The sequence below is a fragment of the Gorilla gorilla genome, chromosome 21, assembly GCF_029281585.2.
Source record: "Gorilla gorilla gorilla isolate KB3781 chromosome 21, NHGRI_mGorGor1-v2.1_pri, whole genome shotgun sequence".
In the NCBI taxonomy this organism is placed as follows: Eukaryota; Metazoa; Chordata; class Mammalia; order Primates; family Hominidae; genus Gorilla; species Gorilla gorilla.
Genome location: NC_073245.2, coordinates 5,544,173 through 5,616,261, shown reverse-complemented (window position 1 = coordinate 5,616,261; position 72,089 = coordinate 5,544,173).

The window sequence follows — 72,089 nt, the reverse complement described above, 5'->3', positions numbered from 1 at the left end:
ATATTATACATCATATATATTATATAATATACATAATATATATTATGTATAATATACATAATATATATTATATACATAATATATATTATATATAATATACATAATGTATATTATGTACATAATATATATTATATATAATATACATAATATATATTATATACATTATATATTATATATAATATACATAATATATATTATATATAATATACATAATATATATTGTATTTATATAATTCACTTGTTTGTTTTTAGACACATAGATTGATTCCATATCTGATTATTAGAAATAGTGCTACAGTAAACATAAGAGTGCAGATATTTTTCAAACACAATGATTTCATTTCCTATGGATGTATACCCAGTAGTGGGATTGCTGGGTTATGTGATCGAATGATTGTTTTTTTTTTTTTATTTTTTAGCGAATTTCCATAAAGTTTTGCTTAATGGTTGTACTAGTTTACAACCCCATCAACAGTGTGTAAGTGTTCCCTTTTCTCCACTTCCTTGCCAACTCTTGTTATCTTTTACCTTTTTGGTAATAGCCATTCTAATGGGTGAAGTGGTATCTCATTGTGGTTTTGATTTGCATTTCCCTGATGGTTAGTGATGTTGAACATGATTTTATTATATATTCGTCTTGACCATTTCTATATTTTCTCTTGTGGCATGTCTTTTAGTTTATTTTGTCCTTTTTTTTTTTTTGAGAAGGAGTCTTGCTCTGTTGCCCAAGCTGGAGTACAGTGGTGCAATCGGGGCTCACGGCAACCTCCATCTCCCTGGTTCAAGCAATTCCCCTGCCTCAGCCTGCTGAGTAGCCGGGGTTACAGGCACACGCCATCATGTTTGGCTAAATTTTTGTATTTTTAGTAGAGAAATGATTTCACCATATTGGTCAGGCTGGTCTCAAACTCCTGACCTCAGGCAATCCACCTGCCTCAGCCTCCCAGTTTTGCCCATTTTTAAATAAGTTATTTATGTTTTTGCTGTTGAGTTGTTTAAGTTTCTTATATAATCTGGGCATTAACTCCTTAGCAGATGTATAGTTTGCAAATATTGTATCCCATTCTGTAAGTTGTTTTTTCACTCTGTTAAGTTTCCTTTGCTGTGCAAAAGCATTTTAGTTTGATGAAACCCCATTTATCTATTTTTGCTTTTGTTGCCTGTGCTTTTGACGTCTCATTTAAAAAATCCTTGTACAACCCAAAGTTATAGAGAATTTCCCACATGTTATCTTCTAGTAGTTTTTCATAGTTTTCAATCTTACCTTTAGGTCTTTAATCGCATTTGAGTTGATTTTTGTATAAGGTAAAAGATAGGGGTCTGATTTCATTATCCCACATGTAGATATCCAATCTTCTCAGTACCATTTAATGAAGAGACTGTCTTTACCCCTGTGTGTGCTCTTGACTCCTTTTTTGAAAATCAGTTGACTTTAGGTATCAGAATTTCTTTCTGAGCTGTATATTCTCTTCCATTGGTCTATGTGTTTGCTTTATGGCAGTGCCATGCTGTTTTGCTTACTATGGCTTTGTAGTATATTTTGAAGTCAGGTAGTGTGGTGCCTCCAGCTTTGTTATTTTTGCACAGGATTGCTTTGGTTATTTGGGGTCTTTTCTGGTTTCATACACATTTTAGGGTATTTTTTTCTTTTTCTGTGAAGAATTTCATTGGTATTTTGATAGGGATTGCATTGAATCTGTAGGACATTTTGTTAGTATGGTCATTTCAATAGTATCAATTCTTCCATTCCATGAGTATATAGTGTCCATTTTTTGTGTATTGTAAATTTTTCCATCAGTGTGTTATAGTTTTCATTGTAGAGATCTTTCACGACCTTGATTAAATTTATCTGCAGATTTCTTGGTAGCTATTGTAAATGGAATTCCTTTCTTGATGACTTTTTCAGATAGTTCACTATTAGTGTATAGAAACACCACTGAATTTTCTGTGTTGATTTTGTATACTACAACTTTACTGAATTTATTTATTATTTCTAGTAGTTTTTGGTCAAGTCTTTAGGGTTCTCACTCTATATAAGTATATATAGAAAGAACCCTAAAGAGAGAGAGATCATATATATCTATATGATCATATATATAGATGTATACATATGTATGTGAGATCACATTTTCTACAAACAGAAACAATCTGACTTCCTTCTTTCCAGTTTGGATCCCTCTTATTTATTTCTTTTGTCTAATTGCTCTGGCTCTGACCTCCAGTACTATGCTAAATAGAAGTGGTAGAAGTTGACATCCTTGACTTCCTCCATATCATAGAGGAAAAGCATTTAACTATTCACCATAAATAAGATGTTAGCTGTGGGTTTGTCACATATGGCCTTTACTGCGTTGAGGTACACTCCTATACCTACTTTCTTGACAGTTTTTATCATAAATGAATGTTGACTTTTGTCAAGTGTTCTTTTTGCATCTGTTGAAATGATCACATGGTTTTTGTTTTTCTTTCTATTGTGGTGGTGTATCATATTTACTGATTTGTGCACGTTAAGCCATCCTTTCATCCCTGGGATGAATCCCACTTGATTATAGTGAATACTCTTTTTAGTGTGCTGTCGAAGTCAGTTCACTTGTATCTTGTTGAGAATTTTTGTATCTATGTTCTCCAGGAATATTGGCCTGTTATTTTCATTTTGTGCGTGTCCTTGTCTGGTTTTAGAATCAGGATATTGCGAGCCTCATAAGATGAGTATGGAAGTATTCCTTCCTCATTCCTTTTGTGGAAAAGTTTGTGGAGAATTGGTAGTTATTCTTTAACTGTTTGGTAGAATTCAGCAGTGAAGACATCAGGTCCTGGGTGTTGGTTGTTGTTGTTGTTGTTTTGATGGAAGATGTCTTATTATTGATTCAATTTCCAAACTCATTATTGATGTGTTCAGATGTTATATTTCCTCACAATTTAATCTTGGTAGTTGTATGTGTGCAGAAATTTATTCATTTTATTCTACATTATCAAATTTGTTGGCATATAGTTATGAGTAATGTCTTACAGTCCCTTATATTTCTGTGGTGTATCAGTTGTAATGTCTCCTTTTTCATCTTTTATTTATTTGAATTTTCTCTCCTTTTGTCTTAGTTTAGCTAAAGGTTTGTCAGTTTTACCTTTACACTTTGTCTTATTTACCTTTTGAAATATTTTTTAGTGTCTGTTTCCTTTAAATCTGCTGTGAGCTTTATTATTTCCTTCCTTCTACCAATTTTGGGTTTAGTTTGTTTTTGATGTTCTAGTTACTTGAAGTGTATAATTTTGCTTTGTGATTTGAAAATCTTTCTTCATTTTTGGTGTAGGCTTTTATTGCTATAAATTTCCCTCTTAGAACTGCTTTTGCTACGTTCCATAGCTTTGGGTATGTTGGATTTTCATTCTTACTTGTCTCAGCGACTTTTGAAATTTTCGTATTAATGTCTTAATGAGACCTATTGATTTATTGGGTGCATGCTATTTAATTTCCATGTTTTTATAAAATTTCCAAGGGCTTTCCTGTTGTTGATTTCTGGCTTTATATCACTGTAATCAGAAAAGATACTTCATATGATATCTGTCTTCTTAAGTTTGTTAAGACTTATTATGTGTCATAATGTATGATTGGTCCTAGAGAATGTTTGGTGTACAGTTGAGAATAATTTGTATTCTGCAGCTGCTGGATGATGTATTAGTCTGTTTTCATACTGCTGATAAAGACATACCCGAGACTGGGTAATTTACAGAGAAAAAGAGGTTTAGTGGACTCATAGTTCCACGTGGCTGGGGAGGTCTCCCAATCATGATGGAAGGCGAAAGGCACATCTTACATGGTAGCAAACAAAATAGAATTGAGAACCAAGTGAAAGGGTTCCCCCTTATAAAACCATCAGATCTTGTTAGACGTATTCACTACCACAAGAACAGTATGGGGGAAACCGCCCCCATGATTCAATTATCTCCCACTGGTTCCCTCCCACAACATGTATGAATTATGGGAGCTATAATCAAGATGAGATTTCGGTGGGGATATACAGCCAAACCATATCAGGTGAGATCTTCTTTACCTGCTATGTCCATTTGGTCTATGGTATAGTTTGAGTCTGTCATTTTTTGGTTGATTTTCTCTTCATATAATCTGTCCATTTTTAAAGTGGAGTGTTGAAATTTCCTACTAATATTGTATTGCAGTCTATCTCTACCTTTAAATCTAATATTTGCTTTATATATCTGGTTGTTCTGGTGTTGGGTACATATATAGTTACACCTAAGTAATATATATGTTATGTCCTCTTATTGAATTGGGCTTTTTATCATTTCATTATACAGCGACATTCTTTTTTTATATAGTTTTTTTATTTAAAGCCTTTTAAAATATGACATGACTGTGGCTACTCCTGCTTGCTTTTCATTTGTTTGCATAAAATATATTTTTCCATCTCTTCACTTTCAGTCTATTTGTCTTTAATAATGAGGTAAGTATCATGTAGGCAGCACATAGGTGGGTTTTGCTATCTGAATCCATTCATCCACTTTATATCTTTTAACTAGAGTTTAATCCACTTCTATTCAAGTTTATTATTGATAAATTAGGACTTCCTTCTACCATTTCATTAGTTGTTTTTTAGATTACTTGTTCACTTCTTCCTTTCTTATTGTTCATCTCTCTAGTTTGGTGGTTTTCTGTGGTGCTAAGCTTTGTTTCTGTTCCCTTTTTTGGTGTGTGTGTGTGTGCGTATCTGCTGTAATTTATTTCTTTCTGGTTAGTGAAACTAACATACAGAGTCCTGTATTTGTAGCAGACTATTTTACACTGATAACAACTTAACTTCTGTCACATAAAAATACTCTTGACTTCTCCCCCTCACACACACAATTTATATTTTTGTTACCTTACATTGCATCTTTATGAATGGTAGACTCAATGGAACATAGGATCTATGTCACAACTAAATCAATTATTTAATGGCAGCATTAAAGCAGCCCAAAGAATGTGAAAAACTGGTGTGGGTGTATTTAACTTTTTAAAAACTATGTTTCATAATGTTTTCATTAAAAAGTCTTTATCAGTTTGCTAATGCCTAATTTTTACAACCAGCCACCATAGATTTTACAGGATAAATATATTATTTCGGTGGTAATTGAAGCAGAATTTTTGTTGCTCTTCTTACCCTTAGAGATTGTGTATTATCCTCAGACGTAATTCTTTGATTTTTTTTCTTTTCATGTTGTTACACATAGTTACCAACAATCAACGTGAGAATAACCTTTGAATATTTTCAAGCATTAAGATTTGTTTATACAGCTGCACAACTAGACAACCAACACTCTTGGGTCTTTACCTCTCAGCATACACCTGATTATTAACTTAAAGGTATGATGGGAGAAGTATCAATTTTTCTTGGTCACCTAGATTTAGAAATATGTAATAACTATAAGCTTGGGTCTGCTTCTTCAGAAGCCTAGGAAGTGGAGTGATGGTTCTCTGAAGAGGCTGGAAACAAAGTATGTGTTTCCAGAAGGCTTAATAGAACATGTTGAGACATAGGCCATTAACACAAAAGTGAAAGAAATGCAAAAAATGTATGAAAGTAAGGATTTGAGAAGGGAAATTTTATTTTTAAGTCTAAGATTCCTATGAATTATATGAAAGTAAATGTCCTATCCTTAAAATTAGCCAAAGGAAGCACTTTACTTATCAATATGATATGACTTTTCATACTCTTATCTAAAGATATCCTAAACTAAGATCCAGTTTTCTAAGAAAAGACTTTTTACTCATGCTTTAAAGCATGTTAGATGATTCCTACCACATCACATCATGTTGTTTACATGTATGATTTAAACTGCATTTATTCTTCAACTCACTGGTTCCTTAGGCTTCTTATCTTTCCTTGCACGCTTAGATAATTTTATGTAAAATTGATTTTTAGAAGTTTAGTTGCTGGGCGCAGTGGCTGTCACCTGTAAACCCAGTACTTTGGGAATTCAAGGCAGGTGGATTGCTTGAGTCTTGGAGTTTGAGGCCTGCCTGGGAAAGATGACAAACCCTATTTGTACAAAAATAAAAGTATTAGCTGGATATGGTGGCACATGCCTGTGGTCCCAGCTACTCCAAGGCTGAGGTGGGAGGATGGCTTGAGTCCGAGAGGCAGAGGTGTGAGCCAAGATCATGCCCTGCTCTTCAGCCTGGGCAAAGAAGCCAGACCCTGTTTCAAAAAAAAAAATCTAGTGAGATTTGATTTCTATTTCTATGTGATTCAAAACTAGGAGAGCTTCAAGGCTAATGACTATTAAAAAATGGCCATTGCTACTTGCATTTTCTATGAAGCCAGCATACACAGCAACGTGCAACCTAAAAACCAAGCTATTTAATATGTAGCTTAGATTTCAGGTTTGATTGTCTTTGAGGTTTGATTATTGCAGAGATCAATTGCCAGACCAAATATAGACTAATTCTGCATTTGGTCTTTTTATCATATGAAACACCCCAGCCTTGGGTATAAATTAAGAGCAAATACGGATGTTTATACCGATAGCGGTGTAGATATTTCCATGTTTATACAGATAGCGGTGTAGATATTTTCTTGTCTATACAGATAGCGGTGTGGATGTTTCCATGTTTATACAGAGAGTGGTGTAGATATTTCCATGTTTATAGAGATAGCGGTGTAGATACTTCCATGTTTATAGAGATAGCGGTGTAGATATTTCCATGTTTCTACAGATAGCGTTGTAGATATTTCCATGTTTATAGAGACAGCGGTGTAGATATTTCTATATTTATAGAGATAGCGGTGTAGTTATTTCCATGTTTATACAGATGGCGGTGTAGATATTTCCATGTTTATACAGGTAGCGGTGTAGATATTTCCATGTTTGTACAGGTAGCGGTGAAGATATTTCCATATTTATACAGGTAGCGGTGCAGATATGTGAATTCATTAAACCTCTTTTTCTTTATAAATTACCCAGTCTTGGGTATGTCTTTATCAGCAGCATGAAAATTGACTAATACACTCACTGTCCATGAATGATACTCTGTTAGACCATTTGCATTGTTATAAAGAAATACCTGAGGCTGGGAAATTTATAAAGAAATGAGGTTTATTTGGCTCCTTGTTCTGAAGGCTGTACATGAAGCATAGTACCGGCACCTGCTTCCAGGGAGGGCCTCAGGAACCTTCCAATCATGGTGGAAGGTGAAGGGAAACCTGCATATCACATGGTGAGAGAGGAAGCAAGAGAGACAGGGAGGAGGTGTCAGTCTCTTTTAAACAACCAGATATCGCATGAACTCACAGGGTAAGAAATCATTCATTAGCAAGAGGACAGCACCAAGCCATTCAGGAGGCATCTGTCTCCAACATTGGGGATCACATTTTAACGTGAGATTTGAAGGGGACAAACATCCAAACTATGTCAGATACCAAAGCTGACAATGCTTAGGATCTTTAGCTGTTCCAGGTTCTGGGAAAAGGGAGAGAGTTATCTTCCCTCGTCTATGCTGTGCTACTGCATATTATATTAGTAATTATTGTTCTCTAAAGGTTCTTAAAAGCAAATAAACAAATGCAAGGCAAAACATATGAAATGCAAGGCAAAATATACGAAATGCAAGGCAAATGCATTAAAAACTTTTGAGTGTTAATATATAGATTTTATTTTATCTTTTTAATTTCTTTTGCTTAACCAAATAGATTATGTAGTTTTGATTAACTGGCCATGAAATAGCTCTGCCTACATAGAATTTCCCATGAATAATTGGTTGTGGAGACTTTTGTGTGTGACCCAAATCCTCCCTCAAAACTGAAGTTTGCCCAGCTATTGGGAGTGTTGGCAAATCATGCCTCTCAGCTGATTCTCTCTAGAATTTATTCTCAGGAGATCTAATTAATAACTTGTCAAGCTGATGTCCATCCTTGGGGACAACTCGTATCTGAAGAATGGCCAGTGAAAGGTATTAAAACTCCATACTCCTGCCTCAATTTAGGGCAACTCTGAAGGGTCACCCCAGCTTCTCAGCTCCCCCTTGAGATTAGCTGAGGTATTTGTTGTGACTGCCTCACATCTCAACTCCCTTTATCCAATTCAGCTTTTTCGCCACAGTTGTTGCTTCCTAGGATTTTACCCAGTTAAATGTTCTCTACACAAATCTCTATCTCAAATCTGCTTTACAGGGAATGTGGCCTCAGACAGGTTTTCATTAGATCCTGGACATAACTCTCATTAGTCATTGATATGATTCGGCTGTGTCTCCGGCCGAATCTCACCTTGATTGTAATTATCCCCGCATGTCAAGGACGGAGTCAGGTGGAGATAATTGAATCATAGGGGTGGGTTCCCCCTACTGTTCTCCTGGTAGCGAATAAGTCTCACTAGATCTGATGCTTTTAAAATGGGAGTTTCTCTACACAAGCTTTCTTCTCTGCTACCATTTAAGATGTGCCTTTGCTTCTTTTTTGCCTTCTGCCGTGACTGTGAGGCCTCCCCAGCCATGTGGAATTGTGAGTTCATTAAACCTCTTTCCTTTATAAATTACCCGGTCTTGGGTAGGGCTTTATTAGCAGCATGAGAACAAACTAGTACAGTCTGTTCTATAAGCCCAAGTCGGATCACAGAGTCCCGCTTTCTGTTTCTTTTGTTTTCTAGCCCATATTTCTACTAAAACTTGACTCATATAGACTTAAAACAAAATAATTAAGCATGGCTAATATTTATTTAATATTTTATACGTGTCAGGTACTGTATTTTGTAACTTATCTTTTAATAATCTTTCCAAATCTCTAAAAGGAGAATTCTGCTCTTTTATAGAGAAAATAAGGATGGCTCAATCTTTTGATTTTTATTACAAGCTTTATTTTGTATAACATATAATAAACTAAAAATATTGAAAGTTTAGAAACCATCAGCACACAATCGAGGTGATGGAAATATACTTCACCTCCAGTTTCCTGATGCCTCTTTATAATACATTTCTCTGGCCCCTCATTCCTGGCCCTTAAAAACCACCAAACTGCTTTCTGTCACTGGACAGTAATTTATACAGTCAAAAAATGTATATAAATACAATTTTACACTATGCACTTTTTTGTCTGACATTTTATGTTTTCTTCTCTGCATGTTTTACCTCTAGAGTCTGCCTTGTTTCACTTAGTATAATTATTTTGAGATTCATTCATGTTATAGTATGTATCCATAATTAATTCCGATAAAGCAAGTTAATTCATTAATGTATTGATTGATATTTAGACTGTTTCTAGTTTGGGCTATTATGAATACATGTGCTATGAACATTTGTGTTGATATCATTATATGAACACCTACTTTTATCTCTCTTGGGTAAATACCCAGGAGTGCAATGGCTGAGTCTTACGGCAGAAGTATGTTTAACTTTTTAAGGGACTCTTGAACTGTTTTTCAAAGGTTACACTTTTTTGTATTCCCATCAGCAGTGTATGAGAGTTTCAGCTTCTCCACATCCAAGCCAGTGCTTGGCTATTATCAGTCATGCTAATCTTAGCTATTTAAAAATAGATAGTGGCGTCTCATTTTGGTTTTAATTTGCATTGCCCTAAGCATTAATTATGTTGAGCATATGTGCTTATTTACCAAACAAATGTCTACTTTGAAATGTCTGTTCCAGTCTTTCACCCAAGTTTTAAATGGGGTTGTTTGTTTTTCATTATTAAATTTTGAGCTTTTAAAATATATTTTTGATGCAAGCCTTTTATCAGATATATGAGTTGCAAATATTTTCTCCCAGCCTGCAGCTTGTCTTTTCAGTCTCTTAATAGATTCTTTTGAAGAGCAGATTCTTTTTTTTAAATTTGATGAGTTCTTCTTATCAATATATTATTATATAAATCATGCTGTGGGGTCATATCAAAGAAAGCTTTGCCTGACTCAAAGTCCCAAATGTTTTCACATCTTCCCTCTCCTCTCCTTTGGGAACTGAGATTACACGTAAATTCAGTTACTTGAAATTTACTGTCTACTATTGCTCTGTTCATGTTTTTTAAAAATTTATTTTCTCTCTATATTTTATTTTGAGAGGTGTCTATCTTTTCTTCTTTAATGACTAATGTGCTATCAGCCTACCATGTAGCTGGGACTACAGCCGCATGCTACTATGCCCCGCTAATTTTTGTATTTTTGGTAGAGATGGGATTTCACCATATTGGTCAGGCTGGTCCTGAACTCCTGACTTCGTGATCCACCTGCCTCGGCCTCGCAAAATGCTGAGATTACAGGCGTGAGCCACTGCGCCCAGCCTTCTTTAGTGTATCTTGCATGTCTCTATTTTAGAACATATAGAATACTGTTTCAATAAGCATTTTAATGTTCTTAACTGATAACTCTGGCACCTTGATTTACTCTGGATCAGTTCTGATTCAGTGATTTTTCTCCTTATTATGAGCCACGTTCTTCTGTCTTTTGTTGTTACTGTTGCGTCTCTGCTAAACTGTGTCTGGATGTCAGATACGGTGACTTTTATCTTATTGAGTGCTGGAAGTATATGTAAATATTCTTGATCTTTGTATTGGTATGTATTTAAGTTTAGTTGGAAAGAGTTTGACTCTTTTTGGTCTTGCTTTAAAAATTCATTAGGTGGGATCAGACCAGTTCTCATTTTAGAGCTAATCACTCCCAACTAGTGAGGCACGATCCTTCTGGGTATCCCTGGGAATCTTGAGGTGTTTCTGGTTTGGCTGATAAAATAAGCACTATTACTGGACCTTGGTGAGCATGTGTACTGTTACTTTTCATCTTATCTGTGTGTTCTTTCCCCAACTGTAGGTACTTTTCTCTAGGCCTGTCCTAACAATTACTTAGCTATGTACTTTAGGGGGACCCTTTGCAGAGCTCTGGAGTTCTCTTTCTGTGCAGCCCCTTCTTCTCAGAAACCTTGTCCTGAGAGCTCATGTCAACATGGTTTCTATGGACTCTCAGCTCTGTCCCCTCAGCTCAGGGAGAACAATGAGCTCCTCTTGGGCTCTTCTCCTGGAGTAGTGGGCTGGAAAACTTTCTCCAGGCATAAATTAGGGCAGTTGATAGGCTCACCTTGTTTGAGACTGACTTTACAGGGTCTTGCAAACTTTTGTGGCATACATTTTGGCCATTTTTTTGGTTGTTTCAGGAGGGAGAGAAAGTCTAGTTCTTGTTACTCCATCATGGTCATTGCAGAAGTCAACCTAACTGATATTTATCAATACAGTCTGTTGCTACACATTGAACTTGCTTAAGATAATTTTTAGATGGCACAGAACTTTCTGTCCATTGAATGAGACTCTCTGCTTATTTTGCAAGTGCTCATTTGTATGGAGACGTTTGTATGGAGAAACTTCAAAAAGTTTGTGGAAAAATGAAGTTAAAAGATAAACATTGAAAATGTGATCTTCGGTTTTCATCCCTAAAGAACCAATGGTCCTGGGAACTTAACAATGTCAATGCAGTCTCTTATATATTATTAACTTAAGAGAAATGGGTGCCCTTTCCACATTTGTTGAGATTGGGAAACAAAAAGAAGTCAGAAGGAGCCAAATCAGAGCTGTAAGGTGGATGCCTGACAATTTCCCATTGAGACTCTCAAAAAATTGCCTTTGCTCGATGACAGGAATGAGCAGAAACATTGTGGTGTTAGAGGACTGTCTGCTAAAGCTTTCCCAGGTATTTTGCCCTAAAACTTTGGCTAACTTATTCAAAACACTCTCATGATATGCAGATATTATTGTTCTTTGACCTTCCACAAAGTCAACAAGCAAAATGCCTGGAATGTCCCCAAAAAACTGTTGCCGTGACCTTTGCTCTTGAGTGATCCCCTTTTGCTTTGACTGGACCACTTCCACCTTTGGTAGCCATTGCTTTGATTGTGTTTTGCCCTCAGGATCATACTGGGAAAGCCATGTTTTATCTTCTGTTACAATTCTTCAAAGAAATCCTTCAGGATCTTGACCCTAGTTCTTTAAAATTTCCATTGAGAGCTCTCCTCTTGTCTGCAGCTGATCTGAGCACAACACTTTTGGCACCCATGCAGTGGAAAGTTGGTTCAACTTTAATTTTTTAGTCAGAACTGTGTAAGCTGAACCAATTAAGATGTCTACGATGTTGGCTATTGTTTGTGCTGTTGATTATCAGTCCTCTTCAATTAGGGCACAAACAAGATTAATTTTTTTCCTTGCAAATTGATATGGATGATCTGTCCCTGTGGACTTCATCTTCCACATCATCTCGTTTCTTATTTAAAAAAGCTGTCTGCTTGTGAACTACTGATTTCTTTGGTGCATTGTCCCCTCAAGCTTCTTGTAAAGCATCAGTGATTTCACCATTCTTTCACTCAAGCTTCATCATAACCTAATGTTTGTTCTTGCTTCAATTTTAGCAGAATTTACATTGCTCTGCTAGGGGCTCTTTTCAAACTAATGTCTACTCCTTCTTACTGTCTCAAACTAGATCCTGTTCAAACATGCTATAATAAATTAGTATGAGTTTATTTTGCTCCCAAAATTGAAACCTTTGCATAGTTTTTTTTCATAATATACATTTTCCATGAACTTTTTAAGGCCTCTCATGTATCCACAGGTAGAGTGCCTTACCTATTCTGACTTCAGTCAATTATTCAAGACCTTTCCTTGTCAGTGATACATTAGAAAGGTAGAGAATTGAAAAATAAGAGTAGCTTCTGCTGATTAAGAAACACTATATCTTTTTCTACTTCTTTCTTTTTTTTTTTTTTTTTTTGAGACAGCATCTTTCTCTGTCACCCAGGCTGGAGTGCAGTGGTGTGATCTCAGCTCACTGCAACCTCTGCCTCCCAGGGTCAAGTGATTCTCCTGCCTCAGCCTCCCGAGTAGCTGGGACTATAGGTGCCTGCCACCACACCCAGCTAATTTTTGTGTTTTTAGTGGAGACAAGGTTTCACCATATTGGCCAGGCTGGTCTTGAACTCCTGACCTTGTGATCTGCCTGACTCGGCCTCCCAAAGTGCTGGGATTACAGTCATGAGCCACCATACCTAGCTTTCTACTTCTTTCTTATTATTTTCCTCCTCTCTCATTCCTATATTCTCTCCCTTCTCCTACTTTCCTCCCCACTCCCTGTTTCCTTCCTTTCATCTTTCCTATTTTCAAGACTTAATATTTCTTGAACCTCAGATGTTATCATAGTATGTTATTTGTTTAATTTTCACATAACAATAATAGTTTAAATACAAATAATATTTATTTTCATCCCCATGTTATCAGTATAACAGTAAAGATGTGGAGAGGCCAGCTGGGCATGGTGGCTCAAGCCTGTAATCCCAGCACATTGCGAGGCCGAGGTGGGTGGATCACGAGGTCAGGAGATCGAGACCATCCTGGCTAACACGGTGAAACCCCATCTCTACTAAAAAATAGAAAAAATTAGCTGGTCGTGGTGGCGCGTGCCTGTAGTCCCAGCTACTCGGGAGGCTGAGGCAGGAGAATAGTGTGAACCCGGGAGGCAGAACTTGCAGTGAGCCAAGATCACGCCACTGCACTCCAGCCTTGGTGACAGAGCGAGACTCTGTCTCAAAAAATAAATAAATAAATAAATGAAAATAAAATTTAAAAACATGATGTGGAGAGGCCAAACCAATGGCTCTTATATCCACGTTCTTTCTTCTAAATGATTTCACCTTAGTTTTGGTCTGCATCTCTAACCATAGCTAGTTGCAGTAGGACTTTCTATCTGGCCTTGCTGCTCTCATTTTTGGACCTCCTCACTGAAATCAAATTGATCTTTCTAAAATGCAAACCTGGTCTTAGTATTTTATTACTTAAAACCCATTGGTGGCTTTCCATGATTTATGGAATAAAGTCAAAATTCCTGTTTTTGCCCACGTTTCTGTGTGCCTCTCATCCCTACATTTACTGATTCCTGTGTGCCATAAATTGCCAGTTGTCCAGAGTTCATTCTCTTTTTGTACTTGGGAGGACTTCTGCATCCTGCAACTTTTCCCCTGAAACATGCTTGGAAAATACCTACTCATTTTTTTCAGATTCAGGTTAGTTTTTTACTTCAGTTTCTTTTCCTGAAGCTTATACTGACTGCTCCATATGGCTTTGGGGATTAGCTACTCATTCCTTTGTGCCCTTTGTAGATACACATTTATCATGGAGTCTTTTTTTTTTTTTTTTTTTTGAGACAGAGTCTCACTCTGTCACCAGGCTGGAGTGCAGTGGTGTGATCTCAGCTCACTGCAACCTTTACCTTCTAGGTTCAACTGATTCTCTTGCCTCAGCCTCCAAAGTAACTACAGCCGTGCACCACCGTGCCCAGCTAATTTTTGTATTTTTAGTAGAGACGGGGTTTCACTATGTTGGCCAGGATGGTCTCGATCTCTTGACCTCGTGATCTGCCCACGTTGGCCTCCCAAAGTGCTGGGATTACAGGCATGAGCCACCGCTCCCAATCAGTCATGCAGTCTTTATGCTTACTTGTTTACTTGCCTGTGAGCTCACGGAATGCAGGGACTATTTCCTTGTTGCTCTAGCACCTACACCAGTACCTGGTATCCAGAAGCTGTATGCTAAATGTTTGTTGAGTGGCTGTTTGACTGAATGATTGTACTCCTAATTAGTAGATAGAAAGCCATGAACTTCCCAGTTCATCATTCTTTGTGCTCAATTCTGGTTTCTTTATTGTGTTCAAAAGAGTTCCTAAGTGACATAAAACTATGGAGCTAGTATGTCAGCTCATTTAAGCAATGATTGGTTTATGTATATAAGAGGCTTCAATAATTATATATTTTTATTTCAGTTTCAATAAATGATCAATTGATTAATTTTCTCTGTTTTGGCTTATTGTTCACATTTAATATCAAATAAAAGTGTTTTACTTAAAATTATTCATGCCAATTATGACAGTTAGGTGAATATTACTTTGATTTACATTCCAGTAGTAGTTTTGGTTGAACCCTGAATATGCTAAGACGTCACTTTTCTTTTTTCTTATGAACAGGCTACTGTGTTTACATATATTATTAAAATCTTCTTTGAAAATACGAAGAGTGTTACATTTCTTATATTTAGTTCTCTGTGCTTCAGAATTCCTGTGATACTTGCACTTAAGTCCTTCTGAGCAGTTGATGTTAATATTTATGTGGTTAATTTCATGAAACATGGTGGTTTTCATTTCTATCATTAATTTATACAGGAGATAGACTGTTTTCCAGGTGTAAGCTCAGTCATATAATTAGAAAATTTATAAGCAGAAGGGAGTTATTTGGTCTAACCCATTTATTCTACAGATAGAGAAATTAGAGTCCAGAAACTCTGTCTTCTTTAAAGTCTTACAGGTATTTAAGAAAAAAGAATAGGCTTGAGGTTTCTGTGTTCTGAACCCAGTGATCTTGACACTGTAATGATCTTCATCCATATTATTCACAGAAGTAAATATAATCACATATTAAATAAGAAACAAAAATACTAAGGAGATATTATACTGAAAAATGAAATAATATTATCTTAATTATTTTGATCAGATTCAATATATAGCAGCTTGAAGGCTAATAATTCCAATGATTCTCTGAATAAACCATTTTTCTAATAAGATTACAGGTTTTAGTAATCTAATTATTTTGACTGATGCAAATGTTACCCCGCCAGTCTGAAAAATGTGTTTATTTATATGTCATAAAGAATAATTTATTCCAAAAAGGCTAATTTCCAAAATATATGTATCTTCTGAAACTGTATCTATTTTTTCCCACGTTTTCTAAATATAGTTTAGAGGGCGTTTGTTGATTTTCATGGTGCTGAAACATTAAGGTATAATGTTCTCGTGAAGGAGAATAATGTCATTTAGACATTGTAATTTTGGAGGATCACAATACTTTTTGGAATGTGGTTGTTGCAGCACTGGTCACTTATACTAATTATATAATAACATACTATACTAATGCAATAATATACCATATTAAATTATTAAATGGTAAATTTGTCTTAAATCCTCTAGAATACTGCAAAGAAATAGTTTATATAAGAAAGAGTACCATAGCATATGTGAACACAATGTTTCCTATTTTTTTCTTCTTTTTTATTTTTTTGAAGACAAGTTCTCACTCTGTTGCCCAGACTGGAGTTCAGTGCCATGTTCATAGTTCACTGCAACCTCAAACTCCCAAGCTCAAGTGATCCTCTTGATTCAGCCTCTGAAGTAGCTGTGCCTATAGGTGTGCACCACCACACTGGCTAATTTTTAAAATTTTTTATAGATATGTTGCCCGAGCTGGTCTCAAATTCTTGAGCTCAAGAGATCTTCTCACCTTGGCCTCCCAGAGTGTTGGGATTACAGGCATGAGCCACCATACTCAGCCAATATTTCTTTTCTAAAAGACGTTTTCTAACATACTTCTCATTTTAACTAACATAATATTCAAAGTGTAGATCTGAGAAAGAGATAGTGCCTGCAGATCTGGGATCCTACATGCTAATATTATGGGATGCATTCAGATTTGATCAGCAGATATTCCATTTATTCTAGAACACCACCAGCAGAAGAATGTAATTACGTCTATCACTAAAACTTTGTGTCAATACAGACTACTGTATTTGTTATCATAGATGGTCCTTGGATGGCAGCCTTAAGCAATTTTAAACCTAGACAGGTGATGTACTTTTTCTTCTTGGATAATTTTCATTGTTTTATCTAATTTGGTTGTAACTAATGTGTTTAATATGGCTTGCTTGTTTTTTAAAAAGTTGTTCAGTATCCTTAGAACTCAGTGCTGATTTCTTTTTCTAGCAGGCCTTTTATATAGGACATCTCACTTTCTCCTGGCTCTCTACTACTAGCATGAGGTCTCTGAAAAAATCAAGACAGCCAAGTAATTTGTTATAGAATAGCCTATGTAGAGGGAAAGGGGAGGAGTCATATTCCAAGAGGGAAAGACCTTTGAGCCAGGCTCAATTTGTAGAGGCTGTTGAATGAAAATGAGAGAGAGAGAATGCACACTTTATTGCACTATTAAAGCAAAATTCTGACAATAACTTCTAAAAATGATTCCACTCTTATACATTGAGAATATGACAGACCTTCCAAAAGTATAATTTCTTACATGAACGTCCAGGTATATAAGGAAAAATAACTATTTCATACCAATATCTTCAGCCGCCTTTATTGTTGGTTCACCACATAGATTTTTATCAGAATCGCAGAACATTAATTTTTTAAATTAGCTACCATTACAACTAGCTTGAGAAGAACTTTCTTTTTAATAATTCGACCCAGATGCATTCTAGATACTCCAGTGTTACGAATCGATGGCTTCATGAGGAGCCGCTGTTGACTCATGCTATCTCTGGACACACTGACAGGAAATGTTTTCTTACACCTGTTTTCCTCCTGCTTTTCCTTGGTAGGACTTAGTTCCTTGGCATAGTTCAGTATCAATGGCAGTCATAGAGAAGTGTTACAAAAACCCAGCTTATTCCAACTTGTGAATTATTTGGCACCCAGGAACCAGGTCTTACAATCTTCAACCCACTTTTTCCTAACATGGCCCCTTTTCTGAAATGTTTATTTATATATGATGTAGGCCTGGGGAAAGGACATGGACTTTCAAAGAAAATATTCTCCAATAGATCTCTGAACTCCAGAGAACCTTCTGACTAAATCTGAAAGAATTCCACTGTGCTCTGATAACATCCTTTAATAATGAAGGAAAAGATATTTTTCCCCCAGGAGGATTTTGTAGTGAAAGAGATGGCATAATTTTTTTTTAAATGTTGTTTATAATCTAATTTGTTTTTTTCATTTGTGGGGTGTGTCTTAAATCCTAAATGGTACATCCTTTTTAAAATACTTCTAGTAATAAAATGTTTCTGAAGTTATGTTGTAAATATCATTGGACTATGTTTAATAATGTTAAGTTGATCCCACTTCGCCTGAAATTATATACATAAATGCTGAAAGTATAAATTTCCATATACAACTTCATGGAACATTTTTCTTCCAAGTGTGCATTTGCTAGAATTTGCATTGAAAGGTTTTGGAAGGAGCCTGTTGGTATGAATCCTGTGTGAGCAACACTCAGATTTGTTGCATACTGAACAGCATGCTAAACCTCACTTCACAAGCTTAGATTTCTCATCTACCATCTTGAGCTGAATTTAAAATGTTACTGCAGTTTATTATGTCACCTGTTCGTCAAACACTGATGCAAAGCTTAGTTTTCAGTGTGAAGGACCCATGACTAGAGAAGGGAAGAAGAAAGGGTCAAGCAGACCTCATTAAAGAGTGTATGGGCAAGAAAACACATCAGATGTCTTGATAGGTTTTTTAAAGTCCTGTTAGACTTGTCATGATTTCCAAAACACTAAATGCCATCTAGTACTTTGGACCCTCCAAAATTACAGTAGAATATTATTATGGGTCATCTTAATTGGAAATATACAGGAAAATCCTGATGATTAATGTAGACTAGTGATAGCTCTCACACATTTATATAACCTATGTTGAAAAGAAAGAAGAAAGGCAGGAAGGAAAGAAGGAAAAAGAGCGGAGAGAGAGGAACAAGAAAACACGTGGATTTGTGGAAATGAAAATTTTTAAATTACTAATTTGCAAGAATGGGTAAGAAAAATACCGAGTATGAACATAAGTGCTTTCAATTCCGTTTGTCTCTTAATCCTTCTCAGTCCGTGGCCAGTTTTGAAACTTGGTGTAACTTCCTTCCTTTATTCCTCCCTCCCTTGCTCCCTCCATCCCTTCTTGCCAGCCTCCTTCCCTTCCTCTCTCCTTGAGTTTCCTTCTTCTTTCTTGTTCCCTCCCTCCCTCCCTCCCTCTCTCTTTTTTTCCCTTAGTTTCCCCGGAAGCACATATACCAGCCATTTGAATGCTTTCTGCTCATAGATACTGCCAAGCCCCCTCACCCAGACTGCTGACTAGATTTGGTAGAATGGAATGAGAAACATAGACTTTGTGTCTGTGGCGGCCACCTCTGATGTTGCAGATTTTTGCCGTGATTATGCACTCCAGCCGAGGGACGCTAGAGAGGTTGAAATTTCAACTGTGGGATTTGCCATTTTGGAATTTGCAGTAATGTACTGGATATGCTAACAGCAGCCTGGCTAGCCTCCACTTCACAAGGAAGTATTTAAATATACACGTGTAATATGAAGAAAATTGCATTAGATCATAAGGGATGAATCATTTTGTAAATGACTATACCATCAAATACCATACCTGATATCAATCATCTTCATCAGACAGTATCTGTGTATGTAAGTAGATAAACAAAAAAGCAGGAGTTTATTTCTCTCTAATGTATCCTTGACTCTCTAGCGGTGACCTCTGAAATGTCTCTTCTGATCCAGACTTGTTTGAATCATGTGCAACATTTTAGATTTGTCTTTTCTCTGCAAGTTTTTTTTTTTTGTTAAGTACCATAACATATTGAACCAAATAGTTTTGCTTGCTTTCTATTGATGACACATGATTTTGGCTTTTATCTTCAGTGGAAAATCAATGTGTCACATGGCGTTCACTAAGAAAAAGGTATGGGGCCTCTTTGTAATTCTTTGTCAGATGGTTGCTTTATCTTGATTTATGCCTTCAAACATTTTCCCATTCAGCAGAAAATATTGTGTCGCTATCTGTGAGAGCAAAGCGATCTATACCAATTTATGCTCTAAGTGTAGCCTCCTTCCAGAACTGCTTATGGAACATATCAACTCACTATAGATTAGGGACATAATGGATTCTTCTTTCTTAAAAGTGGCAGATTGACAATTTTAGTTCATATACAAGCTTTTATATTAACATTAAAACAATATTTCTATGTAAAGTAAAATATTGTAGTTGATTATTATTCGAGGGCCTCCCAGAATTTCAAGGTCTGAAAATAAATTCAATGTTCCTGGTGGTAACAAAATTGCTCCTACTTCCTTGTATCAGGACTGCCATTTGGAACTGCTGGGGAAGCTCTTTTCAGAAATTATTTTCAAAACAGCATTGTTGCCTTTTGCCAAACTGAAATCTGGTTGTAAACTTTTGAAAACTAGTTCCTTGGAATGGAATTCAAGTTGTCTTCTAAGCAGTTTTTTTTAACTCAAACATACATTCTATCTTGCTTTATTATGTCACTATTTGTGTACGAAACATATTTCTATTTTTACCATTTTCAATTTATTTACATTTACATTTACATTTGTGTGTATATATATACACACATACATACACTTTAAGTTCTGGGATACATATGCAGAACTTGCAGTTTTGTGAAATAGGTATACATGTGCTGTCGTGGTTTGCTGCACCCATCAACCCGTCATCTACATTAAGTATTTCTCCTAATGCTATCCCTCCTCTTTCCTTCCTACCCACTGACAGGCCCCAGTGTGTGATGTTCCCCTCCGTGTGTTTATGTGTTCTCATTGTTCAACTCCCACTTATGAGTGAGAACATGTGGTGTTTGGTTTTCTGTTCTTGTGATAGTTTGCTGAGAATGATGGTTTCCAGCTTCATCCATGTCTCTGCAAAAGACATTAATCCATCCTTTTTTATAGCTGCATAGTATTCCATGGTGTATATGTGCCACATATTCTTTATCCAGTATATCATTGATGGGCATTTGGGTTGGTTCCTAGTCTTTGCTACTGTGAACAGTGCTGCAATAAACATATGTGTGAATGTGTCTTTATAGTAGAATGATTTATAATCCTTTGGATGTGTACCTAGTAATGAGACTGTTAGGTCAAATGGTATTTCTAGTTCTGGATCCTTGAGGAATTGCTACACTGTCTTCCACAATGGTTGAACTAATTTACACTCCCACCAACAGTGTAAAAGCATTCCTATTTCTCCACATCCTCTCTAGCACCTGTTGTTTCCTGACTTTTTAATGATTGCCATTCTAACTGGCGCGAGATGGTATCTCATTGGACCAGGGGTGATGAGCTTTTTTTTTTTTTTTTTCTTCGAGACAGCCTCACTCTGTCACCCAGGGTGTAGTGCAGTGGCACAATTTCGGCTCACTGCAACCTCCACCTAATGGGTTCAAGCAATTCTCCTGCCTTAGCCTCTTGAGTAGCTGGGATTACAGATATATACCACCACGCCTGGCTAAAGTTTTTTTGTGTGTTTTGGTAGAGACAGAGTTTCACCATAGTGGCCAGGCAAGTCTCAAACTCCTGACCTTGTGATCCACTCGCCTTGGCCTCCCAAAGTGATGGGATTACAGGCGTGAGCCACCACGCCCAGCCTATGATGAGCTTTTTTTCATGTGTTTATTGGCCGCATAAATGTCTTCTTTTGAGAAGTGTCTGTTCATATCCTTTTCCCACTTTTTGATGGGGTTGTTTTTTTCTTGTAAATTTGTTTAAGTTCCTTGTAGATTCTGGATATTAGCCCTTTGTTAGATGGATAGATTGCAAAAATTTTCTCCCACTCTGTAGGTTGTGTGTTCACTCCGATGATAGTGTCTTTTGTTGTGCAGAAGCTATCTTTAGTTTAATTAGATCCCATTTCTCAATTTTGGCTTTTGTTGCCACTGCTTTTGGTGTTTTAGTCATGAAGTCTTTGCCTATGCCTATGTTCTGAATGGTATTGGCTAGGTTTTCTTCTAGAGTTGTTATGGTTTTAGATCTTATGTTTAAGTCTTTAATCCATCTTGAGTTAATTATTTTATAAGGTGTAAGGAAGGGGTCCAGTTTCAGCTTTCTTCATATGGCTAGCCAGTTTTCCCATCACCATTGATTAAATAGTCAATCTTTCCCCATTGTTTGTTTTCGTCAGGTGTGTCAGAGATATGTTGTATATTTCATGGTACAATGCCTTCTGTCAATGGGGAAAAATAACAAGCATATATGGGATGAATGAAGTCTGCTATGGTTAAGGTTGAGAATATTTACTGATCCTTGAGTTCAGTCTCCAGGAATGTTGGAAATAGAGAATGGAGATAATGGAGATAAAGAAAAGTTCTGAAAATGACACTTCCCATAGTGTCAAAATTGTGATCTATTGGAGAATTCTGTGATACATCAAAATCTCTGTTTATACTGATGTTTGTTATTGTGTATGAGCATATCTTTATCAGGTGTAGGCTATTTCTATACTTTCATGTCTTTAAATCAATGTTTCTATTCACATATGTATATGTGCAAATGGAAGCATGTTAATATTATATATATATTTTCTGTCATTACCATGATTGCTATGATTATCATTAGCATGTATTATTAGTGTGACCGAAGTATCATCAGTATCAGTTTCTTTTTAACTGCAGTGCTCCTGTAATGCTTCATTTCTACAGAGCCAACCTACACCCACCGTTTCCCTGACTATAACTTTACCTAAAGTATAAGCCCTTATAAAGCCATGAAAGCCTACCAAGAATTGTCAAAGAAGCTAGGCAGCAGCCAGGCTCTGCCTTAGGAAAAGACTTTACTTTTTATTATCATGTGCAGTACTTAACTACTTGTTTTGACCTCTAAGATTTTGCTCTCCTATATTTCTATCCCCTGGCTTTCTGATATTTCATGTGATTATATTTGAAATTTTAACCTTGCTTTTCTTTTTGGAATCTCTGATATCTCTGCTGCCACAGGTAATGACAGGTTCCTCTCTAACTGTTGGTGTTATCCCTGGTCAGATTATTACTGATGACAGAAGTAGATGTTTTACGTGGATTCTCGCGATATCAGAAACAAATACAGATATCACAACTCAAAAATGACAGACTGATAACCATTATGAACTTAGATGCAACATTCTTAATACAATATTAGCAAGTCGAGTCTAGGAATATTTAAAAATGATCATGTGTTTTAACCAAGTGGGGTATATCTCAAGTTGGTTTCAACAACTGAAAATCTACCATGCTGACAGAAAAAAGAAAAATCACGTGACACTCTCAATAGATGCAAAAAAGGAATTTACAAAATGTAACACATTTTTTAAATTAAAAACTCCCAGCAAACTGAGGATAGAAAAGTACATTTTCAAACTGATTATGTGTTTACAAAAAATCTATAGCAAACATCTTACTTAAAATGGTGAAAGCCTTAATACTTTCTACATAAGATTATGAAAAATGCAATGATGTCCTCTCTCCCTAGTTCTTTAAAGTATTGCATTCAATATTAAATAAGTGGAAATATATACCAAGTTCATTGATAAATATTTAATACTTATGAGATGATAATTCTCCTGAAATTGATCTCTAGATTCAGTGGAATTCCCATGAAACCTTATAGGTCCTTTTGGATAAATTACAAAACTGATTCTAAAACAGGGAGAAAGAAAGAAGGGAAGGAAGGAGGAATGGACGGAAAGAAGAAAGAAATAAAGAGAAAAGAAAAGAAAATAAGAAATAAGTGACACCCAAGTTGGGAAGAAAGAAAAATACTATTCTCCCGTGATGTAAACATATACATAGAAAATCCTTAGGCATCTGCAGAAGTGTGCTAGAGGTATGAAGTGAATTTAACAAAGTTGTAGGATGAAAGATCAATAAATAAAATCAATTGTGTTTCTATACACAATCAACACCAATTAGAAAATAAAATTATGTAAGCAATTTAACTTACAATAGCCTCAAAAATAATAAAATAATTCAGAATAAATTTAATAAAAGGTATGCTGATCCAAAATTTCTAAATCACTAATACGAGAGATTGAATAGGTAGAAATATGTATCAAGTTCATTGGTAAATATACATGTCATACTTATTAGATGATAATTCTTCTGAAACTGATCTCCAGATTTGGCACAATCCCAATCAAACCTATAGGCCTTTTTGGAGAAATTACAAAGCTGATTCTAATTTTTTTTTTTTTAATGTGGAAGTCCTAGAATAGCCAGAGCATGTTTTAGAAAGAAGAATAAAGTTGGAAAACTTTCCAAATTTCAAGACATATTGTAAAGCTACACTAACCAGTACAGTAAACTTACTGGCATGAAGAAGACATATATATCAGTGAAACAGAATAAATAATTTAGAAATATATCCAGCCTTACATGGCCAAAGTTGCCAAAATAATTCAATAAGGAAATCAATGTCTTTATAAAGATGGTACTAATAAAATTGGATATTAAATGGAGAATATGAACTTCAGAATTACCTCACACCATATCCTCAAATTAACTCAACATGTATTTTATACATAATGTAAATATAAAAAGTATAAAGCTTACTGAATAGGAAAAATTTTTAATAATCTTACTATAGCTAAAAATTTTTTAGATAAGAAAAGGATGGATGAAAATGGAAAAAAATAGTAAGTTGGACTTCATGAAATTAAGACTTTTGCAATTTAAAACATAGCATCAAAAAATGAAAAGGCAAACCACAGATTGGGACAGAATAATTTTAAATATGTCTGATAAAGAACTTTCATCTAGAATGTACACATAACTAAAAAACTAAATAACAAAACACAAATAACTCATTTAACATAATATTTTGACCTAAATGGGCCAAATATTTGTACAGATATTTTAATTTAAAAAGAGATGATGTCCAATACACAAATGAAAAGATACTTAACATTACCCGTCATCAGGGAAATGCAAGTTAAAGCCACATCGAGGTACCACTGTACACCCACTGGAGTGGCTGACACGAGCAGAACTGACCATACTACATGATGTGAAGAATTGCTATTCACACCTGGCTAGTGGGACTTCAAAATGGTACAGACATTTTGGAAAGCAGTTTGGCAGTTTCTTTTAATGTGAAACTTAGTACTGATCATATAGCCAAATAGTTCCACTGCCACTCAAAATAAATAAAAACATATCCGTACCAAACCTCATCCTTGAAGTTCATAGCATGAGCTATGTATGTAATGAGCTAGTATGTCAGCTCATTTAAGCAATGATTGGTTTATGTATATAAGAGGCTTCAATAATTATATATTTTTATTTCAGTTTCAATAAATGATCAATTGATTAATTTTCTCTGTTTTGGCTTATTGTTCACATTTAATATCAAATAAAAGTGTTTTACTTAAAATTATTCATGCCAATTATGACAGTTAGGTGAATATTACTTTGATTTACATTCCAGTAGTAGTTTTGGTTGAACCCTGAATATGCTAAGACGTCACTTTTCTTTTTTCTTATGAACAGGCTACTGTGTTTACATATATTATTAAAATCTTCTTTGAAAATACGAAGTGTTACATTTCTTATATTTAGTTCTCTGTGCTTCAGAATTCCTGTGATACTTGCACTTAAGTCCTTCTGAGCAGTTGATGTTAATATTTATGTGGTTAATTTCATGAAACATGGTGGTTTTCATTTCTATCATTAATTTATACAGGAGATAGACTGTTTTCCAGGTGTAAGCTCAGTCATATAATTAGAAAATTTATAAGCAGAAGGGAGTTATTTGGTCTAACCCATTTATTCTACAGATAGAGAAATTAGAGTCCAGAAACTCTGTCTTCTTTAAAGTCTTACAGGTATTTAAGAAAAAAGAATAGGCTTGAGGTTTCTGTGTTCTGAACCCAGTGATCTTGACACTGTAATGATCTTCATCCATATTATTCACAGAGGTAAATATAATCACATATTAAATAAGAAACAAAAATACTAAGGAGATATTATACTGAAAAATGAAATAATATTATCTTAATTATTTTGATCAGATTCAATATATAGCAGCTTGAAGGCTAATAATTCCAATGATTCTCTGAATAAACCATTTTTCTAATAAGATTACAGGTTTCAGTAATCTAATTATTTTGACTGATGCAAATGTTACCCCGCCAGTCTGAAAAATGTGTTTATTTATATGTCATAAAGAATAATTTATTCCAAAAAGGCTAATTTTCAAAATATATGTATCTTCTGAAACTGTATCTATTTTTTCCCACGTTTTCTAAATATAGTTTAGAGGGCGTTTGTTGATTTTCATGGTGCTGAAACATTAAGGTATAATGTTCTCATGAAGGAGAATAATGTCATTTAGACATTGTAATTTTGGAGGATCACAATACTTTTTGGAATGTGGTTGTTGCAGCACTGGTCACTTATACTAATTATATAATAACATACTATACTAATGCAATAATATACCATATTAAATTATTAAATGGTAAATTTGTCTTAAATCCTCTAGAATACTGCAAAGAAATAGTTTATATAAGAAAGAGTACCATAGCATATGTGAACACAATGTTTCCTATTTTTTTCTTCTTTTTTATTTTTTTGAAGACAAGTTCTCACTCTGTTGCCCAGACTGGAGTTCAGTGCCATGTTCATAGTTCACTGCAACCTCAAACTCCCAAGCTCAAGTGATCCTCTTGATTCAGCCTCTGAAGTAGCTGTGCCTATAGGTGTGCACCACCACACTGGCTAATTTTTAAAATTTTTTATAGATATGTTGCCCAAGCTGGTCTCAAATTCTTGAGCTCAAGAGATCTTCTCACCTTGGCCTCCCAGAGTGTTGGGATTACAGGCATGAGCCACCATACTCAGCCAATATTTCTTTTCTAAAAGACATTTTCTAACATACTTCTCATTTTAACTAACATAATATTCAAAGTGTAGATCTGAGAAAGAGATAGTGCCTGCAGATCTGGGATCCTACATGCTAATATTATGGGATGCATTCAGATTTGATCAGCAGATATTCCATTTATTCTAGAACACCACCAGCAGAAGAATGTAATTACGTCTATCACTAAAACTTTGTGTCAATACAGACTACTGTATCTGTTATCATAGATGGTCCTTGGATGGCAGCCTTAAGCAATTTTAAACCTAGACAGGTGATGTACTTTTTCTTCTTGGATAATTTTCATTGTTTTATCTAATTTGGTTGTAACTAATGTGTTTAATATGGCTTGCTTGTTTTTTAAAAAGTTGTTCAGTATCCTTAGAACTCAGTGCTGATTTCTTTTTCTAGCAGGCCTTTTATATAGGACATCTCACTTTCTCCTGGCTCTCTACTACTAGCATGAGGTCTCTGAAAAAATCAAGACAGCCAAGTAATTTGTTATAGAATAGCCTATGTAGAGGGAAAGGGGAGGAGTCATATTCCAAGAGGGAAAGACCTTTGAGCCAGGCTCAATTTGTAGAGGCTGTTGAATGAAAATGAGAGAGAGAGAATGCACACTTTATTGCACTATTAAAGCAAAATTCTGACAATAACTTCTAAAAATGATTCCACTCTTATACATTGAGAATATGACAGACCTTCCAAAAGTATAATTTCTTACATGAACGTCCAGGTATATAAGGAAAAATAACTATTTCATACCAATATCTTCAGCCGCCTTTATTGTTGGTTCACCACATAGATTTTTATCAGAATCGCAGAACATTAATTTTTTAAATTAGCTACCATTACAACTAGCTTGAGAAGAACTTTCTTTTTAATAATTCGACCCAGATGCATTCTAGATACTCCAGTGTTACGAATCGATGGCTTCATGAGGAGCCGCTGTTGACTCATGCTATCTCTGGACACACTGACAGGAAATGTTTTCTTACACCTGTTTTCCTCCTGCTTTTCCTTGGTAGGACTTAGTTCCTTGGCATAGTTCAGTATCAATGGCAGTCATAGAGAAGTGTTACAAAAACCCAGCTTATTCCAACTTGTGAATTATTTGGCACCCAGGAACCAGGTCTTACAATCTTCAACCCACTTTTTCCTAACATGGCCCCTTTTCTGAAATGTTTATTTATATATGATGTAGGCCTGGGGAAAGGACATGGACTTTCAAAGAAAATATTCTCCAATAGATCTCTGAACTCCAGAGAACCTTCTGACTAAATCTGAAAGAATTCCACTGTGCTCTGATAACATCCTTTAATAATGAAGGAAAAGATATTTTTCCCCCAGGAGGATTTTGTAGTGAAAGAGATGGCATAATTTTTTTTTAAATGTTGTTTATAATCTAATTTGTTTTTTTCATTTGTGGGGTGTGTCTTAAATCCTAAATGGTACATCCTTTTTAAAATACTTCTAGTAATAAAATGTTTCTGAAGTTATGTTGTAAATATCATTGGACTATGTTTAATAATGTTAAGTTGATCCCACTTCGCCTGAAATTATATACATAAATGCTGAAAGTATAAATTTCCATATACAACTTCATGGAACATTTTTCTTCCAAGTGTGCATTTGCTAGAATTTGCATTGAAAGGTTTTGGAAGGAGCCTGTTGGTATGAATCCTGTGTGAGCAACACTCAGATTTGTTGCATACTGAACAGCATGCTAAACCTCACTTCACAAGCTTAGATTTCTCATCTACCATCTTGAGCTGAATTTAAAATGTTACTGCAGTTTATTATGTCACCTGTTCGTCAAACACTGATGCAAAGCTTAGTTTTCAGTGTGAAGGACCCATGACTAGAGAAGGGAAGAAGAAAGGGTCAAGCAGACCTCATTAAAGAGTGTATGGGCAAGAAAACACATCAGATGTCTTGATAGGTTTTTTAAAGTCCTGTTAGACTTGTCATGATTTCCAAAACACTAAATGCCATCTAGTACTTTGGACCCTCCAAAATTACAGTAGAATATTATTATGGGTCATCTTAATTGGAAATATACAGGAAAATCCTGATGATTAATGTAGACTAGTGATAGCTCTCACACATTTATATAACCTATGTTGAAAAGAAAGAAGAAAGGCAGGAAGGAAAGAAGGAAAAAGAGCGGAGAGAGAGGAACAAGAAAACACGTGGATTTGTGGAAATGAAAATTTTTAAATTACTAATTTGCAAGAATGGGTAAGAAAAATACCGAGTATGAACATAAGTGCTTTCAATTCCGTTTGTCTCTTAATCCTTCTCAGTCCGTGGCCAGTTTTGAAACTTGGTGTAACTTCCTTCCTTTATTCCTCCCTCCCTTGCTCCCTCCATCCCTTCTTGCCAGCCTCCTTCCCTTCCTCTCTCCTTGAGTTTCCTTCTTCTTTCTTGTTCCCTCCCTCCCTCCCTCCCTCTCTCTTTTTTTCCCTTAGTTTCCCCGGAAGCACATATACCAGCCATTTGAATGCTTTCTGCTCATAGATACTGCCAAGCCCCCTCACCCAGACTGCTGACTAGATTTGGTAGAATGGAATGAGAAACATAGACTTTGTGTCTGTGGCGGCCACCTCTGATGTTGCAGATTTTTGCCGTGATTATGCACTCCAGCCGAGGGACGCTAGAGAGGTTGAAATTTCAACTGTGGGATTTGCCATTTTGGAATTTGCAGTAATGTACTGGATATGCTAACAGCAGCCTGGCTAGCCTCCACTTCACAAGGAAGTATTTAAATATACACGTGTAATATGAAGAAAATTGCATTAGATCATAAGGGATGAATCATTTTGTAAATGACTATACCATCAAATACCATACCTGATATCAATCATCTTCATCAGACAGTATCTGTGTATGTAAGTAGATAAACAAAAAAGCAGGAGTTTATTTCTCTCTAATGTATCCTTGACTCTCTAGCGGTGACCTCTGAAATGTCTCTTCTGATCCAGACTTGTTTGAATCATGTGCAACATTTTAGATTTGTCTTTTCTCTGCAAGTTTTTTTTTTTTGTTAAGTACCATAACATATTGAACCAAATAGTTTTGCTTGCTTTCTATTGATGACACATGATTTTGGCTTTTATCTTCAGTGGAAAATCAATGTGTCACATGGCGTTCACTAAGAAAAAGGTATGGGGCCTCTTTGTAATTCTTTGTCAGATGGTTGCTTTATCTTGATTTATGCCTTCAAACATTTTCCCATTCAGCAGAAAATATTGTGTCGCTATCTGTGAGAGCAAAGCGATCTATACCAATTTATGCTCTAAGTGTAGCCTCCTTCCAGAACTGCTTATGGAACATATCAACTCACTATAGATTAGGGACATAATGGATTCTTCTTTCTTAAAAGTGGCAGATTGACAATTTTAGTTCATATACAAGCTTTTATATTAACATTAAAACAATATTTCTATGTAAAGTAAAATATTGTAGTTGATTATTATTCGAGGGCCTCCCAGAATTTCAAGGTCTGAAAATAAATTCAATGTTCCTGGTGGTAACAAAATTGCTCCTACTTCCTTGTATCAGGACTGCCATTTGGAACTGCTGGGGAAGCTCTTTTCAGAAATTATTTTCAAAACAGCATTGTTGCCTTTTGCCAAACTGAAATCTGGTTGTAAACTTTTGAAAACTAGTTCCTTGGAATGGAATTCAAGTTGTCTTCTAAGCAGTTTTTTTTAACTCAAACATACATTCTATCTTGCTTTATTATGTCACTATTTGTGTACGAAACATATTTCTATTTTTACCATTTTCAATTTATTTACATTTACATTTACATTTGTGTGTATATATATACACACATACATACACTTTAAGTTCTGGGATACATATGCAGAACTTGCAGTTTTGTGAAATAGGTATACATGTGCTGTCGTGGTTTGCTGCACCCATCAACCCGTCATCTACATTAAGTATTTCTCCTAATGCTATCCCTCCTCTTTCCTTCCTACCCACTGACAGGCCCCAGTGTGTGATGTTCCCCTCCGTGTGTTTATGTGTTCTCATTGTTCAACTCCCACTTATGAGTGAGAACATGTGGTGTTTGGTTTTCTGTTCTTGTGATAGTTTGCTGAGAATGATGGTTTCCAGCTTCATCCATGTCTCTGCAAAAGACATTAATCCATCCTTTTTTATAGCTGCATAGTATTCCATGGTGTATATGTGCCACATATTCTTTATCCAGTATATCATTGATGGGCATTTGGGTTGGTTCCTAGTCTTTGCTACTGTGAATAGTGCTGCAATAAACATATGTGTGAATGTGTCTTTATAGTAGAATGATTTATATTCCTTTGGATGTGTATCTAGTAATGAGACTGTTAGGTCAAATGGTATTTCTAGTTCTGGATCCTTGAGGAATTGCTACACTGTCTTCCACAATGGTTGAACTAATTTACACTCCCACCAACAGTGTAAAAGCATTCCTATTTCTCCACATCCTCTCTAGCACCTGTTGTTTCCTGACTTTTTAATGATTGCCATGCTAACTGGCGCGAGATGGTATCTCATTGGACCAGGGGTGATGAGCTTTTTTTTTTGTTTTTTCTTCGAGACAGCCTCACTCTGTCACCCAGGGTGTAGTGCAGTGGCACAATTTCGGCTCACTGCAACCTCCACCTAATGGGTTCAAGCAATTCTCCTGCCTTAGCCTCTTGAGTAGCTGGGATTACAGATATATACCACCACGCCTGGCTAAAGTTTTTTTGTGTGTTTTGGTAGAGACAGAGTTTCACCATAGTGGCCAGGCAAGTCTCAAACTCCTGACCTTGTGATCCACTCGCCTTGGCCTCCCAAAGTGATGGGATTACAGGCGTGAGCCACCACGCCCAGCCTATGATGAGCTTTTTTTCATGTGTTTATTGGCCGCATAAATGTCTTCTTTTGAGAAGTGTCTGTTCATATCCTTTTCCCACTTTTTGATGGGGTTGTTTTTTTCTTGTAAATTTGTTTAAGTTCCTTGTAGATTCTGGATATTAGCCCTTTGTTAGATGGATAGATTGCAAAAATTTTCTCCCACTCTGTAGGTTGTGTGTTCACTCCGATGATAGTGTCTTTTGTTGTGCAGAAGCTATCTTTAGTTTAATTAGATCCCATTTCTCAATTTTGGCTTTTGTTGCCACTGCTTTTGGTGTTTTAGTCATGAAGTCTTTGCCTATGCCTATGTTCTGAATGGTATTGGCTAGGTTTTCTTCTAGAGTTGTTATGGTTTTAGATCTTATGTTTAAGTCTTTAATCCATCTTGAGTTAATTATTTTATAAGGTGTAAGGAAGGGGTCCAGTTTCAGCTTTCTTCATATGGCTAGCCAGTTTTCCCATCACCATTGATTAAATAGTCAATCTTTCCCCATTGTTTGTTTTCGTCAGGTGTGTCAGAGATATGTTGTATATTTCATGGTACAATGCCTTCTGTCAATGGGGAAAAATAACAAGCATATATGGGATGAATGAAGTCTGCTATGGTTAAGGTTGAGAATATTTACTGATCCTTGAGTTCAGTCTCCAGGAATGTTGGAAATAGAGAATGGAGATAATGGAGATAAAGAAAAGTTCTGAAAATGACACTTCCCATAGTGTCAAAATTGTGATCTATTGGAGAATTCTGTGATACATCAAAATCTCTGTTTATACTGATGTTTGTTATTGTGTATGAGCATATCTTTATCAGGTGTAGGCTATTTCTATACTTTCATGTCTTTAAATCAATGTTTCTATTCACATATGTATATGTGCAAATGGAAGCATGTTAATATTATATATATATTTTCTGTCATTACCATGATTGCTATGATTATCATTAGCATGTATTATTAGTGTGACCGAAGTATCATCAGTATCAGTTTCTTTTTAACTGCAGTGCTCCTGTAATGCTTCATTTCTACAGAGCCAACCTACACCCACCGTTTCCCTGACTATAACTTTACCTAAAGTATAAGCCCTTATAAAGCCATGAAAGCCTACCAAGAATTGTCAAAGAAGCTAGGCAGCAGCCAGGCTCTGCCTTAGGAAAAGACTTTACTTTTTATTATCATGTGCAGTACTTAACTACTTGTTTTGACCTCTAAGATTTTGCTCTCCTATATTTCTATCCCCTGGCTTTCTGATATTTCATGTGATTATATTTGAAATTTTAACCTTGCTTTTCTTTTTGGAATCTCTGATATCTCTGCTGCCACAGGTAATGACAGGTTCCTCTCTAACTGTTGGTGTTATCCCTGGTCAGATTATTACTGATGACAGAAGTAGATGTTTTACGTGGATTCTCTCGATATCAGAAACAAATACAGATATCACAACTCAAAAATGACAGACTGATAACCATTATGAACTTAGATGCAACATTCTTAATACAATATTAGCAAGTCGAGTCTAGGAATATTTAAAAATGATCATGTGTTTTAACCAAGTGGGGTATATCTCAAGTTGGTTTCAACAACTGAAAATCTACCATGCTGACAGAAAAAAGAAAAATCACGTGACACTCTCAATAGATGCAAAAAAGGAATTTACAAAATGTAACACATTTTTTAAATTAAAAACTCCCAGCAAACTGAGGATAGAAAAGTACATTTTCAAACTGATTATGTGTTTACAAAAAATCTATAGCAAACATCTTACTTAAAATGGTGAAAGCCTTAATACTTTCTACATAAGATTATGAAAAATGCAATGATGTCCTCTCTCCCTAGTTCTTTAAAGTATTGCATTCAATATTAAATAAGTGGAAATATATACCAAGTTCATTGATAAATATTTAATACTTATGAGATGATAATTCTCCTGAAATTGATCTCTAGATTCAGTGGAATTCCCATGAAACCTTATAGGTCCTTTTGGATAAATTACAAAACTGATTCTAAAACAGGGAGAAAGAAAGAAGGGAAGGAAGGAGGAATGGACGGAAAGAAGAAAGAAATAAAGAGAAAAGAAAAGAAAATAAGAAATAAGTGACACCCAAGTTGGGAAGAAAGAAAAATACTATTCTCCCGTGATGTAAACATATACATAGAAAATCCTTAGGCATCTGCAGAAGTGTGCTAGAGGTATGAAGTGAATTTAACAAAGTTGTAGGATGAAAGATCAATAAATAAAATCAATTGTGTTTCTATACACAATCAACACCAATTAGAAAATAAAATTATGTAAGCAATTTAACTTACAATAGCCTCAAACATAATAAAATAATTCAGAATAAATTTAATAAAAGGTATGCTGATCCAAAATTTCTAAATCACTAATACGAGAGATTGAATAGGTAGAAATATGTATCAAGTTCATTGGTAAATATACATGTCATACTTATTAGATGATAATTCTTCTGAAACTGATCTCCAGATTTGGCACAATCCCAATCAAACCTATAGGCCTTTTTGGAGAAATTACAAAGCTGATTCTAATTTTTTTTTTTAATGTGGAAGTCCTAGAATAGCCAGAGCATGTTTTAGAAAGAAGAATAAAGTTGGAAAACTTTCCAAATTTCAAGACATATTGTAAAGCTACACTAACCAGTACAGTAAACTTACTGGCATGAAGAAGACATATATATCAGTGAAACAGAATAAATAATTTAGAAATATATCCAGCCTTACATGGCCAAAGTTGCCAAAATAATTCAATAAGGAAATCAATGTCTTTATAAAGATGGTACTAATAAAATTGGATATTAAATGGAGAATATGAACTTCAGAATTACCTCACACCATATCCTCAAATTAACTCAACATGTATTTTATACATAATGTAAATATAAAAAGTATAAAGCTTACTGAATAGGAAAAATTTTTAATAATCTTACTATAGCTAAAAATTTTTTAGATAAGAAAAGGATGGATGAAAATGGAAAAAAATAGTAAGTTGGACTTCATGAAATTAAGACTTTTGCAATTTAAAACATAGCATCAAAAAATGAAAAGGCAAACCACAGATTGGGACAGAATAATTTTAAATATGTCTGATAAAGAACTTTCATCTAGAATGTACACATAACTAAAAAACTAAATAACAAAACACAAATAACTCATTTAACATAATATTTTGACCTAAATGGGCCAAATATTTGTACAGATATTTTAATTTAAAAAGAGATGATGTCCAATACACAAATGAAAAGATACTTAACATTACCCGTCATCAGGGAAATGCAAGTTAAAACCACATCGAGGTACCACTGTACACCCACTGGAGTGGCTGACACGAGCAGAACTGACCATACTACATGATGTGAAGAATTGCTATTCACACCTGGCTAGTGGGACTTCAAAATGGTACAGACATTTTGGAAAGCAGTTTGGCAGTTTCTTTTAATGTTAAACTTAGTACTGATCATATAGCCAAATAATTCCACTGCCACTCAAAATAAATAAAAACATATCCGTACCAAGCCTCATCCTTGAAGTTCATAGCATGAGCTATGTATGTAATGAGCTAGTATGTCAGCTCATTTAAGCAATGATTGGTTTATGTATATAAGAGGCTTCAATAATTATATATTTTTATTTCAGTTTCAATAAATGATCAATTGAATAATTTTCTCTGTTTTGGCTTATTGTTCACGTTTAATATCAAATAAAAGTGTTTTACTTAAAATTATTCATGCCAATTATGACAGTTAGGTGAATATTACTTTGATTTACATTCCAGTAGTAGTTTTGGTTGAACCCTGAATATGCTAAGACGTCACTTTTCTTTTTTCTTATGAACAGGCTACTGTGTTTACATATATTATTAAAATCTTCTTTGAAAATACGAAGTGTTACATTTCTTATATTTAGTTCTCTGTGCTTCAGAATTCCTGTGATACTTGCACTTAAGTCCTTCTGAGCAGTTGATGTTAATATTTATGTGGTTAATTTCATGAAACATGGTGGTTTTCATTTCTATCATTAATTTATACAGGAGATAGACTGTTTTCCAGGTGTAAGCTCAGTCATATAATTAGAAAATTTATAAGCAGAAGGGAGTTATTTGGTCTAACCCATTTATTCTACAGATAGAGAAATTAGAGTCCAGAAACTCTGTCTTCTTTAAAGTCTTACAGGTATTTAAGAAAAAAGAATAGGCTTGAGGTTTCTGTGTTCTGAACCCAGTGATCTTGACACTGTAATGATCTTCATCCATATTATTCACAGAAGTAAATATAATCACATATTAAATAAGAAACAAAAATACTAAGGAGATATTATACTGAAAAATGAAATAATATTATCTTAATTATTTTGATCAGATTCAATATATAGCAGCTTGAAGGCTAATAATTCCAATGATTCTCTGAATAAACCATTTTTCTAATAAGATTACAGGTTTCAGTAATCTAATTATTTTGACTGATGCAAATGTTACCCCGCCAGTCTGAAAAATGTGTTTATTTATATGTCATAAAGAATAATTTATTCCAAAAAGGCTAATTTCCAAAATATATGTATCTTCTGAAACTGTATCTATATTTTCCCACGTTTTCTAAATATAGTTTAGAGGGCGTTTGTTGATTTTCATGGTGCTGAAACATTAAGGTATAATGTTCTCATGAAGGAGAATAATGTCATTTAGACATTGTAATTTTGGAGGATCACAATACTTTTTGGAATGTGGTTGTTGCAGCACTGGTCACTTATACTAATTATATAATAACATACTATACTAATGCAATAATATACCATATTAAATTATTAAATGGTAAATTTGTCTTAAATCCTCTAGAATACTGCAAAGAAATAGTTTATATAAGAAAGAGTACCATAGCATATGTGAACACAATGTTTCCTATTTTTTTCTTCTTTTTTATTTTTTTGAAGACAAGTTCTCACTCTGTTGCCCAGACTGGAGTTCAGTGCCATGTTCATAGTTCACTGCAACCTCAAACTCCCAAGCTCAAGTGATCCTCTTGATTCAGCCTCTGAAGTAGCTGTGCCTATAGGTGTGCACCACCACACTGGCTAATTTTTAAAATTTTTTATAGATATGTTGCCCAAGCTGGTCTCAAATTCTTGAGCTCAAGAGATCTTCTCACCTTGGCCTCCCAGAGTGTTGGGATTACAGGCATGAGCCACCATACTCAGCCAATATTTCTTTTCTAAAAGACATTTTCTAACATACTTCTCATTTTAACTAACATAATATTCAAAGTGTAGATCTGAGAAAGAGATAGTGCCTGCAGATCTGGGATCCTACATGCTAATATTATGGGATGCATTCAGATTTGATCAGCAGATATTCCATTTATTCTAGAACACCACCAGCAGAAGAATGTAATTACGTCTATCACTAAAACTTTGTGTCAATACAGACTACTGTATTTGTTATCATAGATGGTCCTTGGATGGCAGCCTTAAGCAATTTTAAACCTAGACAGGTGATGTACTTTTTCTTCTTGGATAATTTTCATTGTTTTATCTAATTTGGTTGTAACTAATGTGTTTAATATGGCTTGCTTGTTTTTTAAAAAGTTGTTCAGTATCCTTAGAACTCAGTGCTGATTTCTTTTTCTAGCAGGCCTTTTATATAGGACATCTCACTTTCTCCTGGCTCTCTACTACTAGCATGAGGTCTCTGAAAAAATCAAGACAGCCAAGTAATTTGTTATAGAATAGCCTATGTAGAGGAAAAGGGGAGGAGTCATATTCCAAGAGGGAAAGACCTTTGAGCCAGGCTCAATTTGTAGAGGCTGTTGAATGAAAATGAGAGAGAGAGAATGCACACTTTATTGCACTATTAAAGCAAAATTCTGACAATAACTTCTAAAAATGATTCCACTCTTATACATTGAGAATATGACAGACCTTCCAAAAGTATAATTTCTTACATGAACGTCCAGGTATATAAGGAAAAATAACTATTTCATACCAATATCTTCAGCCGCCTTTATTGTTGGTTCACCACATAGATTTTTATCAGAATCGCAGAACATTAATTTTTTAAATTAGCTACCATTACAACTAGCTTGAGAAGAACTTTCTTTTTAATAATTCGACCCAGATGCATTCTAGATACTCCAGTGTTACGAATCGATGGCTTCATGAGGAGCCGCTGTTGACTCATGCTATCTCTGGACACACTGACAGGAAATGTTTTCTTACACCTGTTTTCCTCCTGCTTTTCCTTGGTAGGACTTAGTTCCTTGGCATAGTTCAGTATCAATGGCAGTCATAGAGAAGTGTTACAAAAACCCAGCTTATTCCAACTTGTGAATTATTTGGCACCCAGGAACCAGGTCTTACAATCTTCAACCCACTTTTTCCTAACATGGCCCCTTTTCTGAAATGTTTATTTATATATGATGTAGGCCTGGGGAAAGGACATGGACTTTCAAAGAAAATATTCTCCAATAGATCTCTGAACTCCAGAGAATCTTCTGACTAAATCTGAAAGAATTCCACTGTGCTCTGATAACATCCTTTAATAATGAAGGAAAAGATATTTTTCCCCCAGGAGGATTTTGTAGTGAAAGAGATGGCATAATTTTTTTTAAATGTTGTTTATAATCTAATTTGTTTTTTTCATTTGTGGGGTGTGTCTTAAATCCTAAATGGTACATCCTTTTTAAAATACTTCTAGTAATAAAATGTTTCTGAAGTTATGTTGTAAATATCATTGGACTATGTTTAATAATGTTAAGTTGATCCCACTTCCCCTGAAATTGTATACATAAATGCTGAAAGTATAAATTTCCATATACAACTTCATGAAACATTTTTCTTCCAAGTGTGCATTTGCTAGAATTTGCATTGAAAGGTTTTGGAAGGAGCCTGTTGGTATGAATCCTGTGTGAGCAACACTCAGATTTGTTGCATACTGAACAGCATGCTAAACCTCACTTCACAAGCTTAGATTTCTCATCTACCATCTTGAGCTGAATTTAAAATGTTACTGCAGTTTATTATGTCACCTGTTCGTCAAACACTGATGCAAAGCTTAGTTTTCAGTGTGAAGGACCCATGACTAGAGAAGGGAAGAAGAAAGGGTCAAGCAGACCTCATTAAAGAGTGTATGGGCAAGAAAACACATCAGATGTCTTGATAGGTTTTTTAAAGTCCTGTTAGACTTGTCATGATTTCCAAAACACTAAATGCCATCTAGTACTTTGGACCCTCCAAAATTACAGTAGAATATTATTATGGGTCATCTTAATTGGAAATATACAGGAAAATCCTGATGATTAATGTAGACTAGTGATAGCTCTCACACATTTATATAACCTATGTTGAAAAGAAAGAAGAAAGGCAGGAAGGAAAGAAGGAAAAAGAGCGGAGAGAGAGGAACAAGAAAACACGTGGATTTGTGGAAATGAAAATTTTTAAATTACTAATTTGCAAGAATGGGTAAGAAAAATACCGAGTATGAACATAAGTGCTTTCAATTCCGTTTGTCTCTTAATCCTTCTCAGTCCGTGGCCAGTTTTGAAACTTGGTGTAACTTCCTTCCTTTATTCCTCCCTCCCTTGCTCCCTCCATCCCTTCTTGCCAGCCTCCTTCCCTTCCTCTCTCCTTGAGTTTCCTTCTTCTTTCTTGTTCCCTCCCTCCCTCCCTCCCTCTCTCTTTTTTTCCCTTAGTTTCCCCGGAAGCACATATACCAGCCATTTGAATGCTTTCTGCTCATAGATACTGCCAAGCCCCCTCACCCAGACTGCTGACTAGATTTGGTAGAATGGAATGAGAAACATAGACTTTGTGTCTGTGGCGGCCACCTCTGATGTTGCAGATTTTTGCCGTGATTATGCACTCCAGCCGAGGGACGCTAGAGAGGTTGAAATTTCAACTGTGGGATTTGCCATTTTGGAATTTGCAGTAATGTACTGGATATGCTAACAGCAGCCTGGCTAGCCTCCACTTCACAAGGAAGTATTTAAATATACACGTGTAATATGAAGAAAATTGCATTAGATCATAAGGGATGAATCATTTTGTAAATGACTATACCATCAAATACCATACCTGATATCAATCATCTTCATCAGACAGTATCTGTGTATGTAAGTAGATAAACAAAAAAGCAGGAGTTTATTTCTCTCTAATGTATCCTTGACTCTCTAGCGGTGACCTCTGAAATGTCTCTTCTGATCCAGACTTGTTTGAATCATGTGCAACATTTTAGATTTGTCTTTTCTCTGCAAGTTTTTTTTTTTTGTTAAGTACCATAACATATTGAACCAAATAGTTTTGCTTGCTTTCTATTGATGACACATGATTTTGGCTTTTATCTTCAGTGGAAAATCAATGTGTCACATGGCGTTCACTAAGAAAAAGGTATGGGGCCTCTTTGTAATTCTTTGTCAGATGGTTGCTTTATCTTGATTTATGCCTTCAAACATTTTCCCATTCAGCAGAAAATATTGTGTCGCTATCTGTGAGAGCAAAGCGATCTATACCAATTTATGCTCTAAGTGTAGCCTCCTTCCAGAACTGCTTATGGAACATATCAACTCACTATAGATTAGGGACATAATGGATTCTTCTTTCTTAAAAGTGGCAGATTGACAATTTTAGTTCATATACAAGCTTTTATATTAACATTAAAACAATATTTCTATGTAAAGTAAAATATTGTAGTTGATTATTATTCGAGGGCCTCCCAGAATTTCAAGGTCTGAAAATAAATTCAATGTTCCTGGTGGTAACAAAATTGCTCCTACTTCCTTGTATCAGGACTGCCATTTGGAACTGCTGGGGAAGCTCTTTTCAGAAATTATTTTCAAAACAGCATTGTTGCCTTTTGCCAAACTGAAATCTGGTTGTAAACTTTTGAAAACTAGTTCCTTGGAATGGAATTCAAGTTGTCTTCTAAGCAGTTTTTTTTAACTCAAACATACATTCTATCTTGCTTTATTATGTCACTATTTGTGTACGAAACATATTTCTATTTTTACCATTTTCAATTTATTTACATTTACATTTACATTTGTGTGTATATATATACACACATACATACACTTTAAGTTCTGGGATACATATGCAGAACTTGCAGTTTTGTGAAATAGGTATACATGTGCTGTCGTGGTTTGCTGCACCCATCAACCCGTCATCTACATTAAGTATTTCTCCTAATGCTATCCCTCCTCTTTCCTTCCTACCCACTGACAGGCCCCAGTGTGTGATGTTCCCCTCCGTGTGTTTATGTGTTCTCATTGTTCAACTCCCACTTATGAGTGAGAACATGTGGTGTTTGGTTTTCTGTTCTTGTGATAGTTTGCTGAGAATGATGGTTTCCAGCTTCATCCATGTCTCTGCAAAAGACATTAATCCATCCTTTTTTATAGCTGCATAGTATTCCATGGTGTATATGTGCCACATATTCTTTATCCAGTATATCATTGATGGGCATTTGGGTTGGTTCCTAGTCTTTGCTACTGTGAATAGTGCTGCAATAAACATATGTGTGAATGTGTCTTTATAGTAGAATGATTTATAATCCTTTGGATGTGTACCTAGTAATGAGACTGTTAGGTCAAATGGTATTTCTAGTTCTGGATCCTTGAGGAATTGCTACACTGTCTTCCACAATGGTTGAACTAATTTACACTCCCACCAACAGTGTAAAAGCATTCCTATTTCTCCACATCCTCTCTAGCACCTGTTGTTTCCTGACTTTTTAATGATTGCCATGCTAACTGGCGCGAGATGGTATCTCATTGGACCAGGGGTGATGAGCTTTTTTTTTTTTTTTCTTCGAGACAGCCTCACTCTGTCACCCAGGGTGTAGTGCAGTGGCACAATTTCGGCTCACTGCAACCTCCACCTAATGGGTTCAAGCAATTCTCCTGCCTTAGCCTCTTGAGTAGCTGGGATTACAGATATATACCACCACGCCTGGCTAAAGTTTTTTTGTGTGTTTTGGTAGAGACAGAGTTTCACCATAGTGGCCAGGCAAGTCTCAAACTCCTGACCTTGTGATCCACTCGCCTTGGCCTCCCAAAGTGATGGGATTACAGGCGTGAGCCACCACGCCCAGCCTATGATGAGCTTTTTTTCATGTGTTTATTGGCCGCATAAATGTCTTCTTTTGAGAAGTGTCTGTTCATATCCTTTTCCCACTTTTTGATGGGGTTGTTTTTTTCTTGTAAATTTGTTTAAGTTCCTTGTAGATTCTGGATATTAGCCCTTTGTTAGATGGATAGATTGCAAAAATTTTCTCCCACTCTGTAGGTTGTGTGTTCACTCCGATGATAGCGTCTTTTGTTGTGCAGAAGCTATCTTTAGTTTAATTAGATCCCATTTCTCAATTTTGGCTTTTGTTGCCACTGCTTTTGGTGTTTTAGTCATGAAGTCTTTGCCTATGCCTATGTTCTGAATGGTATTGGCTAGGTTTTCTTCTAGAGTTGTTATGGTTTTAGATCTTATGTTTAAGTCTTTAATCCATCTTGAGTTAATTATTTTATAAGGTGTAAGGAAGGGGTCCAGTTTCAGCTTTCTTCATATGGCTAGCCAGTTTTCCCATCACCATTGATTAAATAGTCAATCTTTCCCCATTGTTTGTTTTCGTCAGGTGTGTCAGAGATATGTTGTATATTTCATGGTACAATGCCTTCTGTCAATGGGGAAAAATAACAAGCATATATGGGATGAATGAAGTCTGCTATGGTTAAGGTTGAGAATATTTACTGATCCTTGAGTTCAGTCTCCAGGAATGTTGGAAATAGAGAATGGAGATAATGGAGATAAAGAAAAGTTCTGAAAATGACACTTCCCATAGTGTCAAAATTGTGATCTATTGGAGAATTCTGTGATACATCAAAATCTCTGTTTATACTGATGTTTGTTATTGTGTATGAGCATATCTTTATCAGGTGTAGGCTATTTCTATACTTTCATGTCTTTAAATCAATGTTTCTATTCACATATGTATATGTGCAAATGGAAGCATGTTAATATTATATATATATTTTCTGTCATTACCATGATTGCTATGATTATCATTAGCATGTATTATTAGTGTGACCGAAGTATCATCAGTATCAGTTTCTTTTTAACTGCAGTGCTCCTGTAATGCTTCATTTCTACAGAGCCAACCTACACCCACCGTTTCCCTGACTATAACTTTACCTAAAGTATAAGCCCTTATAAAGCCATGAAAGCCTACCAAGAATTGTCAAAGAAGCTAGGCAGCAGCCAGGCTCTGCCTTAGGAAAAGACTTTACTTTTTATTATCATGTGCAGTACTTAACTACTTGTTTTGACCTCTAAGATTTTGCTCTCCTATATTTCTATCCCCTGGCTTTCTGATATTTCATGTGATTATATTTGAAATTTTAACCTTGCTTTTCTTTTTGGAATCTCTGATATCTCTGCTGCCACAGGTAATGACAGGTTCCTCTCTAACTGTTGGTGTTATCCCTGGTCAGATTATTACTGATGACAGAAGTAGATGTTTTACGTGGATTCTCTCGATATCAGAAACAAATACAGATATCACAACTCAAAAATGACAGACTGATAACCATTATGAACTTAGATGCAACATTCTTAATACAATATTAGCAAGTCGAGTCTAGGAATATTTAAAAATGATCATGTGTTTTAACCAAGTGGGGTATATCTCAAGTTGGTTTCAACAACTGAAAATCTACCATGCTGACAGAAAAAAGAAAAATCACGTGACACTCTCAATAGATGCAAAAAAGGAATTTACAAAATGTAACACATTTTTTAAATTAAAAACTCCCAGCAAACTGAGGATAGAAAAGTACATTTTCAAACTGATTATGTGTTTACAAAAAATCTATAGCAAACATCTTACTTAAAATGGTGAAAGCCTTAATACTTTCTACATAAGATTATGAAAAATGCAATGATGTCCTCTCTCCCTAGTTCTTTAAAGTATTGCATTCAATATTAAATAAGTGGAAATATATACCAAGTTCATTGATAAATATTTAATACTTATGAGATGATAATTCTCCTGAAATTGATCTCTAGATTCAGTGGAATTCCCATGAAACCTTATAGGTCCTTTTGGATAAATTACAAAACTGATTCTAAAACAGGGAGAAAGAAAGAAGGGAAGGAAGGAGGAATGGACGGAAAGAAGAAAGAAATAAAGAGAAAAGAAAAGAAAATAAGAAATAAGTGACACCCAAGTTGGGAAGAAAGAAAAATACTATTCTCCCGTGATGTAAACATATACATAGAAAATCCTTAGGCATCTGCAGAAGTGTGCTAGAGGTATGAAGTGAATTTAACAAAGTTGTAGGATGAAAGATCAATAAATAAAATCAATTGTGTTTCTATACACAATCAACACCAATTAGAAAATAAAATTATGTAAGCAATTTAACTTACAATAGCCTCAAAAATAATAAAATAATTCAGAATAAATTTAATAAAAGGTATGCTGATCCAAAATTTCTAAATCACTAATACGAGAGATTGAATAGGTAGAAATATGTATCAAGTTCATTGGTAAATATACATGTCATACTTATTAGATGATAATTCTTCTGAAACTGATCTCCAGATTTGGCACAATCCCAATCAAACCTATAGGCCTTTTTGGAGAAATTACAAAGCTGATTCTAATTTTTTTTTTTTTAATGTGGAAGTCCTAGAATAGCCAGAGCATGTTTTAGAAAGAAGAATAAAGTTGGAAAACTTTCCAAATTTCAAGACATATTGTAAAGCTACACTAACCAGTACAGTAAACTTACTGGCATGAAGAAGACATATATATCAGTGAAACAGAATAAATAATTTAGAAATATATCCAGCCTTACATGGCCAAAGTTGCCAAAATAATTCAATAAGGAAATCAATGTCTTTATAAAGATGGTACTAATAAAATTGGATATTAAATGGAGAATATGAACTTCAGAATTACCTCACACCATATCCTCAAATTAACTCAACATGTATTTTATACATAATGTAAATATAAAAAGTATAAAGCTTACTGAATAGGAAAAATTTTTAATAATCTTACTATAGCTAAAAATTTTTTAGATAAGAAAAGGATGGATGAAAATGGAAAAAAATAGTAAGTTGGACTTCATGAAATTAAGACTTTTGCAATTTAAAACATAGCATCAAAAAATGAAAAGGCAAACCACAGATTGGGACAGAATAATTTTAAATATGTCTGATAAAGAACTTTCATCTAGAATGTACACATAACTAAAAAACTAAATAACAAAACACAAATAACTCATTTAACATAATATTTTGACCTAAATGGGCCAAATATTTGTACAGATATTTTAATTTAAAAAGAGATGATGTCCAATACACAAATGAAAAGATACTTAACATTACCCGTCATCAGGGAAATGCAAGTTAAAGCCACATCGAGGTACCACTGTACACCCACTGGAGTGGCTGACACGAGCAGAACTGACCATACTACATGATGTGAAGAATTGCTATTCACACCTGGCTAGTGGGACTTCAAAATGGTACAGACATTTTGGAAAGCAGTTTGGCAGTTTCTTTTAATGTGAAACTTAGTACTGATCATATAGCCAAATAGTTCCACTGCCACTCAAAATAAATAAAAACATATCCGTACCAAGCCTCATCCTTGAAGTTCATAGCATGAGCTATGTATGTAATGAGCTAGTATGTCAGCTCATTTAAGCAATGATTGGTTTATGTATATAAGAGGCTTCAATAATTATATATTTTTATTTCAGTTTCAATAAATGATCAATTGATTAATTTTCTCTGTTTTGGCTTATTGTTCACATTTAATATCAAATAAAAGTGTTTTACTTAAAATTATTCATGCCAATTATGACAGTTAGGTGAATATTACTTTGATTTACATTCCAGTAGTAGTTTTGGTTGAACCCTGAATATGCTAAGACGTCACTTTTCTTTTTTCTTATGAACAGGCTACTGTGTTTACATATATTATTAAAATCTTCTTTGAAAATACGAAGTGTTACATTTCTTATATTTAGTTCTCTGTGCTTCAGAATTCCTGTGATACTTGCACTTAAGTCCTTCTGAGCAGTTGATGTTAATATTTATGTGGTTAATTTCATGAAACATGGTGGTTTTCATTTCTATCATTAATTTATACAGGAGATAGACTGTTTTCCAGGTGTAAGCTCAGTCATATAATTAGAAAATTTATAAGCAGAAGGGAGTTATTTGGTCTAACCCATTTATTCTACAGATAGAGAAATTAGAGTCCAGAAACTCTGTCTTCTTTAAAGTCTTACAGGTATTTAAGAAAAAAGAATAGGCTTGAGGTTTCTGTGTTCTGAACCCAGTGATCTTGACACTGTAATGATCTTCATCCATATTATTCACAGAGGTAAATATAATCACATATTAAATAAGAAACAAAAATACTAAGGAGATATTATACTGAAAAATGAAATAATATTATCTTAATTATTTTGATCAGATTCAATATATAGCAGCTTGAAGGCTAATAATTCCAATGATTCTCTGAATAAACCATTTTTCTAATAAGATTACAGGTTTCAGTAATCTAATTATTTTGACTGATGCAAATGTTACCCCGCCAGTCTGAAAAATGTGTTTATTTATATGTCATAAAGAATAATTTATTCCAAAAAGGCTAATTTTCAAAATATATGTATCTTCTGAAACTGTATCTATTTTTTCCCACGTTTTCTAAATATAGTTTAGAGGGCGTTTGTTGATTTTCATGGTGCTGAAACATTAAGGTATAATGTTCTCATGAAGGAGAATAATGTCATTTAGACATTGTAATTTTGGAGGATCACAATACTTTTTGGAATGTGGTTGTTGCAGCACTGGTCACTTATACTAATTATATAATAACATACTATACTAATGCAATAATATACCATATTAAATTATTAAATGGTAAATTTGTCTTAAATCCTCTAGAATACTGCAAAGAAATAGTTTATATAAGAAAGAGTACCATAGCATATGTGAACACAATGTTTCCTATTTTTTTCTTCTTTTTTATTTTTTTGAAGACAAGTTCTCACTCTGTTGCCCAGACTGGAGTTCAGTGCCATGTTCATAGTTCACTGCAACCTCAAACTCCCAAGCTCAAGTGATCCTCTTGATTCAGCCTCTGAAGTAGCTGTGCCTATAGGTGTGCACCACCACACTGGCTAATTTTTAAAATTTTTTATAGATATGTTGCCCAAGCTGGTCTCAAATTCTTGAGCTCAAGAGATCTTCTCACCTTGGCCTCCCAGAGTGTTGGGATTACAGGCATGAGCCACCATACTCAGCCAATATTTCTTTTCTAAAAGACATTTTCTAACATACTTCTCATTTTAACTAACATAATATTCAAAGTGTAGATCTGAGAAAGAGATAGTGCCTGCAGATCTGGGATCCTACATGCTAATATTATGGGATGCATTCAGATTTGATCAGCAGATATTCCATTTATTCTAGAACACCACCAGCAGAAGAATGTAATTACGTCTATCACTAAAACTTTGTGTCAATACAGACTACTGTATTTGTTATCATAGATGGTCCTTGGATGGCAGCCTTAAGCAATTTTAAACCTAGACAGGTGATGTACTTTTTCTTCTTGGATAATTTTCATTGTTTTATCTAATTTGGTTGTAACTAATGTGTTTAATATGGCTTGCTTGTTTTTTAAAAAGTTGTTCAGTATCCTTAGAACTCAGTGCTGATTTCTTTTTCTAGCAGGCCTTTTATATAGGACATCTCACTTTCTCCTGGCTCTCTACTACTAGCATGAGGTCTCTGAAAAAATCAAGACAGCCAAGTAATTTGTTATAGAATAGCCTATGTAGAGGGAAAGGGGAGGAGTCATATTCCAAGAGGGAAAGACCTTTGAGCCAGGCTCAATTTGTAGAGGCTGTTGAATGAAAATGAGAGAGAGAGAATGCACACTTTATTGCACTATTAAAGCAAAATTCTGACAATAACTTCTAAAAATGATTCCACTCTTATACATTGAGAATATGACAGACCTTCCAAAAGTATAATTTCTTACATGAACGTCCAGGTATATAAGGAAAAATAACTATTTCATACCAATATCTTCAGCCGCCTTTATTGTTGGTTCACCACATAGATTTTTATCAGAATCGCAGAACATTAATTTTTTAAATTAGCTACCATTACAACTAGCTTGAGAAGAACTTTCTTTTTAATAATTCGACCCAGATGCATTCTAGATACTCCAGTGTTACGAATCGATGGCTTCATGAGGAGCCGCTGTTGACTCATGCTATCTCTGGACACACTGACAGGAAATGTTTTCTTACACCTGTTTTCCTCCTGCTTTTCCTTGGTAGGACTTAGTTCCTTGGCATAGTTCAGTATCAATGGCAGTCATAGAGAAGTGTTACAAAAACCCAGCTTATTCCAACTTGTGAATTATTTGGCACCCAGGAACCAGGTCTTACAATCTTCAACCCACTTTTTCCTAACATGGCCCCTTTTCTGAAATGTTTATTTATATATGATGTAGGCCTGGGGAAAGGACATGGACTTTCAAAGAAAATATTCTCCAATAGATCTCTGAACTCCAGAGAACCTTCTGACTAAATCTGAAAGAATTCCACTGTGCTCTGATAACATCCTTTAATAATGAAGGAAAAGATATTTTTCCCCCAGGAGGATTTTGTAGTGAAAGAGATGGCATAATTTTTTTTTAAATGTTGTTTATAATCTAATTTGTTTTTTTCATTTGTGGGGTGTGTCTTAAATCCTAAATGGTACATCCTTTTTAAAATACTTCTAGTAATAAAATGTTTCTGAAGTTATGTTGTAAATATCATTGGACTATGTTTAATAATGTTAAGTTGATCCCACTTCGCCTGAAATTATATACATAAATGCTGAAAGTATAAATTTCCATATACAACTTCATGGAACATTTTTCTTCCAAGTGTGCATTTGCTAGAATTTGCATTGAAAGGTTTTGGAAGGAGCCTGTTGGTATGAATCCTGTGTGAGCAACACTCAGATTTGTTGCATACTGAACAGCATGCTAAACCTCACTTCACAAGCTTAGATTTCTCATCTACCATCTTGAGCTGAATTTAAAATGTTACTGCAGTTTATTATGTCACCTGTTCGTCAAACACTGATGCAAAGCTTAGTTTTCAGTGTGAAGGACCCATGACTAGAGAAGGGAAGAAGAAAGGGTCAAGCAGACCTCATTAAAGAGTGTATGGGCAAGAAAACACATCAGATGTCTTGATAGGTTTTTTAAAGTCCTGTTAGACTTGTCATGATTTCCAAAACACTAAATGCCATCTAGTACTTTGGACCCTCCAAAATTACAGTAGAATATTATTATGGGTCATCTTAATTGGAAATATACAGGAAAATCCTGATGATTAATGTAGACTAGTGATAGCTCTCACACATTTATATAACCTATGTTGAAAAGAAAGAAGAAAGGCAGGAAGGAAAGAAGGAAAAAGAGCGGAGAGAGAGGAACAAGAAAACACGTGGATTTGTGGAAATGAAAATTTTTAAATTACTAATTTGCAAGAATGGGTAAGAAAAATACCGAGTATGAACATAAGTGCTTTCAATTCCGTTTGTCTCTTAATCCTTCTCAGTCCGTGGCCAGTTTTGAAACTTGGTGTAACTTCCTTCCTTTATTCCTCCCTCCCTTGCTCCCTCCATCCCTTCTTGCCAGCCTCCTTCCCTTCCTCTCTCCTTGAGTTTCCTTCTTCTTTCTTGTTCCCTCCCTCCCTCCCTCCCTCTCTCTTTTTTTCCCTTAGTTTCCCCGGAAGCACATATACCAGCCATTTGAATGCTTTCTGCTCATAGATACTGCCAAGCCCCCTCACCCAGACTGCTGACTAGATTTGGTAGAATGGAATGAGAAACATAGACTTTGTGTCTGTGGCGGCCACCTCTGATGTTGCAGATTTTTGCCGTGATTATGCACTCCAGCCGAGGGACGCTAGAGAGGTTGAAATTTCAACTGTGGGATTTGCCATTTTGGAATTTGCAGTAATGTACTGGATATGCTAACAGCAGCCTGGCTAGCCTCCACTTCACAAGGAAGTATTTAAATATACACGTGTAATATGAAGAAAATTGCATTAGATCATAAGGGATGAATCATTTTGTAAATGACTATACCATCAAATACCATACCTGATATCAATCATCTTCATCAGACAGTATCTGTGTATGTAAGTAGATAAACAAAAAAGCAGGAGTTTATTTCTCTCTAATGTATCCTTGACTCTCTAGCGGTGACCTCTGAAATGTCTCTTCTGATCCAGACTTGTTTGAATCATGTGCAACATTTTAGATTTGTCTTTTCTCTGCAAGTTTTTTTTTTTTGTTAAGTACCATAACATATTGAACCAAATAGTTTTGCTTGCTTTCTATTGATGACACATGATTTTGGCTTTTATCTTCAGTGGAAAATCAATGTGTCACATGGCGTTCACTAAGAAAAAGGTATGGGGCCTCTTTGTAATTCTTTGTCAGATGGTTGCTTTATCTTGATTTATGCCTTCAAACATTTTCCCATTCAGCAGAAAATATTGTGTCGCTATCTGTGAGAGCAAAGCGATCTATACCAATTTATGCTCTAAGTGTAGCCTCCTTCCAGAACTGCTTATGGAACATATCAACTCACTATAGATTAGGGACATAATGGATTCTTCTTTCTTAAAAGTGGCAGATTGACAATTTTAGTTCATATACAAGCTTTTATATTAACATTAAAACAATATTTCTATGTAAAGTAAAATATTGTAGTTGATTATTATTCGAGGGCCTCCCAGAATTTCAAGGTCTGAAAATAAATTCAATGTTCCTGGTGGTAACAAAATTGCTCCTACTTCCTTGTATCAGGACTGCCATTTGGAACTGCTGGGGAAGCTCTTTTCAGAAATTATTTTCAAAACAGCATTGTTGCCTTTTGCCAAACTGAAATCTGGTTGTAAACTTTTGAAAACTAGTTCCTTGGAATGGAATTCAAGTTGTCTTCTAAGCAGTTTTTTTTAACTCAAACATACATTCTATCTTGCTTTATTATGTCACTATTTGTGTACGAAACATATTTCTATTTTTACCATTTTCAATTTATTTACATTTACATTTACATTTGTGTGTATATATATACACACATACATACACTTTAAGTTCTGGGATACATATGCAGAACTTGCAGTTTTGTGAAATAGGTATACATGTGCTGTCGTGGTTTGCTGCACCCATCAACCCGTCATCTACATTAAGTATTTCTCCTAATGCTATCCCTCCTCTTTCCTTCCTACCCACTGACAGGCCCCAGTGTGTGATGTTCCCCTCCGTGTGTTTATGTGTTCTCATTGTTCAACTCCCACTTATGAGTGAGAACATGTGGTGTTTGGTTTTCTGTTCTTGTGATAGTTTGCTGAGAATGATGGTTTCCAGCTTCATCCATGTCTCTGCAAAAGACATTAATCCATCCTTTTTTATAGCTGCATAGTATTCCATGGTGTATATGTGCCACATATTCTTTATCCAGTATATCATTGATGGGCATTTGGGTTGGTTCCTAGTCTTTGCTACTGTGAATAGTGCTGCAATAAACATATGTGTGAATGTGTCTTTATAGTAGAATGATTTATAATCCTTTGGATGTGTACCTAGTAATGAGACTGTTAGGTCAAATGGTATTTCTAGTTCTGGATCCTTGAGGAATTGCTACACTGTCTTCCACAATGGTTGAACTAATTTACACTCCCACCAACAGTGTAAAAGCATTCCTATTTCTCCACATCCTCTCTAGCACCTGTTGTTTCCTGACTTTTTAATGATTGCCATGCTAACTGGCGCGAGATGGTATCTCATTGGACCAGGGGTGATGAGCTTTTTTTTTTTTTTCTTCGAGACAGCCTCACTCTGTCACCCAGGGTGTAGTGCAGTGGCACAATTTCGGCTCACTGCAACCTCCACCTAATGGGTTCAAGCAATTCTCCTGCCTTAGCCTCTTGAGTAGCTGGGATTACAGATATATACCACCACGCCTGGCTAAAGTTTTTTTGTGTGTTTTGGTAGAGACAGAGTTTCACCATAGTGGCCAGGCAAGTCTCAAACTCCTGACCTTGTGATCCACTCGCCTTGGCCTCCCAAAGTGATGGGATTACAGGCGTGAGCCACCACGCCCAGCCTATGATGAGCTTTTTTTCATGTGTTTATTGGCCGCATAAATGTCTTCTTTTGAGAAGTGTCTGTTCATATCCTTTTCCCACTTTTTGATGGGGTTGTTTTTTTCTTGTAAATTTGTTTAAGTTCCTTGTAGATTCTGGATATTAGCCCTTTGTTAGATGGATAGATTGCAAAAATTTTCTCCCACTCTGTAGGTTGTGTGTTCACTCCGATGATAGCGTCTTTTGTTGTGCAGAAGCTATCTTTAGTTTAATTAGATCCCATTTCTCAATTTTGGCTTTTGTTGCCACTGCTTTTGGTGTTTTAGTCATGAAGTCTTTGCCTATGCCTATGTTCTGAATGGTATTGGCTAGGTTTTCTTCTAGAGTTGTTATGGTTTTAGATCTTATGTTTAAGTCTTTAATCCATCTTGAGTTAATTATTTTATAAGGTGTAAGGAAGGGGTCCAGTTTCAGCTTTCTTCATATGGCTAGCCAGTTTTCCCATCACCATTGATTAAATAGTCAATCTTTCCCCATTGTTTGTTTTCGTCAGGTGTGTCAGAGATATGTTGTATATTTCATGGTACAATGCCTTCTGTCAATGGGGAAAAATAACAAGCATATATGGGATGAATGAAGTCTGCTATGGTTAAGGTTGAGAATATTTACTGATCCTTGAGTTCAGTCTCCAGGAATGTTGGAAATAGAGAATGGAGATAATGGAGATAAAGAAAAGTTCTGAAAATGACACTTCCCATAGTGTCAAAATTGTGATCTATTGGAGAATTCTGTGATACATCAAAATCTCTGTTTATACTGATGTTTGTTATTGTGTATGAGCATATCTTTATCAGGTGTAGGCTATTTCTATACTTTCATGTCTTTAAATCAATGTTTCTATTCACATATGTATATGTGCAAATGGAAGCATGTTAATATTATATATATATTTTCTGTCATTACCATGATTGCTATGATTATCATTAGCATGTATTATTAGTGTGACCGAAGTATCATCAGTATCAGTTTCTTTTTAACTGCAGTGCTCCTGTAATGCTTCATTTCTACAGAGCCAACCTACACCCACCGTTTCCCTGACTATAACTTTACCTAAAGTATAAGCCCTTATAAAGCCATGAAAGCCTACCAAGAATTGTCAAAGAAGCTAGGCAGCAGCCAGGCTCTGCCTTAGGAAAAGACTTTACTTTTTATTATCATGTGCAGTACTTAACTACTTGTTTTGACCTCTAAGATTTTGCTCTCCTATATTTCTATCCCCTGGCTTTCTGATATTTCATGTGATTATATTTGAAATTTTAACCTTGCTTTTCTTTTTGGAATCTCTGATATCTCTGCTGCCACAGGTAATGACAGGTTCCTCTCTAACTGTTGGTGTTATCCCTGGTCAGATTATTACTGATGACAGAAGTAGATGTTTTACGTGGATTCTCTCGATATCAGAAACAAATACAGATATCACAACTCAAAAATGACAGACTGATAACCATTATGAACTTAGATGCAACATTCTTAATACAATATTAGCAAGTCGAGTCTAGGAATATTTAAAAATGATCATGTGTTTTAACCAAGTGGGGTATATCTCAAGTTGGTTTCAACAACTGAAAATCTACCATGCTGACAGAAAAAAGAAAAATCACGTGACACTCTCAATAGATGCAAAAAAGGAATTTACAAAATGTAACACATTTTTTAAATTAAAAACTCCCAGCAAACTGAGGATAGAAAAGTACATTTTCAAACTGATTATGTGTTTACAAAAAATCTATAGCAAACATCTTACTTAAAATGGTGAAAGCCTTAATACTTTCTACATAAGATTATGAAAAATGCAATGATGTCCTCTCTCCCTAGTTCTTTAAAGTATTGCATTCAATATTAAATAAGTGGAAATATATACCAAGTTCATTGATAAATATTTAATACTTATGAGATGATAATTCTCCTGAAATTGATCTCTAGATTCAGTGGAATTCCCATGAAACCTTATAGGTCCTTTTGGATAAATTACAAAACTGATTCTAAAACAGGGAGAAAGAAAGAAGGGAAGGAAGGAGGAATGGACGGAAAGAAGAAAGAAATAAAGAGAAAAGAAAAGAAAATAAGAAATAAGTGACACCCAAGTTGGGAAGAAAGAAAAATACTATTCTCCCGTGATGTAAACATATACATAGAAAATCCTTAGGCATCTGCAGAAGTGTGCTAGAGGTATGAAGTGAATTTAACAAAGTTGTAGGATGAAAGATCAATAAATAAAATCAATTGTGTTTCTATACACAATCAACACCAATTAGAAAATAAAATTATGTAAGCAATTTAACTTACAATAGCCTCAAACATAATAAAATAATTCAGAATAAATTTAATAAAAGGTATGCTGATCCAAAATTTCTAAATCACTAATACGAGAGATTGAATAGGTAGAAATATGTATCAAGTTCATTGGTAAATATACATGTCATACTTATTAGATGATAATTCTTCTGAAACTGATCTCCAGATTTGGCACAATCCCAATCAAACCTATAGGCCTTTTTGGAGAAATTACAAAGCTGATTCTAATTTTTTTTTTTTTAATGTGGAAGTCCTAGAATAGCCAGAGCATGTTTTAGAAAGAAGAATAAAGTTGGAAAACTTTCCAAATTTCAAGACATATTGTAAAGCTACACTAACCAGTACAGTAAACTTACTGGCATGAAGAAGACATATATATCAGTGAAACAGAATAAATAATTTAGAAATATATCCAGCCTTACATGGCCAAAGTTGCCAAAATAATTCAATAAGGAAATCAATGTCTTTATAAAGATGGTACTAATAAAATTGGATATTAAATGGAGAATATGAACTTCAGAATTACCTCACACCATATCCTCAAATTAACTCAACATGTATTTTATACATAATGTAAATATAAAAAGTATAAAGCTTACTGAATAGGAAAAATTTTTAATAATCTTACTATAGCTAAAAATTTTTTAGATAAGAAAAGGATGGATGAAAATGGAAAAAAATAGTAAGTTGGACTTCATGAAATTAAGACTTTTGCAATTTAAAACATAGCATCAAAAAATGAAAAGGCAAACCACAGATTGGGACAGAATAATTTTAAATATGTCTGATAAAGAACTTTCATCTAGAATGTACACATAACTAAAAAACTAAATAACAAAACACAAATAACTCATTTAACATAATATTTTGACCTAAATGGGCCAAATATTTGTACAGATATTTTAATTTAAAAAGAGATGATGTCCAATACACAAATGAAAAGATACTTAACATTACCCGTCATCAGGGAAATGCAAGTTAAAGCCACATCGAGGTACCACTGTACACCCACTGGAGTGGCTGACACGAGCAGAACTGACCATACTACATGATGTGAAGAATTGCTATTCACACCTGGCTAGTGGGACTTCAAAATGGTACAGACATTTTGGAAAGCAGTTTGGCAGTTTCTTTTAATGTGAAACTTAGTACTGATCATATAGCCAAATAGTTCCACTGCCACTCAAAATAAATAAAAACATATCCGTACCAAGCCTCATCCTTGAAGTTCATAGCATGAGCTATGTATGTAATGAGCTAGTATGTCAGCTCATTTAAGCAATGATTGGTTTATGTATATAAGAGGCTTCAATAATTATATATTTTTATTTCAGTTTCAATAAATGATCAATTGATTAATTTTCTCTGTTTTGGCTTATTGTTCACATTTAATATCAAATAAAAGTGTTTTACTTAAAATTATTCATGCCAATTATGACAGTTAGGTGAATATTACTTTGATTTACATTCCAGTAGTAGTTTTGGTTGAACCCTGAATATGCTAAGACGTCACTTTTCTTTTTTCTTATGAACAGGCTACTGTGTTTACATATATTATTAAAATCTTCTTTGAAAATACGAAGTGTTACATTTCTTATATTTAGTTCTCTGTGCTTCAGAATTCCTGTGATACTTGCACTTAAGTCCTTCTGAGCAGTTGATGTTAATATTTATGTGGTTAATTTCATGAAACATGGTGGTTTTCATTTCTATCATTAATTTATACAGGAGATAGACTGTTTTCCAGGTGTAAGCTCAGTCATATAATTAGAAAATTTATAAGCAGAAGGGAGTTATTTGGTCTAACCCATTTATTCTACAGATAGAGAAATTAGAGTCCAGAAACTCTGTCTTCTTTAAAGTCTTACAGGTATTTAAGAAAAAAGAATAGGCTTGAGGTTTCTGTGTTCTGAACCCAGTGATCTTGACACTGTAATGATCTTCATCCATATTATTCACAGAGGTAAATATAATCACATATTAAATAAGAAACAAAAATACTAAGGAGATATTATACTGAAAAATGAAATAATATTATCTTAATTATTTTGATCAGATTCAATATATAGCAGCTTGAAGGCTAATAATTCCAATGATTCTCTGAATAAACCATTTTTCTAATAAGATTACAGGTTTCAGTAATCTAATTATTTTGACTGATGCAAATGTTACCCCGCCAGTCTGAAAAATGTGTTTATTTATATGTCATAAAGAATAATTTATTCCAAAAAGGCTAATTTTCAAAATATATGTATCTTCTGAAACTGTATCTATTTTTTCCCACGTTTTCTAAATATAGTTTAGAGGGCGTTTGTTGATTTTCATGGTGCTGAAACATTAAGGTATAATGTTCTCATGAAGGAGAATAATGTCATTTAGACATTGTAATTTTGGAGGATCACAATACTTTTTGGAATGTGGTTGTTGCAGCACTGGTCACTTATACTAATTATATAATAACATACTATACTAATGCAATAATATACCATATTAAATTATTAAATGGTAAATTTGTCTTAAATCCTCTAGAATACTGCAAAGAAATAGTTTATATAAGAAAGAGTACCATAGCATATGTGAACACAATGTTTCCTATTTTTTTCTTCTTTTTTATTTTTTTGAAGACAAGTTCTCACTCTGTTGCCCAGACTGGAGTTCAGTGCCATGTTCATAGTTCACTGCAACCTCAAACTCCCAAGCTCAAGTGATCCTCTTGATTCAGCCTCTGAAGTAGCTGTGCCTATAGGTGTGCACCACCACACTGGCTAATTTTTAAAATTTTTTATAGATATGTTGCCCAAGCTGGTCTCAAATTCTTGAGCTCAAGAGATCTTCTCACCTTGGCCTCCCAGAGTGTTGGGATTACAGGCATGAGCCACCATACTCAGCCAATATTTCTTTTCTAAAAGACATTTTCTAACATACTTCTCATTTTAACTAACATAATATTCAAAGTGTAGATCTGAGAAAGAGATAGTGCCTGCAGATCTGGGATCCTACATGCTAATATTATGGGATGCATTCAGATTTGATCAGCAGATATTCCATTTATTCTAGAACACCACCAGCAGAAGAATGTAATTACGTCTATCACTAAAACTTTGTGTCAATACAGACTACTGTATTTGTTATCATAGATGGTCCTTGGATGGCAGCCTTAAGCAATTTTAAACCTAGACAGGTGATGTACTTTTTCTTCTTGGATAATTTTCATTGTTTTATCTAATTTGGTTGTAACTAATGTGTTTAATATGGCTTGCTTGTTTTTTAAAAAGTTGTTCAGTATCCTTAGAACTCAGTGCTGATTTCTTTTTCTAGCAGGCCTTTTATATAGGACATCTCACTTTCTCCTGGCTCTCTACTACTAGCATGAGGTCTCTGAAAAAATCAAGACAGCCAAGTAATTTGTTATAGAATAGCCTATGTAGAGGGAAAGGGGAGGAGTCATATTCCAAGAGGGAAAGACCTTTGAGCCAGGCTCAATTTGTAGAGGCTGTTGAATGAAAATGAGAGAGAGAGAATGCACACTTTATTGCACTATTAAAGCAAAATTCTGACAATAACTTCTAAAAATGATTCCACTCTTATACATTGAGAATATGACAGACCTTCCAAAAGTATAATTTCTTACATGAACGTCCAGGTATATAAGGAAAAATAACTATTTCATACCAATATCTTCAGCCGCCTTTATTGTTGGTTCACCACATAGATTTTTATCAGAATCGCAGAACATTAATTTTTTAAATTAGCTACCATTACAACTAGCTTGAGAAGAACTTTCTTTTTAATAATTCGACCCAGATGCATTCTAGATACTCCAGTGTTACGAATCGATGGCTTCATGAGGAGCCGCTGTTGACTCATGCTATCTCTGGACACACTGACAGGAAATGTTTTCTTACACCTGTTTTCCTCCTGCTTTTCCTTGGTAGGACTTAGTTCCTTGGCATAGTTCAGTATCAATGGCAGTCATAGAGAAGTGTTACAAAAACCCAGCTTATTCCAACTTGTGAATTATTTGGCACCCAGGAACCAGGTCTTACAATCTTCAACCCACTTTTTCCTAACATGGCCCCTTTTCTGAAATGTTTATTTATATATGATGTAGGCCTGGGGAAAGGACATGGACTTTCAAAGAAAATATTCTCCAATAGATCTCTGAACTCCAGAGAACCTTCTGACTAAATCTGAAAGAATTCCACTGTGCTCTGATAACATCCTTTAATAATGAAGGAAAAGATATTTTTCCCCCAGGAGGATTTTGTAGTGAAAGAGATGGCATAATTTTTTTTTAAATGTTGTTTATAATCTAATTTGTTTTTTTCATTTGTGGGGTGTGTCTTAAATCCTAAATGGTACATCCTTTTTAAAATACTTCTAGTAATAAAATGTTTCTGAAGTTATGTTGTAAATATCATTGGACTATGTTTAATAATGTTAAGTTGATCCCACTTCGCCTGAAATTATATACATAAATGCTGAAAGTATAAATTTCCATATACAACTTCATGGAACATTTTTCTTCCAAGTGTGCATTTGCTAGAATTTGCATTGAAAGGTTTTGGAAGGAGCCTGTTGGTATGAATCCTGTGTGAGCAACACTCAGATTTGTTGCATACTGAACAGCATGCTAAACCTCACTTCACAAGCTTAGATTTCTCATCTACCATCTTGAGCTGAATTTAAAATGTTACTGCAGTTTATTATGTCACCTGTTCGTCAAACACTGATGCAAAGCTTAGTTTTCAGTGTGAAGGACCCATGACTAGAGAAGGGAAGAAGAAAGGGTCAAGCAGACCTCATTAAAGAGTGTATGGGCAAGAAAACACATCAGATGTCTTGATAGGTTTTTTAAAGTCCTGTTAGACTTGTCATGATTTCCAAAACACTAAATGCCATCTAGTACTTTGGACCCTCCAAAATTACAGTAGAATATTATTATGGGTCATCTTAATTGGAAATATACAGGAAAATCCTGATGATTAATGTAGACTAGTGATAGCTCTCACACATTTATATAACCTATGTTGAAAAGAAAGAAGAAAGGCAGGAAGGAAAGAAGGAAAAAGAGCGGAGAGAGAGGAACAAGAAAACACGTGGATTTGTGGAAATGAAAATTTTTAAATTACTAATTTGCAAGAATGGGTAAGAAAAATACCGAGTATGAACATAAGTGCTTTCAATTCCGTTTGTCTCTTAATCCTTCTCAGTCCGTGGCCAGTTTTGAAACTTGGTGTAACTTCCTTCCTTTATTCCTCCCTCCCTTGCTCCCTCCATCCCTTCTTGCCAGCCTCCTTCCCTTCCTCTCTCCTTGAGTTTCCTTCTTCTTTCTTGTTCCCTCCCTCCCTCCCTCCCTCTCTCTTTTTTTCCCTTAGTTTCCCCGGAAGCACATATACCAGCCATTTGAATGCTTTCTGCTCATAGATACTGCCAAGCCCCCTCACCCAGACTGCTGACTAGATTTGGTAGAATGGAATGAGAAACATAGACTTTGTGTCTGTGGCGGCCACCTCTGATGTTGCAGATTTTTGCCGTGATTATGCACTCCAGCCGAGGGACGCTAGAGAGGTTGAAATTTCAACTGTGGGATTTGCCATTTTGGAATTTGCAGTAATGTACTGGATATGCTAACAGCAGCCTGGCTAGCCTCCACTTCACAAGGAAGTATTTAAATATACACGTGTAATATGAAGAAAATTGCATTAGATCATAAGGGATGAATCATTTTGTAAATGACTATACCATCAAATACCATACCTGATATCAATCATCTTCATCAGACAGTATCTGTGTATGTAAGTAGATAAACAAAAAAGCAGGAGTTTATTTCTCTCTAATGTATCCTTGACTCTCTAGCGGTGACCTCTGAAATGTCTCTTCTGATCCAGACTTGTTTGAATCATGTGCAACATTTTAGATTTGTCTTTTCTCTGCAAGTTTTTTTTTTTTGTTAAGTACCATAACATATTGAACCAAATAGTTTTGCTTGCTTTCTATTGATGACACATGATTTTGGCTTTTATCTTCAGTGGAAAATCAATGTGTCACATGGCGTTCACTAAGAAAAAGGTATGGGGCCTCTTTGTAATTCTTTGTCAGATGGTTGCTTTATCTTGATTTATGCCTTCAAACATTTTCCCATTCAGCAGAAAATATTGTGTCGCTATCTGTGAGAGCAAAGCGATCTATACCAATTTATGCTCTAAGTGTAGCCTCCTTCCAGAACTGCTTATGGAACATATCAACTCACTATAGATTAGGGACATAATGGATTCTTCTTTCTTAAAAGTGGCAGATTGACAATTTTAGTTCATATACAAGCTTTTATATTAACATTAAAACAATATTTCTATGTAAAGTAAAATATTGTAGTTGATTATTATTCGAGGGCCTCCCAGAATTTCAAGGTCTGAAAATAAATTCAATGTTCCTGGTGGTAACAAAATTGCTCCTACTTCCTTGTATCAGGACTGCCATTTGGAACTGCTGGGGAAGCTCTTTTCAGAAATTATTTTCAAAACAGCATTGTTGCCTTTTGCCAAACTGAAATCTGGTTGTAAACTTTTGAAAACTAGTTCCTTGGAATGGAATTCAAGTTGTCTTCTAAGCAGTTTTTTTTAACTCAAACATACATTCTATCTTGCTTTATTATGTCACTATTTGTGTACGAAACATATTTCTATTTTTACCATTTTCAATTTATTTACATTTACATTTACATTTGTGTGTATATATATACACACATACATACACTTTAAGTTCTGGGATACATATGCAGAACTTGCAGTTTTGTGAAATAGGTATACATGTGCTGTCGTGGTTTGCTGCACCCATCAACCCGTCATCTACATTAAGTATTTCTCCTAATGCTATCCCTCCTCTTTCCTTCCTACCCACTGACAGGCCCCAGTGTGTGATGTTCCCCTCCGTGTGTTTATGTGTTCTCATTGTTCAACTCCCACTTATGAGTGAGAACATGTGGTGTTTGGTTTTCTGTTCTTGTGATAGTTTGCTGAGAATGATGGTTTCCAGCTTCATCCATGTCTCTGCAAAAGACATTAATCCATCCTTTTTTATAGCTGCATAGTATTCCATGGTGTATATGTGCCACATATTCTTTATCCAGTATATCATTGATGGGCATTTGGGTTGGTTCCTAGTCTTTGCTACTGTGAATAGTGCTGCAATAAACATATGTGTGAATGTGTCTTTATAGTAGAATGATTTATAATCCTTTGGATGTGTACCTAGTAATGAGACTGTTAGGTCAAATGGTATTTCTAGTTCTGGATCCTTGAGGAATTGCTACACTGTCTTCCACAATGGTTGAACTAATTTACACTCCCACCAACAGTGTAAAAGCATTCCTATTTCTCCACATCCTCTCTAGCACCTGTTGTTTCCTGACTTTTTAATGATTGCCATGCTAACTGGCGCGAGATGGTATCTCATTGGACCAGGGGTGATGAGCTTTTTTTTTTTTTTCTTCGAGACAGCCTCACTCTGTCACCCAGGGTGTAGTGCAGTGGCACAATTTCGGCTCACTGCAACCTCCACCTAATGGGTTCAAGCAATTCTCCTGCCTTAGCCTCTTGAGTAGCTGGGATTACAGATATATACCACCACGCCTGGCTAAAGTTTTTTTGTGTGTTTTGGTAGAGACAGAGTTTCACCATAGTGGCCAGGCAAGTCTCAAACTCCTGACCTTGTGATCCACTCGCCTTGGCCTCCCAAAGTGATGGGATTACAGGCGTGAGCCACCACGCCCAGCCTATGATGAGCTTTTTTTCATGTGTTTATTGGCCGCATAAATGTCTTCTTTTGAGAAGTGTCTGTTCATATCCTTTTCCCACTTTTTGATGGGGTTGTTTTTTTCTTGTAAATTTGTTTAAGTTCCTTGTAGATTCTGGATATTAGCCCTTTGTTAGATGGATAGATTGCAAAAATTTTCTCCCACTCTGTAGGTTGTGTGTTCACTCCGATGATAGCGTCTTTTGTTGTGCAGAAGCTATCTTTAGTTTAATTAGATCCCATTTCTCAATTTTGGCTTTTGTTGCCACTGCTTTTGGTGTTTTAGTCATGAAGTCTTTGCCTATGCCTATGTTCTGAATGGTATTGGCTAGGTTTTCTTCTAGAGTTGTTATGGTTTTAGATCTTATGTTTAAGTCTTTAATCCATCTTGAGTTAATTATTTTATAAGGTGTAAGGAAGGGGTCCAGTTTCAGCTTTCTTCATATGGCTAGCCAGTTTTCCCATCACCATTGATTAAATAGTCAATCTTTCCCCATTGTTTGTTTTCGTCAGGTGTGTCAGAGATATGTTGTATATTTCATGGTACAATGCCTTCTGTCAATGGGGAAAAATAACAAGCATATATGGGATGAATGAAGTCTGCTATGGTTAAGGTTGAGAATATTTACTGATCCTTGAGTTCAGTCTCCAGGAATGTTGGAAATAGAGAATGGAGATAATGGAGATAAAGAAAAGTTCTGAAAATGACACTTCCCATAGTGTCAAAATTGTGATCTATTGGAGAATTCTGTGATACATCAAAATCTCTGTTTATACTGATGTTTGTTATTGTGTATGAGCATATCTTTATCAGGTGTAGGCTATTTCTATACTTTCATGTCTTTAAATCAATGTTTCTATTCACATATGTATATGTGCAAATGGAAGCATGTTAATATTATATATATATTTTCTGTCATTACCATGATTGCTATGATTATCATTAGCATGTATTATTAGTGTGACCGAAGTATCATCAGTATCAGTTTCTTTTTAACTGCAGTGCTCCTGTAATGCTTCATTTCTACAGAGCCAACCTACACCCACCGTTTCCCTGACTATAACTTTACCTAAAGTATAAGCCCTTATAAAGCCATGAAAGCCTACCAAGAATTGTCAAAGAAGCTAGGCAGCAGCCAGGCTCTGCCTTAGGAAAAGACTTTACTTTTTATTATCATGTGCAGTACTTAACTACTTGTTTTGACCTCTAAGATTTTGCTCTCCTATATTTCTATCCCCTGGCTTTCTGATATTTCATGTGATTATATTTGAAATTTTAACCTTGCTTTTCTTTTTGGAATCTCTGATATCTCTGCTGCCACAGGTAATGACAGGTTCCTCTCTAACTGTTGGTGTTATCCCTGGTCAGATTATTACTGATGACAGAAGTAGATGTTTTACGTGGATTCTCTCGATATCAGAAACAAATACAGATATCACAACTCAAAAATGACAGACTGATAACCATTATGAACTTAGATGCAACATTCTTAATACAATATTAGCAAGTCGAGTCTAGGAATATTTAAAAATGATCATGTGTTTTAACCAAGTGGGGTATATCTCAAGTTGGTTTCAACAACTGAAAATCTACCATGCTGACAGAAAAAAGAAAAATCACGTGACACTCTCAATAGATGCAAAAAAGGAATTTACAAAATGTAACACATTTTTTAAATTAAAAACTCCCAGCAAACTGAGGATAGAAAAGTACATTTTCAAACTGATTATGTGTTTACAAAAAATCTATAGCAAACATCTTACTTAAAATGGTGAAAGCCTTAATACTTTCTACATAAGATTATGAAAAATGCAATGATGTCCTCTCTCCCTAGTTCTTTAAAGTATTGCATTCAATATTAAATAAGTGGAAATATATACCAAGTTCATTGATAAATATTTAATACTTATGAGATGATAATTCTCCTGAAATTGATCTCTAGATTCAGTGGAATTCCCATGAAACCTTATAGGTCCTTTTGGATAAATTACAAAACTGATTCTAAAACAGGGAGAAAGAAAGAAGGGAAGGAAGGAGGAATGGACGGAAAGAAGAAAGAAATAAAGAGAAAAGAAAAGAAAATAAGAAATAAGTGACACCCAAGTTGGGAAGAAAGAAAAATACTATTCTCCCGTGATGTAAACATATACATAGAAAATCCTTAGGCATCTGCAGAAGTGTGCTAGAGGTATGAAGTGAATTTAACAAAGTTGTAGGATGAAAGATCAATAAATAAAATCAATTGTGTTTCTATACACAATCAACACCAATTAGAAAATAAAATTATGTAAGCAATTTAACTTACAATAGCCTCAAAAATAATAAAATAATTCAGAATAAATTTAATAAAAGGTATGCTGATCCAAAATTTCTAAATCACTAATACGAGAGATTGAATAGGTAGAAATATGTATCAAGTTCATTGGTAAATATACATGTCATACTTATTAGATGATAATTCTTCTGAAACTGATCTCCAGATTTGGCACAATCCCAATCAAACCTATAGGCCTTTTTGGAGAAATTACAAAGCTGATTCTAATTTTTTTTTTTAATGTGGAAGTCCTAGAATAGCCAGAGCATGTTTTAGAAAGAAGAATAAAGTTGGAAAACTTTCCAAATTTCAAGACATATTGTAAAGCTACACTAACCAGTACAGTAAACTTACTGGCATGAAGAAGACATATATATCAGTGAAACAGAATAAATAATTTAGAAATATATCCAGCCTTACATGGCCAAAGTTGCCAAAATAATTCAATAAGGAAATCAATGTCTTTATAAAGATGGTACTAATAAAATTGGATATTAAATGGAGAATATGAACTTCAGAATTACCTCACACCATATCCTCAAATTAACTCAACATGTATTTTATACATAATGTAAATATAAAAAGTATAAAGCTTACTGAATAGGAAAAATTTTTAATAATCTTACTATAGCTAAAAATTTTTTAGATAAGAAAAGGATGGATGAAAATGGAAAAAAATAGTAAGTTGGACTTCATGAAATTAAGACTTTTGCAATTTAAAACATAGCATCAAAAAATGAAAAGGCAAACCACAGATTGGGACAGAATAATTTTAAATATGTCTGATAAAGAACTTTCATCTAGAATGTACACATAACTAAAAAACTAAATAACAAAACACAAATAACTCATTTAACATAATATTTTGACCTAAATGGGCCAAATATTTGTACAGATATTTTAATTTAAAAAGAGATGATGTCCAATACACAAATGAAAAGATACTTAACATTACCCGTCATCAGGGAAATGCAAGTTAAAACCACATCGAGGTACCACTGTACACCCACTGGAGTGGCTGACACGAGCAGAACTGACCATACTACATGATGTGAAGAATTGCTATTCACACCTGGCTAGTGGGACTTCAAAATGGTACAGACATTTTGGAAAGCAGTTTGGCAGTTTCTTTTAATGTGAAACTTAGTACTGATCATATAGCCAAATAATTCCACTGCCACTCAAAATAAATAAAAACATATCCGTACCAAGCCTCATCCTTGAAGTTCATAGCATGAGCTATGTATGTAATGAGCTAGTATGTCAGCTCATTTAAGCAATGATTGGTTTATGTATATAAGAGGCTTCAATAATTATATATTTTTATTTCAGTTTCAATAAATGATCAATTGAATAATTTTCTCTGTTTTGGCTTATTGTTCACGTTTAATATCAAATAAAAGTGTTTTACTTAAAATTATTCATGCCAATTATGACAGTTAGGTGAATATTACTTTGATTTACATTCCAGTAGTAGTTTTGGTTGAACCCTGAATATGCTAAGACGTCACTTTTCTTTTTTCTTATGAACAGGCTACTGTGTTTACATATATTATTAAAATCTTCTTTGAAAATACGAAGTGTTACATTTCTTATATTTAGTTCTCTGTGCTTCAGAATTCCTGTGATACTTGCACTTAAGTCCTTCTGAGCAGTTGATGTTAATATTTATGTGGTTAATTTCATGAAACATGGTGGTTTTCATTTCTATCATTAATTTATACAGGAGATAGACTGTTTTCCAGGTGTAAGCTCAGTCATATAACTAGAAAATTTATAAGCAGAAGGGAGTTATTTGGTCTAACCCATTTATTCTACAGATAGAGAAATTAGAGTCCAGAAACTCTGTCTTCTTTAAAGTCTTACAGGTATTTAAGAAAAAAGAATAGGCTTGAGGTTTCTGTGTTCTGAACCCAGTGATCTTGACACTGTAATGATCTTCATCCATATTATTCACAGAAGTAAATATAATCACATATTAAATAAGAAACAAAAATACTAAGGAGATATTATACTGAAAAATGAAATAATATTATCTTAATTATTTTGATCAGATTCAATATATAGCAGCTTGAAGGCTAATAATTCCAATGATTCTCTGAATAAACCATTTTTCTAATAAGATTACAGGTTTCAGTAATCTAATTATTTTGACTGATGCAAATGTTACCCCGCCAGTCTGAAAAATGTGTTTATTTATATGTCATAAAGAATAATTTATTCCAAAAAGGCTAATTTCCAAAATATATGTATCTTCTGAAACTGTATCTATATTTTCCCACGTTTTCTAAATATAGTTTAGAGGGCGTTTGTTGATTTTCATGGTGCTGAAACATTAAGGTATAATGTTCTCATGAAGGAGAATAATGTCATTTAGACATTGTAATTTTGGAGGATCACAATACTTTTTGGAATGTGGTTGTTGCAGCACTGGTCACTTATACTAATTATATAATAACATACTATACTAATGCAATAATATACCATATTAAATTATTAAATGGTAAATTTGTCTTAAATCCTCTAGAATACTGCAAAGAAATAGTTTATATAAGAAAGAGTACCATAGCATATGTGAACACAATGTTTCCTATTTTTTTCTTCTTTTTTATTTTTTTGAAGACAAGTTCTCACTCTGTTGCCCAGACTGGAGTTCAGTGCCATGTTCATAGTTCACTGCAACCTCAAACTCCCAAGCTCAAGTGATCCTCTTGATTCAGCCTCTGAAGTAGCTGTGCCTATAGGTGTGCACCACCACACTGGCTAATTTTTAAAATTTTTTATAGATATGTTGCCCAAGCTGGTCTCAAATTCTTGAGCTCAAGAGATCTTCTCACCTTGGCCTCCCAGAGTGTTGGGATTACAGGCATGAGCCACCATACTCAGCCAATATTTCTTTTCTAAAAGACATTTTCTAACATACTTCTCATTTTAACTAACATAATATTCAAAGTGTAGATCTGAGAAAGAGATAGTGCCTGCAGATCTGGGATCCTACATGCTAATATTATGGGATGCATTCAGATTTGATCAGCAGATATTCCATTTATTCTAGAACACCACCAGCAGAAGAATGTAATTACGTCTATCACTAAAACTTTGTGTCAATACAGACTACTGTATTTGTTATCATAGATGGTCCTTGGATGGCAGCCTTAAGCAATTTTAAACCTAGACAGGTGATGTACTTTTTCTTCTTGGATAATTTTCATTGTTTTATCTAATTTGGTTGTAACTAATGTGTTTAATATGGCTTGCTTGTTTTTTAAAAAGTTGTTCAGTATCCTTAGAACTCAGTGCTGATTTCTTTTTCTAGCAGGCCTTTTATATAGGACATCTCACTTTCTCCTGGCTCTCTACTACTAGCATGAGGTCTCTGAAAAAATCAAGACAGCCAAGTAATTTGTTATAGAATAGCCTATGTAGAGGGAAAGGGGAGGAGTCATATTCCAAGAGGGAAAGACCTTTGAGCCAGGCTCAATTTGTAGAGGCTGTTGAATGAAAATGAGAGAGAGAGAATGCACACTTTATTGCACTATTAAAGCAAAATTCTGACAATAACTTCTAAAAATGATTCCACTCTTATACATTGAGAATATGACAGACCTTCCAAAAGTATAATTTCTTACATGAACGTCCAGGTATATAAGGAAAAATAACTATTTCATACCAATATCTTCAGCCGCCTTTATTGTTGGTTCACCACATAGATTTTTATCAGAATCGCAGAACATTAATTTTTTAAATTAGCTACCATTACAACTAGCTTGAGAAGAACTTTCTTTTTAATAATTCGACCCAGATGCATTCTAGATACTCCAGTGTTACGAATCGATGGCTTCATGAGGAGCCGCTGTTGACTCATGCTATCTCTGGACACACTGACAGGAAATGTTTTCTTACACCTGTTTTCCTCCTGCTTTTCCTTGGTAGGACTTAGTTCCTTGGCATAGTTCAGTATCAATGGCAGTCATAGAGAAGTGTTACAAAAACCCAGCTTATTCCAACTTGTGAATTATTTGGCACCCAGGAACCAGGTCTTACAATCTTCAACCCACTTTTTCCTAACATGGCCCCTTTTCTGAAATGTTTATTTATATATGATGTAGGCCTGGGGAAAGGACATGGACTTTCAAAGAAAATATTCTCCAATAGATCTCTGAACTCCAGAGAACCTTCTGACTAAATCTGAAAGAATTCCACTGTGCTCTGATAACATCCTTTAATAATGAAGGAAAAGATATTTTTCCCCCAGGAGGATTTTGTAGTGAAAGAGATGGCATAATTTTTTTTTAAATGTTGTTTATAATCTAATTTGTTTTTTTCATTTGTGGGGTGTGTCTTAAATCCTAAATGGTACATCCTTTTTAAAATACTTCTAGTAATAAAATGTTTCTGAAGTTATGTTGTAAATATCATTGGACTATGTTTAATAATGTTAAGTTGATCCCACTTCGCCTGAAATTATATACATAAATGCTGAAAGTATAAATTTCCATATACAACTTCATGGAACATTTTTCTTCCAAGTGTGCATTTGCTAGAATTTGCATTGAAAGGTTTTGGAAGGAGCCTGTTGGTATGAATCCTGTGTGAGCAACACTCAGATTTGTTGCATACTGAACAGCATGCTAAACCTCACTTCACAAGCTTAGATTTCTCATCTACCATCTTGAGCTGAATTTAAAATGTTACTGCAGTTTATTATGTCACCTGTTCGTCAAACACTGATGCAAAGCTTAGTTTTCAGTGTGAAGGACCCATGACTAGAGAAGGGAAGAAGAAAGGGTCAAGCAGACCTCATTAAAGAGTGTATGGGCAAGAAAACACATCAGATGTCTTGATAGGTTTTTTAAAGTCCTGTTAGACTTGTCATGATTTCCAAAACACTAAATGCCATCTAGTACTTTGGACCCTCCAAAATTACAGTAGAATATTATTATGGGTCATCTTAATTGGAAATATACAGGAAAATCCTGATGATTAATGTAGACTAGTGATAGCTCTCACACATTTATATAACCTATGTTGAAAAGAAAGAAGAAAGGCAGGAAGGAAAGAAGGAAAAAGAGCGGAGAGAGAGGAACAAGAAAACACGTGGATTTGTGGAAATGAAAATTTTTAAATTACTAATTTGCAAGAATGGGTAAGAAAAATACCGAGTATGAACATAAGTGCTTTCAATTCCGTTTGTCTCTTAATCCTTCTCAGTCCGTGGCCAGTTTTGAAACTTGGTGTAACTTCCTTCCTTTATTCCTCCCTCCCTTGCTCCCTCCATCCCTTCTTGCCAGCCTCCTTCCCTTCCTCTCTCCTTGAGTTTCCTTCTTCTTTCTTGTTCCCTCCCTCCCTCCCTCCCTCTCTCTTTTTTTCCCTTAGTTTCCCCGGAAGCACATATACCAGCCATTTGAATGCTTTCTGCTCATAGATACTGCCAAGCCCCCTCACCCAGACTGCTGACTAGATTTGGTAGAATGGAATGAGAAACATAGACTTTGTGTCTGTGGCGGCCACCTCTGATGTTGCAGATTTTTGCCGTGATTATGCACTCCAGCCGAGGGACGCTAGAGAGGTTGAAATTTCAACTGTGGGATTTGCCATTTTGGAATTTGCAGTAATGTACTGGATATGCTAACAGCAGCCTGGCTAGCCTCCACTTCACAAGGAAGTATTTAAATATACACGTGTAATATGAAGAAAATTGCATTAGATCATAAGGGATGAATCATTTTGTAAATGACTATACCATCAAATACCATACCTGATATCAATCATCTTCATCAGACAGTATCTGTGTATGTAAGTAGATAAACAAAAAAGCAGGAGTTTATTTCTCTCTAATGTATCCTTGACTCTCTAGCGGTGACCTCTGAAATGTCTCTTCTGATCCAGACTTGTTTGAATCATGTGCAACATTTTAGATTTGTCTTTTCTCTGCAAGTTTTTTTTTTTTGTTAAGTACCATAACATATTGAACCAAATAGTTTTGCTTGCTTTCTATTGATGACACATGATTTTGGCTTTTATCTTCAGTGGAAAATCAATGTGTCACATGGCGTTCACTAAGAAAAAGGTATGGGGCCTCTTTGTAATTCTTTGTCAGATGGTTGCTTTATCTTGATTTATGCCTTCAAACATTTTCCCATTCAGCAGAAAATATTGTGTCGCTATCTGTGAGAGCAAAGCGATCTATACCAATTTATGCTCTAAGTGTAGCCTCCTTCCAGAACTGCTTATGGAACATATCAACTCACTATAGATTAGGGACATAATGGATTCTTCTTTCTTAAAAGTGGCAGATTGACAATTTTAGTTCATATACAAGCTTTTATATTAACATTAAAACAATATTTCTATGTAAAGTAAAATATTGTAGTTGATTATTATTCGAGGGCCTCCCAGAATTTCAAGGTCTGAAAATAAATTCAATGTTCCTGGTGGTAACAAAATTGCTCCTACTTCCTTGTATCAGGACTGCCATTTGGAACTGCTGGGGAAGCTCTTTTCAGAAATTATTTTCAAAACAGCATTGTTGCCTTTTGCCAAACTGAAATCTGGTTGTAAACTTTTGAAAACTAGTTCCTTGGAATGGAATTCAAGTTGTCTTCTAAGCAGTTTTTTTTAACTCAAACATACATTCTATCTTGCTTTATTATGTCACTATTTGTGTACGAAACATATTTCTATTTTTACCATTTTCAATTTATTTACATTTACATTTACATTTGTGTGTATATATATACACACATACATACACTTTAAGTTCTGGGATACATATGCAGAACTTGCAGTTTTGTGAAATAGGTATACATGTGCTGTCGTGGTTTGCTGCACCCATCAACCCGTCATCTACATTAAGTATTTCTCCTAATGCTATCCCTCCTCTTTCCTTCCTACCCACTGACAGGCCCCAGTGTGTGATGTTCCCCTCCGTGTGTTTATGTGTTCTCATTGTTCAACTCCCACTTATGAGTGAGAACATGTGGTGTTTGGTTTTCTGTTCTTGTGATAGTTTGCTGAGAATGATGGTTTCCAGCTTCATCCATGTCTCTGCAAAAGACATTAATCCATCCTTTTTTATAGCTGCATAGTATTCCATGGTGTATATGTGCCACATATTCTTTATCCAGTATATCATTGATGGGCATTTGGGTTGGTTCCTAGTCTTTGCTACTGTGAATAGTGCTGCAATAAACATATGTGTGAATGTGTCTTTATAGTAGAATGATTTATAATCCTTTGGATGTGTACCTAGTAATGAGACTGTTAGGTCAAATGGTATTTCTAGTTCTGGATCCTTGAGGAATTGCTACACTGTCTTCCACAATGGTTGAACTAATTTACACTCCCACCAACAGTGTAAAAGCATTCCTATTTCTCCACATCCTCTCTAGCACCTGTTGTTTCCTGACTTTTTAATGATTGCCATGCTAACTGGCGCGAGATGGTATCTCATTGGACCAGGGGTGATGAGCTTTTTTTTTTTTTTTCTTCGAGACAGCCTCACTCTGTCACCCAGGGTGTAGTGCAGTGGCACAATTTCGGCTCACTGCAACCTCCACCTAATGGGTTCAAGCAATTCTCCTGCCTTAGCCTCTTGAGTAGCTGGGATTACAGATATATACCACCACGCCTGGCTAAAGTTTTTTTGTGTGTTTTGGTAGAGACAGAGTTTCACCATAGTGGCCAGGCAAGTCTCAAACTCCTGACCTTGTGATCCACTCGCCTTGGCCTCCCAAAGTGATGGGATTACAGGCGTGAGCCACCACGCCCAGCCTATGATGAGCTTTTTTTCATGTGTTTATTGGCCGCATAAATGTCTTCTTTTGAGAAGTGTCTGTTCATATCCTTTTCCCACTTTTTGATGGGGTTGTTTTTTTCTTGTAAATTTGTTTAAGTTCCTTGTAGATTCTGGATATTAGCCCTTTGTTAGATGGATAGATTGCAAAAATTTTCTCCCACTCTGTAGGTTGTGTGTTCACTCCGATGATAGCGTCTTTTGTTGTGCAGAAGCTATCTTTAGTTTAATTAGATCCCATTTCTCAATTTTGGCTTTTGTTGCCACTGCTTTTGGTGTTTTAGTCATGAAGTCTTTGCCTATGCCTATGTTCT